Source organism: Panthera tigris, chromosome A2 (genome assembly GCF_018350195.1).
Source record: "Panthera tigris isolate Pti1 chromosome A2, P.tigris_Pti1_mat1.1, whole genome shotgun sequence".
Classification (NCBI taxonomy): domain Eukaryota; kingdom Metazoa; phylum Chordata; class Mammalia; order Carnivora; family Felidae; genus Panthera; species Panthera tigris.
Window position 1 is genome coordinate 150,363,548 of NC_056661.1, and position 72,089 is coordinate 150,435,636.

General features: G+C 39.5%; 1 long non-coding RNA gene and 1 pseudogene across 3 annotated transcripts; one reads left to right on the plus strand and one right to left on the minus strand.

Annotated features, from left to right (window-relative positions):
- The first annotated feature begins 23,785 nt into the window (after window positions 1-23,785).
- LOC122236461 lies at window positions 23,786-55,135 on the plus strand. Of its 3 annotated transcripts, none has more exons than XR_006214536.1 (4): window positions 23,786-24,205; window positions 26,213-26,329; window positions 51,724-51,902; window positions 54,987-55,135. It is a non-coding gene; the product is annotated as an uncharacterized LOC122236461 (long non-coding RNA). The 3 variants fall into 3 exon arrangements; XR_006214537.1 differs by having other exon boundaries at window positions 51,732-51,902; XR_006214538.1 differs by lacking the exon at window positions 26,213-26,329.
- A 2,257-nt stretch (window positions 55,136-57,392) lies between these two features.
- On the minus strand, window positions 57,393-59,508 carry LOC122236347 (annotated as a pseudogene).
- Window positions 59,509-72,089: the final 12,581 nt, after the last annotated feature.

The window sequence follows — 72,089 nt, forward strand, 5'->3', positions numbered from 1 at the left end:
TTTCACAGACCCTTATTAGTTTATACATGGATGTCCAACTAAGAAACAGTGCTGGGATGGAAAATGGAAATTTATTTAATTAATTTATTTTAAAGTTTATGTATTTATATCACTAATTCATATATATATTATAAATTATATATAATATTATAAATTACGAATTTATGTATATATTTATTAACTTATGTATCTTTATATATAATTTATAATTATTTATTTAAATGTGCTAATGAGGACATATTTACGGGAAGAAGTATATGCTTACGAGGAAGGCTTTTGAAACTTCCTTGAGAGATCTCAAGTGCTCTTACATGAGGACAGTGTTGTGGAATATTATGGAATAAAGGAGGTACTTCTGTTGTAATAGTTCTCAAACTTTTGAATAAAAGGGCATAACCTGAGAAACTTGTTAAATGTGTACGTTCCAAAGTACAGCATAGGAAATACAGTCAGTAATATGTTTGTAACTTTGTATACTGGCAGATGCCAACTAGGCATAGTGAGCATTTTTGAATGTATATAAAAGTCAAATCCGTGTGCCCATAACATTAATATAATATTGTATGTGAATTCTATTTCTTTCCTTCTTTGAGTTATTATTTAAATTCCAGTTAGTTGACAGATAGTGTAATATTAGTTTCAGGGGTACAATTTAGTGATTTCAACACTTACATACAACACCCGGTGCTCATCACAACTATGTTTCCATTGAAAAAAATAAATAAATCCCTGGGGCCCTACCACCAATGTTGATTCAGTAGATCCTAGGTGAGGCTCAAGAATTCGAGTTAAAAGAAGCACACAGGAATTGCTAAGCCAGGTGGCCCCGGAACAAGGTTAGAGAAAGGCTTAGAGCAGCTTCCACTAAACCAAGTGTCAGACTTTCTCTCCCACTTGGATGAGCCAGGAGTCGTGTGTCAACATGCCCTTCTCTCTCGCGGGCTTTTGAGAGGTTTTCTATATTCCATGTGAAATATATCTTGGAAAAGTCCGGTGTAACTGGAAACAAAAAATGGTCCAAATGAAAAATAACAAGTCTTGAGATCTGCTAATACTAGACTCCAGGATTCAACAGAATTTTCTGCCAATGCCCAGGAAGCCTTCTACCATGTAGGAGAAGTGAGAATTCTCAAGACAGACTCTCCCAACTGATGAGGGGTGTGGTAGTCCAAGCTTGGTCTGCTTTCATTCTCAAGTTGAGCGATCTGATAAGTCTCTCCAGCTCCCCAAGGAGGAAATAAAGAGACCAAGAGTGGGGCTACAGAAAATTTCTGCCTGCGGAAACTGAGAGCAGGGGAAAGTGTTCCACCGAAACATCCTTGGTTCTGATATTATCTTCATGTATTTTATTAATTATAATGTTATCAGTAATGGTTATTTTCCCCTTTTCAAGAGGCTCAGCTTTAAAAAGACACGCAAATCAAGGCTGACTCAATCTCTCTCTGTCTCACACACACACACACACACACACACACACTCAGAGACATATCCATACACCACAGATATACAAGACAAAGTCAGACAGGATTACTGCTTACATTTGGCATGGTGCGTATGACCATACACAATCTTTTTACAAGAAAATTGCCCTGTAGGGGAGGAGATTGGAGCTAGGGGACTGCTTTCAAAGGTGCAGCTTGAAGAGCCAAGAGAGCAGAAGTCAAAATGGGATCTCACAGCTAATGCATACACTTTTCTTATTATTTTTAAGATTAAAATTTATTATTGTTTTTAACATTAAAATTTTAAATCTTCATTCTTATAAAGTTTTATAGGCACGATGCTCTTCAGACTCCTTTGTCTGTCTTTCCCCAGTCTTGGATAGCCTGTGTGGATCTCTGTGGGCTTATATGGTGGGTAGGAGTGGAAGAGACAGAAGGCAAATTGGCCTTAACCCCAGGAAAGCCAGATTCGCTCAAGGATCATCAACAATGTTCTTCTGTTTCCACCCTCCAGGCATCCTTCCCCTCCCCCAACATACACCACTCCTGGAATGAGAGCAGCCACCCAGATTTTATCCTCAGAAGTGTCACTAACCACTAACTAATGAATTTATCATGATTCTATCCATTCTATTCGTCTCTCTGTGTTTTGCTTTTGCTGCCCCATGAGCCCTAAATTATCTCAAAGGCCCCTTCTAGTTTTGTGATCAAAGGTTTATTCTGGCTGGCATAGCCACCTCTGTTTTAAATTTTCTGAGACCCTAAAGACTCCCTAGAGAAAATTCCAAGAGTCTCCAGAATTAGGTGGCTTCCCCAGGACCTGGAGTGATGTGGATCTGACCCTCCTTGGTAAAAATGTAAACCTCCTTTTAGGGAATGCTACTGCTCCATGGGTTTTACTCTGCTTTCTGCATATTAATATGCCCCAGAGTTTTTTGGATCAAAGATTCCTCGTTTATCAGATAGTCGCTGAAGCAGGGGGATTAGGAAAGCAGGCAATAGATGGATTGAGGTGTACAGGACATAGGAAATAGTGATGACAGAAGATGGAGGACGGAGAGCAGAAACGAGGGGACCACGAAGCATCTCAATTGCATCAAGTCACCTGGGGAATTTACTAAAGTGGATATCATGGAGTTCAAACCAGACCTGTTGAGCAACGTCGGGGGCCAGGAGTGGGGACAGTCTGCATTTTGAGTAAATTGGCAAAATGTATCTTCTTCACATCGATATTTGAGAGTTGTCAGATTAGAAGCTCAGGGGTCAGGGAATTAAAATGTGGGGAAGCAGGGAAAAAGTACCTAAAGGGATAAATAAATAAAGTACTAAAAATGGTGCAAGCAAAACATGAAAGGGGTATCGCCTGGTTCTGCTTCTTTGGGGCAATTTTTATCACCCGGCAGGGCCCGTACTTTCTTCTGCTGGACCCTTTTGCCCCAGTCAGTGCTTGTGGCTGGTGTAGAAAACAACCAGTGGCTGATTGCAAGGGTAAGTGTGTTTCCCTTCACATGGTTAGCTCGATGCTCCTTTCTTTTTCTTTTTTTTTTTAAGTTATAAGATATTTATTTATTAAAATATTTTAAATATTTATTTATTTTTGGGAGAGATTGAGAGAGAGGGAGAGAGAGCAAGCAGGAGAGGGGCAGAGAGAGGGAGACACAGAATCCGAAGCAGGCTCTAGGCAGAGCCCGACGTGGTGCTCATGACCTGCCCCCAAGTTGGACAGTTAACCATCTGAACCACCACCTCTCAAAGTCCCTCCACTGTGAATTCTTGAAAATCCTAGCAGGGGAAAAAAAAAAAAAATCAGCACGGCTGCCTGTTAGCGTCAGTAGGACAAGAATAGTTTCTAATTAAACTCTTATGTCTTTGATTGAAAACTCCGTTTACTGCCATAATTCACCAACTTAAGGCAGCTGTTGATTACAGGAAAGTATACCTTGAATCTTTGCAGGTTGTGACCCCCTTCAGGGCCTCATCAACCTCCCCAAAAGGAATACCACATGTGCCTTCTTAAGGAAAACTGAAAATTTCACAACATTTGATTCCTTCCTCTTTGCGACTCTTTCTTAAATCATGGGGAGGCTGGCTGAATTCCAGATGTAGACTGTTACTCTTGCATGCATTATTTCCAACCTAACTTCAGCGCCTGCTGGTTTATTTGGGATGGATATAAAGGTCATATCCTCTAGATTGTTAAGGTAGCTAGTTGTAGCCAGCAGATGAGATGGGCCAGCAGCACCTGGTTGGGTTTCTATTAGCCTGATGGGCAGTGAATCCTTCAGGGTCCATTGCTCTTTGGGGTTTTCCTATTTTGGGGTCCTGTTCCCACCCAGTTCCGGCTTAGAGATAGCAAGACCGCATAAGAGTCTTCTCCTGTCTCTTCTCGGGCTCCTCAGGGGACTCCTCTTCCTAGGGCTTCCTCCTTATGACTCCCTATTTTAAAGAGCGGTGTCAGGAAGAGAAGGGGGTGGTAACTAGAGAGAGTTGTTTAGAAAAGGGTAGCTGGCGAGCTCATCCCATTCGAGTCTCGGCCCAGCTGGCTGCTCGTAGAACTATTAAGACTCAATAAGCGATCTGCTGTCTTTGAAGGTGGGCTTCATGAACATGGCAGTACAATTCAGGTAAGACTCCTCACTGGGTATTTGTTAAGATGCCATAGTTTGACTAAGAATCTAACAGGAGGGATAAAGAAGTACATAGAGTACTTTCGTTTAAACGACGTGACTTCCAGTTGCTTCTAAGAGTCATTTTGAGAGGTTGGTCAAACTACCTGACTACCTTACTCTCATTGCCTGCCAAATCAACTGCTTTCTCTGTGTGCAAAAGATAATGTGAAATGTATGGCTTACACGCACCAACACTCTCATTCTTGGTGTGCTTTGAGGTGAGGGAGCTTATGCTATTGTAACAAGTGACTTCATAGAGTTTAGGGACCCTCTCTTGCCATGAGGGAGCCCACAGACTTTACTTGAGAATTGAGACAGCCAAGAATAACAAGGCCTATTTGTGTGAAAACGCAAGTCATGTTGTTTTGACCTATAATGACAATGTTTTAACCAAAGCAGAAGACCTGAACTCTTGTTCTGCCTCTGTCAGCATCATTTTAGGGGGTCTGGGTAACTTTCGGCCCCTATGCTTTTAATTCATTGGTGGAGAATGTTGAGAATAACATTAACGTTGCTTCACTTTATGTTTTCTGCTCTTGAAAAAAGAGTTAATTATCTCATCAAAATAGATCAAGCTATGAGAAGTAGTAGTTTCTATAAGCTTCATAATATAATTATGAGGACAAATTGCCCATAGAATTGTGTGCGATGCAATGTGAGAACTATTACTTTTCCTCAGCCCTTTGAGGCAAATCCTACTTTTCATCATGTTATAGTGGGAGAAACTGAGGTTTAGGGAGTTTGAGTAATTTGAGACCACAAAGGCAATGACTAGCATTGTTAGGACTAAACCCCAGATTTGTCTAATTTATATCCTGAACCTTGGATTTATGCACAGTTGTTTTTTTTTTTTTTATGAGTCTCTGGAAAAACTAGTGTGGAATGTAAGTTTCATATGGTGTTCACATATAGATACCAGCTGGCTCTATGTAAAGCTTCTTGAGTTTAAGAGATAGTGGAAAATGCCACTATATATATTATATATATATATATATATATATATATATATATATATATATACAACATACTAGCTCTCCCTCAAGAAATCATCCCACTAAAGTGACAAATATTTGTCTGATTGCTTCTAGATGAATTCTGATACACTGATGTATGCCACAGTTCTACACTACATTCCGTTGTCTGCCAACAAGTCTAGTATCATGAGAATTAATCTGACTATCCTACCAGCAAAATGTTCTTATCTCAAGTGAGGTGTTTCATAGCTGCTCCTGCCCTACCTTGATTCCCCACTTCACCTCCCTCAATTGGTTTACTATTAATGTCTCATTTGCGGGGGCAATGTGAGAAGCAAAACCATCCAACCCAGCTGGATTCCATTTAGTTCTATTGTGTCGTCTCAGCAGAGACCGAAGTTCCCATGAGACAGAAGACTGGTAGATGGAGGCATGAATAAATTAGAGGCTACTCTTCACCACTAGTTGCTATACAGGTGATAGATCTCTTAATGCAGATACTTGGGATGCTGAGAGGATCTATGCTGGCTTCCAACTCTAAGATATTATTTCTGTTCAAGCGGATGTCCCCGTGGGGAGTCACATTGCTTGAAGGCTCTTTATTGATTCACGTGTAGGTGCGCTAATTTGAAACATAGAACCGACTCTTTGACATGTCTTTATTGATTTCAAAAGGTAAATTACATGAAGCTCCCTTGTCAGTTCCCAACTACAAAGTAATTCATGAACCAGGGCTCTTTAAACATCTAGTTGCCTGGTGGATATTCAGTCAGATGCTATTTCTACCTTTATGTCACCAAGGCTCAAGGCAGATAATCTTCAGTTCAGAATTGATGCCTTGGGGTCTTCTGGTGTCATTCACAATGTGGTGAGTTACTTTTCTTGCTTCTCTATGGTTATCTAGCATTAAAATCCTAAATATCTGAGTCCAATCTAAGTTTGGGCGATGGATTATTCCCTAGAGCTATATTACGCGCCATTTGAAGGCTACTGAAGCATCAAATGAGCCAGATTCTTTATTTTTTAATTTTTTAATTTTATTTTTAATTTTTATATGAAATTTATTGTCAAATTAGTTTCCATACAACACCCAGTGCTCATCCCAAAAGATGCCCTCTTCAATGCCCATCACCTACCCTCTCCTCCCTCCCACCCACCATCAACCCTCAGTTTGTTCTCAGTTTTTAAGAGTCTCTTATGCTTTGGCTCTCTCCCACTCTAACCTCTTTTTTTTTCTTTTTTTTTTCCCTTCCCCTCCCCCATGGGATTCTATTAAGTTTCTCAGGATCCACATAAGAGTGAAAACATATGGTATCTGTCTTTCTCTGTATGGCTTATTTCACTTAGCATAACACTCTCCAGTTCCATCCACGTTGCTACAAAAGGCCATATTTCATTCTTTCTCATTGCCACGTAGTACTCCATTGTGTATATAAACCATAATTTCTTTATCCATTCATCAGTTGATGGACATTTAGGCTTTTTCCACAATCTGGCTATTGTTGAGAGTGCTGCTATAAACATTGGGGTACAAGTGCCCCTATGCATCAGTACTCCTCTATCCCTTGGGTAAATTCCTAGCAGTGCTACTGCTGGGTCATAGGGTAGGTCTATTTTTAATTTTTTGAGGAACCTCCACACAGTTTTCCAGAGCCAGATTCTTTAAACAAGACTTGTTCTTTCAATAGATCAAGCAATGTATGAGTATAACCATTGGAGCATTTGAATGCCAATGGCACTAGACAACTTTAGGTATAAACTCCTATGTTGCAATAGAGGCAAATTCAATAAAAGTACAGAAAGTTGTTAAGAAGAGAGAAGTAGCCCTTTGAGGTTGTATAAAACAAGTTTCTCAGGTGTTAGAACAGTCTGGGAAGAATAAAGCTATAATTTGTGACCACAATTTATATTAACCATCATTAGATGTTTGACCTATGTATCAAGGAACTAAGCATTTTACATTACAATTTTTTTATGAGGTCTTTTTTTTAAGTATAATTTGTAGCTGTTAATAATAACAAGACAACTGGCAAAGTTGGTTTTCCATCAATGTCCATGTCTCTTAAGCCATATTCTTTCCTCCTAGGATCACCTAGAAAGGTGATCACCTAGGAAGCTCTTAGAAGTGTGATTATCCAGACACTAACCTGGAACAACTAAATCATGAACTTTATAGTGTAGAAGCTAGATATCAATAATTCTGAAACGTCCCAGGTGACTCTAACGTGCATCTAAGGTTGGGAAATTCTGGTCTAGAAGAAATACTATATTTTAATTTTTTTATTAAAAATTTTTAAGTTTTTATTTATTTTTGAGAGCAAGAGAGACAGAGACAGAGTACAAGAGGGGGAGGGGCAGAGAGAGAGGGAGACACAGAATCCAAAGAAGGCTCAGACTCTGAGCTGTCAGCACAGAGCCCTACGCAGGGCTCAAACTCCCAAACTATGAGATCATGACCCGAGCCACACAGGTGCCCCTAGAATAAATACTATTAACAAGTAGTTTAAGGAAAGGCTAAATTGATACTCTTTTGTCCACTAATTCTAAGCTTTGAAATAAAAATCAAAGCTAGTTGCTATACCTTTGCAATAAATAAATTTGTTATAGTACAAATGACATCTGTAACTTGGACAGCTCCAGTTTAATCTTAGTATAAGGTAGTTAAAAGGCATCAGAAGCTTTGTTTCTTTAGCCCTCAAAGTTTAGGCTTTAGTAATCACTTCAAAAAAGTTGCTTTCTTGGTGAAAAAGATCACCAACCCAGTAAAAGGTTACAGTTAGCTGTAATGGGAGAAGAGCAATGAATACGAGTAGAATCTCAGATATGCTTTCTTATCTTAGAAATTTCTCTTCCTATCACAGCTTATTCAGGTCTAAGACTCTGAATTTCTAGTTTGAACTTCATTTGCTGTCCTCCTCATTAGACACTGAACCCCATAATCAACTGGTTGCCTTATGTTGGCTATACAGTACATCTAGAGTTTTAGTTTAGCTCAGAGAAACTTCAGGTTCAAAGTAACACATAGAATATTTCTAAGTCCTCTTTAACATTGGCCTTTTTACCTTTTGGGATAAATTTAGCTCTCTGTTCATACAAGTATCATAATGACTTTTTTTTCTCTTAGGAAAGAAAGAAGAAATTTTTCACATTAAATTATTTTCTCCCCTCTATTCCATGTCTGTCTGTCTTTCTTTCTTTCTTTCTTTCTTTCTTTCTTTTTCTTTCTTTCCTTCCCTTGGCATAGTCATTTGGTATAAACCTAGTCTATTTCTTTCTTTAAGGAACTATAATTTGAATCTAATAATATGAAGCTATTAAAGTTTTTTCTTAAACCTTTCATATAGACACTGCTTGCTTTAGGAATTTGACTTCACAAAATATAAAATAACCAGTTAAGTGACTAATGTCATTCCCAGGTTCCATTATTGTTACTATACTTTCCTATCACTTTGGTGAACTTTCTAGATGATTATTGTCAGAGTTGACTGTTCATCTGCTGGAAGTACATTAAGGTTTATTGCATTAAGGTTCTAATCCTTTTGCTGTCCTCTTCCAGATTGGTGTCCTCTAGAAAGTAGCATTGACATTTGTAACTGTTATGAGACTTGAACTTGTAAGAAGTCCCATCCCTCCCCAAAACTGGCCTGAAACCTTTGGGAGAAAGGTGAATGAGAAATTGTATTGTGATGGGGAGGAAAGTTTTTCCTTTATCCTTCAAGATTCTTCTGGTTGGTTTAAGAATTTGGGGCGCCTGGGTGGCTTAGTCGGTTAAGCGGCTGACTTCGGCTCAGGTCATGATCTCACGGTCTGTGAGTTCGAGCCCCGCATCAGGCTCTGTGCTGACAGCTCAGAGCCTGGAGCCTGTTTCAGATTCTGTGTCTCCCTCTCTCTGACCCTCCCCCGTTCATGCTCTGTCTCTCTCTGTCTCAAAAATAAATAAACGTTAAAAAAAATTAAAAAAAAAATTAAATTGACATGACTCAAAAATAAATGAACATTAAAACAAACAAACAAATAAATAAAATAACATAAAATAAAATAGAGAGGTGCCTGGTGGCTCAGTCCAACTTTGGCTCAGGTGACGACCTCAAAGTTCGTGAGTTTGAGCCCTGCATCAGCACAGAGCTTACTTTGGATCCTCTGTCCCTCTCTCTCTCTGCCCCTTCCCTGCTTACACTATCTCTTCCTCTCAAAATTAAACATTGAAAAAAGGAATTACATTGACATGAAACAGATAAACAGGAGAAAATCAAATTTAAATATGTACATATAGAGAATACACATAAACATGCGATTCCAAGGACAATCAAGATCATCCTGAACTAAGGAGAGGTGGGTAGGAGTCTGGGACTTCAAAGGAAAGGAAAGCAATTGACAGGAAAATGAAAAGGAGGACTGTTTGTTAAACAAATGTTTTTTGGACTTTTCAGAAAAAAATGGGACATAAATTGAACTTTGATCAAGCAGACCTTACTAGGTTCCTCCCTGTCTGTCATACCTAGGTCATTTTATGTCATAGCTATCTATGGCGATAACTGTCTTCCTGGAGAAGGTCCTGTATGTAAATTATTTTAGGCAGTTAGACAGAAGGTTAGAATTTCTTCCTGGGTCTCTTGGGCTTTGTTTGTTTTCAGCTTGAGATAATCTGCATGCCAAGTTAGCACATCTTGGAACAATTCATTCTGAAGCCCTGTAGTTGCTATTGGCTTTTGGAGTTGGAACCATAGTGATTGCCACTTTCTTTACAACAGTATGGTACAGAAGACTGAAGGAATCTGTTTGAAATAGTTTTACCACTATCCTGCAAACCTGATGTGTGTGGTCAGTTGCTGTTTGGTTTCCATGTTTGCGTAAGGCTTCTTAAAACTGGAAGAGAAGCCATAACAGATCACAACAGTCTGGGACTATAACGCAGTCCATCTGTAACTGCACAATAGCTTCAACAATTCACATTTTGGCTACAACGATAACTTCTTGTCTCCTGGCATCCTATCCCCTTCCCTTCCCCCCCTCAGTCGGTCCTTACATTCAGTCAACTTGTTTTCAGCAGGAGCCCCTGAGTCTTAGTTCTCTCCCCACCCCTCTGCCCACCCTTCAAACATTAGCTCCTTTAGCTCTCATCTGTTGCCGGCCAGAAATTTAGGACTGTGTAAGGCTAAGATAGATTATTGTGGGTGTACCAAAAGATCAAGGTTTTGTACACAAGACATTGTCTTTAAATTGCTTAGACGGGAAGAGATGTGATCTCTGATTCTGGAATCTCATGTTTGGATGGGATTCATTATCTCTCATTTGCACTGCTTTTCTAGGACCCTTTGCATTGCAACTGGGACCTATGTTTCTCAAAATTCCATGTGTTCACCCAGGGATGGTTATCTACTAGACAGAGGATAGTAAGTTCATGAGGGAAGGAAAGATAGGAAAATAAGAAGTGATAGAAAGCAGGGCATCAGAATCCTCTGAAGAGCTGTTTCTAAATCCCATCTGTATTGGCCACACCAACACCCAAAGCTATCTCTAAAAAAACAAAGTTAAAAGGAGCAGTTGGGCCAAAGGCAAAGAGAAACAGTGCTGAAAATTTCTCACATTTAGGGGTGCATTTTGTATTTGAGTTGTAGGGAAGTCTTCATTGCTTTCAAAAATCCTAGTTTTGAGGAGGGAAAATTAAGCTCTGTAACACCTAAGTGCTTTCTTTAGCTAACTATCCTTATCTTTAGGCATTATTATTGGGAGAGAAGAAAATAGGTTTTCCTAACTATGATTTTTTTTGGAGAATAGCATAAATCTGGCTCTGATGATAGCCTTGGTTTATAACCTCCTGGGGAAAGGAGATAAGCACAGTATCCCCCTTTCTATAGCACAGCCAAGAACTCACATAGGAATTCTTAAAGAGACAGGATAGCTGGACATAAGTTTCTTAAACAATCTTGTCAAGAAAATGCAGGAAAGACAAGTTCATTTGTTTCTGCTGAACAGGGAGAGCCACTTTTAGATGTCTTTGAGGGATCTGTGTGTTATCTAATTTGCATTGACCACTTCTAAGTTTGACACCTCGATGATTTCTCAGAGCAGAACAGTAAGCTCATTTTAATGTAAAAGCACTACTTTTTAGACAAGTTCATCTCTAGATTCAGTCCACAAATATAGTGGTAGGTCACATGCAAAAGAAGCTTAGTGCATGGAAATATCAGCTGGGGGATGGGTTATGTGGCCAGAAATGAGAATCAAAAAACAAACCAACAACTAGAGTCAAACAGGTCAGTTCAATTCTCTGATTCTGGCTAGTATTAAAAATAGATTTAAATACTTGTATTTGGGGATGGCTCTCAAACATTAGCAATTAGAATTGGAAGAGTCGTTTGGAGTGCCGTTAAAACTCAGATTGCCAGGCCCCATCACCAGAGTTTGATTTAGGACAGCTGAGGTGAGGCCTGAGAATCTGCATTTCTGACAAGTTCCCAGGTAATGTTCATGTTGCTGCTCTGCAAACCACACTTGGAGACAATTGGTTTAGAGAGCTACAATTGTAGGGGCCTGGTATTTTCATTTCTTATTTTCATTCCAGTATACTTAATTTTATTATTATTTTTAATTTTATAGGGGCGTGGTCTTAACAAGAACATAGGTCATACCTGGTGAAGAATGCATTTGCTAAGATTTTCTAATTACAGTTGTTGCTATATAGAAAGTATTGCAACACCACATACCTTTCCACTCATCTGACATGGGGCTCGATCCCACGGACCATGAGATCATGACCTGAGCTGCAATCGAGAGTCGCATAGTTAACCCACTGAACCATCCAGGGCGCACCTCCACTTATCTTTTAATGGAATACTTCACTCTTTTCCCTTTCATAGTAGCTCAGAATTTTTCTGACCACTGGTAGAAAAGTGGGATATGGACGTAACTTCTCATCACCTGTTCTTATTTTCATATACAGGCTGGGGACTTGGGCTTCCTCTCTCTCTGTCCCGATATCTTCCACAGCTATCAATACTGAGGCTCTCTGGCTCCTTCTGGGTTGAAATGAGCTAGCATGGCCCCATAGGTTTCTATTGTCTTCTAGTCTCTTGATGATATCTTCCAGAAAATAACTTCTCCACTTGAAACTCTGATATCCTACATTCTCTGAGGGGTTGTGCAGCTAATGGGGGAGAAGTTTCATTAGTGACCCCTTCCGAATGCAATTTCAGGCACTCTCCTATTAGCGTTCCTGATAGAGCTGTATCCTTAAAACTGTTCCTCACAACTCTACCTCGACATTCCAGTGGTACATCCCTTATTAGTTCAAATACCATGAAACCTGACCTCACACTTCACAACTATCAATGAAAACTAGAGGGGGTGTGTGTAGATAGCATCCCTTATCCCTTTTGAACCCATATCAGGTGAAGGACTCTGCCTTGCTAATTGTATAGATATCATCATTTTCCTATGGAAGGGACCATTACCCAATTAGTCCTTGTGCTAGCAGCAAGATTATAAACCACAGGATATGGAATATGATTGATTTAAGCCATTTGTGGTAATCAAATTCTTATTTGCCAGTAATTTGACTATGGGAGGACATGTGGCTAATTCTCACTAGTGACATAAGGGAATCTTAGGTCTTTTGGGGATAATTTTCTTCCCTCAGAGAGAAGGTACAAATACAGCTTTTCTCTCCACTCTCTTTGTTTCTACTTTGGATACTCCTCTGTGAAGACATATTGCTTGGAAACACTGCAGCCATCTTGTGACCACGAGGGAAAGGTGAGGTCATTTCAGAGATGCTCCCTTAAAGCCCTGACATGACTGAGCCACTGAATCATCTGGGGGAACTACCTAACTTTGGACTTCTATTTATTTAAGAGAATAACTTTTAGGGGTGCCTTGTGGCTCAGTCGGCTAAGCTCCCAACTCTTGATACTAGCTCAGGTCGTGATCTCATGGTTCTGAGATCAGCTCAGTGCTAACAGTGTGGAGCCTGCTTAGGATTCTCTCTCCCTCTGTCTCTGCCCCTCCTCCACTCTTGCTCTTGCACGCATGCATTCTCTCTCTCTCTCTCCCAAAATAAATAAACTTAAAATACAAGAACATAACTTTTACTTAGGTCGCTCTTGTTTGTTTGTTTTTTAAGTAATTGAATTTTAATAAATTCTAACTGGTCACTAATGAAAGGTATATTAGGTCTTTGTTAAATAGCAAAAGCACAGGCCACTTATTTTCCAGGTTTGTTTTAGAGAATGGCCTTTGCTTCCCCAAAGGAGTAAAACTCACCCTTCTGTCTCCATAGGGAAGCAGATGAATGGCTCTTGGCACAAACTCATCAAGGACAGTGAGAACAGTCTGGTTTTCTTAAGCCCTAATTAGTCTCACCTGGTTCACAGTCACCAACAACATTGCCAAACTGATTTTTTTTTTAATTACCAAGTGCTATGGCAATTATCACAATATTATGACATCGCTAATACAATATAGCCCAGCTAAAACACAGAGCACTCTCTGGAGAGGAAAGCAGAGAAGCTTGTGGTTGAGCTGGTTCTGAACTTTCTGTTCTACCTAGCAGATGAGAGGATGGGGAGGTAGAGGGCAGGTTCAGCATGCTATTCTGTTCCATATCATCAATATGTTGCTGTAGTGCCAAGACACCTGTTAGCTCTGGAGATGCCCCTTTACAGATGCTGTTGCCCAAACAGCCCATGACTCAATGACACTGCGTTGACTGACTTCACTTGACGAAGGGTGGAAATTCTGTAACCAAGGACAATTCTCCCAGCTGGATGAAACTTTGGTTCTGATTAGGCCCTTCAATGCCCTTCCCCTTCCACTTGGCCATGGATCCTAAAATTCTTCTCATTGGGCCTTGTTTTAGGTTTGGATTTTATGTGAAGAAGTTACTACGTGTGTGCGGGGGGAGTGGGGCGGATTGAAGAATACTGCTTTTTCTCTTCAGAAGGGAGGTAATTTACTCAGATTAGGACTTTGTGGCCATGCTAATGGACTAAACTCCTTTGGATTAGATGTTATGTTATGTAGTTGATAGAACCAAGGACAAGTGATATACTCTAAAAAAAAATAAAAAGCCTGCAGTGTAAGGTACAGGGTGCTATGTGGTTCTTAGGAGATGTAGTATGTAGCTGGGGGAAAACAATGTGATCTTCCCCATGTTATGACAATAATTAGGGACAATACCAGTAGTGGTGAACTACTATTGGGTTCTTTGATCACTGATTCTTAGGCTCCCAAGCTAAGAGCAGTGACAAAGCGCAGGTGACAAAGGTTCCCATACCTTTCCGATCAACAGAATCAATTAGTAATTTTCTTAACCTAGAGATTTATAGGTTCCACCCTGGAGCTACAAAATCAGAATCACAGCATGCTTGGGAAATACTGTTCTTGAGGAATTATTTTTAGGATTTAGCTTCCTTTTTCTATGATTCTATGATAATCCCAAGGAATGCATGATCTAATGTTACCCCTTTATAAGGGACTCTTATTCCAGATGATAATTGGTTAGGTCTGGAATATTGTCTCTCGTTCTTATGACTGTACCTCCTTTTTTTCAAAAGACTCTTCAGAGGCAGAAGGGAATGCAGTGGGTGAAGTTAGAACGTGGGAAGGAAAGGCACATTTAGGGAAAGGCAAATACGTGACTCAGGTTGGTTTCTATTGTTGGGGAGGAAAATGTTTTCTCTATCATTCAAGATTCTTCTAGCTGGTCTAAGAATTAAATCAATACAAGACAGACTAACAGGGGGGAAATTTTTAATTATGTGCTCACGGAGGCCCAGTAATAAAATTGAGACCAAAGAAATGACCAAGGCAGGCAGGTTTCATACTTTTTAGACAAAGAAACAATAAATCCATGAGGATTTGACAGGACAAAGAAAATTTATGTTTGAGAGTTAAAATTAGTAAGGAATTATAAACAGAATTTGGGCTAGGCCAGTAAATTAATAAAAGCAACAAAGTTTGTTTATATAATTTCTCAGCCCTGAATTCCCCATCGCTGGTGGTAAGGATGTCTCTTTACCTCCTGGTACAGAGACGGTACTTTTCACATGGGAGATTTCTTTTCTCCTTTTTGGAGAAAAAGTAGGGTCAGCGTGTTGTTGCACTTGCTGTTTCTTAAGTAAAGGGCACATTTTGTGGTGGCCTGCCCTTGGTGCCCACAACATAAAGTCGTGAGAGGTGATCAGAGAGGAAATACACCAGTTTATCAGGCTGTAGACAGCTGTCATTGTGAGGCTGAGGTTTTAACAGCAGGAAATCATCTCGGTGAAGGTTGATAGTATTCAGTCGCTTAGGATGATTACTCAGTAGCGATGGGTGTTGGTTGGCTAGCAACCTTTCATCACCACAGTCCAGTCTACCTGAATGAGGATGGCAACTGTGCTGGTTGAAAGCAAGGAACATGTGGAAGAGTGCCAAGTGAAAGACAATGACTGGCTGTAGGGCGCAAGGGAGAGAAGCATCAAGAAAATGACAAAATTTCTAAACCTTGTGCTGTAGGGACAATAGAAGACGGTAACTGAATTGGAAAAGATATTTGATTTGGGAGGAAGAAAAGTGTGGTTTTTAACATTATTGAAGAGATAGTAGCAATCCACAAGTGAACAAGCCAAGTGCCTGACTGAGGCTGTGTGGAAGGAGGTTATACTTGGAAGGCAAGTTTCATTCTGCATTCTTCAAGCTAAGCATGTTGCTGGGTGCATACACATACATTTGACTTTTGAATGACTCGTAAGACTGAGAAAGAAAAGACCAGTGCTTTTAAGGAGTTTGCCTAATGGGCCTCAACTCTTGTACAAACAAAAATGGTTTTGTTTTGGTTTCATTTTTTTTCACCATCACTATATTTAAATATTCTCTGGATCTGATTCCATGTCCTTTGATGATATTTTATTATAGATTCCACGGCTTCCTAATTGTTTTGATTATTAGAAGAGTCTCCTTTTGGTAATTTTAAAACTCCCAGGAATGAAAATCCAATCCTATGTGATTTAAAAGTAGAGTCTTAAATTCTGATCACACATTATAATTCTCACCCCTTTGTGACCCCTAAGATGCATGGGAAAGGGTGCAATCTGTCCCTTTACAATTTCTGATCTTTCCCCTTTTCTCTAACTGCTGGGCCCTCAAGACCATGAGATAATCAATGTTGGGCTAGGAGGACAGACAGGTGATAGAAAAAGGAGGTAATGTTTTACCTGGCTGGTGTTTTTTGTAGTTATCTATACAGCTGGCACCCCAAGAGTGGCGGGGATTTGGTGGCCAGCCATTTTTTAGAGGTCTCTCCTTTTAACAGTTTTATTGCATGGAGTATATGCTATGTGACTGGCTACCATTGTCTATCCCACTCCAGTCCTGTCCAAGCAAATCTAAGTTGGACGAATATCGAACAAAGGACCAGCCTTTGTCCCCTCGTTGTTCACTCTTGCCAACCAACTTCTTTATGAGGTGTGTTTAAGATGTGCTGAGCCTGGCTTCATGCATTTTGTTTTTCTAAATAGCAGAAGCACACATCAAATGCCCTCTTTTCTTGCTTTGCCTTTGGGCTGCTTAAGAACCTCCTTCCCCCAGAATGCTCCTGGCTGGACATAGGCATTAGTCTCTAGGACATTCTTTGTCCCTGAGTTTCATTATCCAGCATACAGTTCTCATGCTGTGTGGGCTGAGGCCTGTGAGTTTCTGAAGCCCCGTCATCATCTAGTTGGGGAATGAGGCCTCAGTCCTCTTTTCTTGCAGACCCCCCCACCATTTTCTTTTTTAAAATGTTTATTTGTTTTTGAGAGAGAGAGACAAAGAGAGCGAGCAAGCATGAGCAGGGGTAGGGCAAAGAGAGGTAGGGAGACACAGAATCTGAAACAGACCCCCCATTAACTCAAAGAATGAGTCTCTTGGAGCCACTCTCACTTGGTTTGAGAAGAAGGAGGAACAGAAACATAGTAAAAGCACTCTCCCCCAAGCCTATGGTTCCTGATTCTTTGACCTCACATTGAATATCTAGCCTTTTCTCTCTATAGGCTGAGAGTAGTAGGTGGAGGAGGTTAATCCACATTACGACATATGCTGTGAGGCTATATCTACTATTTTTTTTTTAGAAGGTGGCCATATTAATTGCCTATTGTCCAGAGCTTTAGCTAAAAATCTGAGATAACAGAAAAAGTCCCTCAGCATCCTACTATGATATAAACCAATATTATTTAGTAGTTCTACTAAGTGCCAGATGCTGTTCCAGGTACCGAGGATCACAGACAAGGTCTTTGCTTTCATTACGTTTGTCCTCTTCTTGGAGAGTAGGGAGAAGCGACAGGAAACAGCAAATGAACAGGAAAAGAACAAGTTCGTAGCGTGTTAACTGTGCAGAGTTAAAACAGGGGATCTATCAGTGACTGGAAGATGAATCTGCAGCGGGTGGGGCAGGCAATGAAAGAGAGGACAGAGCTGTTAAAGCTGTTCGGTGTTGACATTCACTTGACATGGTGAGGCCCTGGGGATAGTTAGACTCACACAGTAGTACCGGGGTCAGCCAAATACAGCCGAATCAGACCTGCCATGCGTTTGTGCAAATAAGGTTTAATGGGGACACAGTCACACCCATTTGTCAACATATTATCTGTGGTTGTTTTTGTATGGCAACTACAGGGTTGAGCAGAAGAGACAGAGATCGTATGGTCTGTGGGCCTAAAATACTGACTCTCTGGTCCTTTACAGAACAAGCTGGTGGATCCCTGATTTAAAACTAAAAGGTGTCGTGGAGTAGAGTATACTAAGCATCTGAATAACTTACGAAAGTGGCATTTATTTTTATTCTTTGGTGAATTACCTAGACATATTTCTTCCTCCTGTACATTCAGTCCATCACAGAATCATGGAAGACCTACATGTGGTTGCTTCATACTGATGAGAATCGCTTACCATTTATTGACTGAGCATCTGTTTATTGAATAAGCATGGGGATTCGCTTGGCCTGCTCATCGGACATAGTTAGCTTCTCTCCGTGGTGGAGTATTCGATTTAGATGATCCAGAATCTGCCATAAATATCAGAGCCTTCTCGGAGCCAGGTTTAGATTCTCACTTGCGGAGTGTGAGTTTTCCGGCGTTTGTGCCCAGAAATGCCGTCACAGATGTTTAAGCCCATTTCCTGGCATGTTTATTTCCTGCTGTTTGGCTCCTGTGAAATATTTTTAAGTGTTTTTCCTTCTCTAATTTGTGTCCTCTACAAAATGTTTGTCAAATATTGATTCTCTTCCACAATGGGGCTTGAATGCAGCTGATGGCCGTTTTGTTTCACGACTTTGATTCATGCAGCTCTTGGCCACTGCCAAAGTCCTCCTCTGTGTACCAGCTTCATCCAGTGACCTCAGCTCTGCACTGGGAACAGGGTTTGTTTAATGGTCGCAGCTGGGGGACCACACATCCTCTTCCTGATTTTATAAGCTGTGTTGCTATAGAGCTTTTTATCTATGGTCTCAATGCCTTTCCCGGTTCTAACTGAGGTAATACAACAGCCCTGCTCTAGAAGATATAATTATGTTCATTCTTTTGTGCAGACGCAAACAAGGTAAAAGAATTTGTCCAAGTTCATGCAGGGAGTCCTCAATTATCCCCAAAACAAAGCATATGGTGCTACTTTTTTTCTATAAAATATGCAAATGTGATCAGACCTTGTTAAGATCACAATTTTCCATCTCATTCCCTAATTCCACCTACCCTCCTCCCTGTTCCACGTCTCGTTAATGTCTTTTCAGTTTGTATGCACCAGCTTCTCCAGCAGCTTTCTGGATCTTTTCTCCCGATGTGACCCCACTTTCTGTTGTTTATACCAATTCCAGTGCTTTTCATTATTAAACTGTTTCTGCAGGGGGTCCCAGATGCATTCAAATTTGCCATCATGCCACAAATCTGAGCCCTCAGAACCCTATATTTACTGCCATTCTTCAGCTTGACCAGACTCACCTCACAATTTAGCATTGATTTCTCTGGTCTTACTTTCCATCACTGTTCTTTCTTGTCTTTTTTTCCCCCCATACTTGGCCTTCATTTGTGTTCTCTGAAAGCACACAGGTTTCATGGATTTTATGTTTTTCCCTCCACTACTTTTCTTCTTCTGATTGATTCCATGATTACCCCTTTCACAACCTACATTTCTTCAAATAGTTCAGAACCTTCCCTATCTCCACATTTCAACATTGGATATTCTATCTCAACCACACAGGGTAAAAGAGAAAGTTTGCCTGGACTTCATCTTCAGAATCATCTTGATTGCAACAAAATATTCCACTTACCTATAGGTTATAGTCATCACTGGGTTTTAAGGAAAGAGAAGAACAGGAAATCTTTTCTCAATGAGTTTTTTGATATTATACTTTGGGAGCTCATACTTAAAGAGATCCAATCTAGCATGAAATGATGGTGTCTGTTGGATAGATCTTGGAAGTTGGAAAAAATATGAGAAAATTTCATTATATACTTTCCAATTCATATGATCTTTCAGTTTAGAAATGAATACCATGAGAAGAATATAAGGCTATAAAACTAGCCTCAGGTTCATTTTTAAATATTTCATGTTTTATTTTCTATTAGCTTCCCCCCCCCCCTTTCATTCTTCTTCCAACCCGTCAATCCTCTTTCGACACTGCTTGTCATAGTAATCTTTGTAACATTTGAATCTGAATCTGCCATTGCCTTGAAATAGTCCTTCTCTGGCTCATTGCCTAAAGGTCAAAGTTCACGCTCTATAGTGGTTGATACAAACTCTTCATAATCTAACTTGTATTATTTTATCTTGCTCTGTTTGGAATGTCCTCTCTGTTTCTCCTTTGCCTTCCTGTCTACTTGCTAATATAGGAAGGAGTATGGACTCATCTGGAAGGATTCAGTAAAAACCTCACATCCTCTATTACTTCTTTTATGACCATCTTCTCTGCTGGAAGAATTGACCATCTTTTCCTTTCTGCTAAAGCACTGGGAATACAGGACTTATGACGAGCCTCTTCACTCATCTAGAGGGAATTGTGCATTATTTAATGGCAAATTTGGAACCAAGTTCTAGACCTCGGGTATAGGCATAGAAATAAATTTTCAGACTCCAACCAAATGCTTGAAATGAACAGAATCATGAACCAAGCCCCATGATGAATTTCAGTGGTATGTGGGATATAGACAGCTACATTATAGGCCAAACTTACTGGTTTATTATTTCTAATCTAGCAAAATATCTTGAACTGGAACTTAAGTGTTACATCCTTAAGCTACAGCATAAAATACTGTGATATTTAAATTGCATGTTTGTGTCACTCGAGTCCCTTATTCCTCTCTTCATAATGAGCCCAATGACACTACTAATATCATCAGCTTTATTCACTGACACCACATCGCTGCAGTGTTCTGCTTGGAATCTTATCCTAAACAAGGAGCACATGGGAGGCAAATCTTATTTCCTGTGCTGACAATATCTGATGTCTCACACTTAGACACAGTAGTGGCCTGAGACAACTATTGCTGCTTAAATGTTGGGAAAGTTGTCTGCTTTCCCCTATTATACATCTATCACATATGATTTGTAAGCTCTTAAAAAAATACAAGTAAAAATAAGCAGAAGAAATATAAATTACCTATGAGTTATTTCCTATCCCCTTCCCCCAAAGCAGGGTCTTATCTTTTGGATAAAATTTCATCTAACACCTTTCTACATATTGTGCTTCTATGACATCATTCTACACATTGTGCTTCTTTTTTTAAAATCTAAGATATTCATGTATTTTATTTTATTTTTTAAATTTAAATTCAAGTTAGTTAACATACAGTGTAGTCTTGGTTTCAGGGATAGAAACCAGTGACTGATCTCTTACATATGACACACCCAGTGCTCATCACTAAAAGTGCCCTCAATGCCCATCACCCATTCAACCCATCTCCCCACCACCTCCCCTTGAGCAACCCTGTATTTAAGAGGCTCTTATGATTTGCCTCCCTTTGTGTTTTTATCTTATTTTTCCTTCTCTTACCCTATGTTCATCTGTTGTGTTTCTTAAATTCCACGTAAGAGCGAAATCATATGGTGTATATCTTTCTCTGACTTATTTCGCTTAACATAATACACCCTAGTTCATTCCACATTGTTGCAAATGGCAAGATTTCATTCTTTTTGATTGCTGAGTAATATTCCGTTATATATATATATGAGTATACATATATATACATATATGTATACATATATATACATATATACACATATACATATATATACACACATACATATATATATATGTATACATATATACACATATACATATGCATATATCATATCTTCTTTGTCCGTTCATCAGTAAATGGACTTTTGGGGTCTTCCCATATTTTGGCTATTGTTGATAGCACTGCTATAAACATTGGGGTACATATGTCCCTTTGACTCAGCATTTTTGTATTCTTTGAATAAATACATAGTAGTGCAATTGCTGGGTCATAGGGTAGTTCTATTTTTAATTTTTTGAGGAACGTCCATCCTATTTTCCAGAATGGCTGCCCCAGTTTGCATTCCCATCAACTGTGAAAAAGGGTTCCTCATTTCTCTGCATCCTCACCAACATCTGTTATTTCCTGAGTTGTTAATTTTAGCCATTCTGACAACTGTGAGGTGGTATCTCATTGTGGTTTTATTTTTTTTAATTTTTTTAATGTTTATTTCTTTTTGAGACAGAGACAGAGTATGAGCAGGGGAGGGGCAGAGAGAGAGGGAGACACAGAATCCGAAGCAGGCTCCAGGCTCTGAGCTGTCAGCACAGAGCCCGACATGAGGCTCGAACTCACGGATTGTGAGATCATGACCTGAGCCAAAGTCGGACGCTTAACCGACTAAGCCACCCAGGCGCCCCTCTCATTGTGGTTTTAATTTGTATTTCCCTGATGATGAGTGATGTTGAGCATCTTCTCATGTGTCTGCTAGCCCTCTAGATGTCTTCTTTGGAAAACTGTCTATCCATGTCATCTGCCCATTTCTTCACTGGATTATTTTTCGAGTGTTGAGTTTGGTAATTTCTTTATAGATTTTGGAAACTAACCATTTATCTGATATGTCTTTCACAAATATCTTCTCCTATTCTGTCTGTTGCCTTTTAATTTTGTTGATTGTTTCCTTTTCTGTGCAGCAGCTTTTTATCTTGGAGAGATCCCAATAGTTCATTTTTGTTTTTATTTCCCCTTGCCTTCAGAGACATGTCAAGTAAGAAGTTGCTGTGGCCAAGGTAAAGAGGTTGCTGCCTGTTTTCTCCTGTAGGATTTCGATGGTTTCCTGTCTCCCATTTAGGTCTTCCGTCTATTTTGAATTTATGTTTATGTATGGTGTGAGAACGTGGACCAGTTTCATTCTTCTGCATGTCGCTGTCTAGTTTTCCCAGCACCATTTGCTGAAGAGACTGTCATTTTTCCATTTGATACTCTTTCCAGCTTTGTTGAAGATTAGTTGGCCATACATTAATGGGTCCAATTCTGGGTTCTCTGTTCTATTCCCTATCTCTGTTCTATTCTCTATTCTCTATTCTATCTATTCCATTGATCTATGTGTCTGTTTTTTGTATCATTAATGTCTTGATGACTACAGCTTTGTAATACAGCTTGAAGTCTGGAAGTATGATGCCTCCAGCTTTGGTTTTCTTTTTCAACAATACTTTGGCTGTGTTTTAGGTCCGCTTTTTCAATTCACATTCAAAGACTTGAAACTAGAAGGAACCGACAAAGTGATCCCATTCTGAATGTCTCATTTACTTACTGAGAAACTGAGACTACACAAATGTTACACACCTAATAAAGCAGAGAGCCAGAGCTTGGACTTTGATGTCTCCATATAAAACTAAATTCTTCTCTAAAATTGAAACACATTTTAAAAACTCAGTTATTGTTTATATTATTCATTTTGGGTTATTTTAGCTTTCGTGGTGGCATGACATAATTAAGGAAATAACTTTACATAAATAGAAGTCTAATATTTTGTCTTCAGTGCACATTAGATTTTATTAGCTTTAGTCATGTCATACATTCATAAAATCTGGCCAAATATCTAGAGGAATATAAAGTCAAAATGTATCCTGCTTGGGAAGAAAGGTCTTAGTATCTATCATTTCAACAAATTGCTTAGTTTATTGTACTGGGGGAAAAAAAGGAAAAAGAATCGTCTATTGTGATGCTACACATTTCAAAACAAAATTCAAAGGGATTTCGAGGGCAAGAAATCAATCCTCTCAGAATAACATCAATGTTAGTCAATATCATTAATTGTATTTCATTGTTTTTAGAGTTCTGACAGTAGTCACTCATCATCTTTAGGTCAAGGAGTGACAAGGGAATAATGCAGGATGCTGGAACAGACATAGACAAAGTATACCCGTGGGCTACAAGTTCCGGATGTTCTTCTGTAAATTAGAAACCTAAATCTACAGAGTAGAGTTTCCACTTACACCTACTGCAATGTAAGCCTTTTATTTCCACTCAAAAACTTTAAAAGTAATGGCTACAATTTACTTGCCATGTTCTTTATCTTGATTCTTCCCTTCCCCATCATTTATGCTTAGGTGTGTATATATAGAAGCTTTCTCCTTTCTCATCACCCATCTGCTCCTGGCTGAGCTCAAACTAGGTAACAACCGCCTGTCTGTGATCAAATGTTACACCCCAAACCACACATCATGACAACAGTGAACACGTCAGGCAGGAGGAGGGAAAGGTGGCTAATTTTAAAGAATGGAAGCTGTGATTTGGACACAAATAGGAAATAGTAATAATCCCTCAAGTACCTGCCATTTAGAATGAGAGGGGAAAAAAGCCAAACAAGCAGGGTGGTTATGATAAAATACAGGTCTTTTTAAGGAATCAGTATCATTCCTTTTATGACATCACATCACAAAGCTGTCCAGTGTGTATGTGCACATTTCCAGGGAGAGATGACCTCTGATACTTTTGGTAAACAAACCTGAAAGTTGAAAGTTTTCTGTGATTTGTGGCAGCTTTGGGCTGCCTGTAATCCTTTTCCATTGGGCCTAAAGGGGAGGAACTACTCATTTTATATGACAACACTTCTATCCTCTGCATAGACCTATCAGGCCCCCGCCCCACCCAAGCCTCTCTGCTCTAAGGTAAGCATGATTTTACTTCATACTTTTCTGATGTGGCATGTCTCTTAGACTTCCTAGTCATATAGTTAATTCTAGAACCTTTCCAATATGGTCAACTGCCTTTAGTGGAGAAGAAATAGTAGGTGTGGTCTGACAGAGTGGACTGGGACTGACACATTGCCTTGTCCTGGTTGGTACACAGCTATGAATTCACATCAATATTCACTTTCTTTTTGGTAGACTCACATGATTGACTTCCTGTAAGCTTACTGTCTATTCTACTATCTCTTACTCCTGTGTTGTTTCCAAAATCTATTATGTTGACTTAGAATTGTATCGAAGTGACTTTTCTTACATAGATTTCTATTAATTTCCATTTTGATAGATTTTATGAATCATTCCATTTTATTAAAGATACATTTGGATTGAAAAATGAAAATATCGGATGCTCTCAGGGGACAGGAGGGAATACTTGGCTGTGGACATCTTGACGATCTGGTTTCTTGTGGCCATTTGTGGAGACGATGTGGATTTCTGCTGGTTTTCATCAGGGTGTCCACGGTCTGAGGACCGTGTCCTCAGGGTGTCCAGGATCTTACGGTTGTGAGATCAAGCCCCAAGTCATTCTCGGCGCTGAGCGTGGAGGCTGCTTAAGATTCTTTCTCTCTCTCTCTCTCCCTCTGCCCTTCCCATGCTCGTTCTCTCTCTCTCTTCCTCTCTCTCAGAAAAATGAAAAAAAACCAAAAAAGATGACATATTTTACTGTGAACAGTTTTACATATATACAAAAGCAAAGAGAATAATACAATAAATTCAACATACCCCTCTTTGGCAATTCATTTGAATTCAACTATTTCCAATACCTGGCCAATATCTTGTTTAATCTGTACCTCTACTTACTCTGTCTGTATTATTTTTGAGTCAATCTCAGAAATCATATTTTATTTCTAAATATTTTATTATATATTTTAAATGGTAAGGTCTCTTTGTTCTAACAAAACCACCATATCAATGTCATAACTGAAAAAGCATTACCAATAATTCCTTAGTATCCTTAGATACTAAGGCAGTGTTGATATTTCCAGAATTACCTTTCACATGTTTTTTCTTTGCATTGCTTGCTTGCTTCCTTGCTTTCTTTCTTTCTTTCTTTCTTTCTTTCTTTCTTTCTTTGTTTCTTTCCCTTTTCCCCCATTTTGTTTGTTTGAATCAGTATATATATCACAACTGGTTTGTTGGTTTCTTGTCTGTCAAGACTTTTTTCTATATCTATATATATCTACATATATCTATATATATCTATATATATAGATATATGTAGATATATGTAGATATATGTAGATATATATATATCTCCATCCTATAGATTTTATCACAGCGTGAATTTTTGACTGAATCTACGTGGTATCACTTAATATGTTTTGTGTGTTTCTTTGTTCTTTGAATTTCTGTAATTCATTAGATCTATAAATGCAATTAAATTCACGTTCCTATTTATTCGTTTACTTTTGCAAGACTACTTCATAGGTGGTATTGTTCTGTGTTCTTCCATTAGGAGGTATATGATGTTTGGTTGCCTCTCTTTCTGGAACACTAGTAGCCCTTGAAAACCATTGCATAAACCCATTAGCCCACTAGAGGTTGTATGATGTCTGTCATTCATTTGCATTTATTAGCCATAATTTATATAAAAGGAAACATTCCTTCTTCAACAATTATGTTACCATGTTGTGCAGATTTCATAATAAAATCAGGGTAAACAGTCACCTCACTTTATATATATGAGATAATGAAGCAGTTCTCTAGCATCTCCCAGAAGTGACCAGCGGAATTTGTGTGTTGTATTTAGTATCTGTATGCCCTCGTGGTCTTAAATGTATTGAATGTGTTTCCATTTATTATACTTATTGCGTTTACTGGTCTTTAAATTGTCCCCTTTTTGACCTGTAGGCATTTAGTTTAGATTCTTACTCTTTTTCAAAGGACTCTATTGGTCTCTGGTAATATCATTACTTTCTGCTCTCCCAGGGCCATGTTTTTATCCAGAATGCTGAAGGAGTTGTAAACAGAGACCAATATCTCCAATGGGTCCAATGATCAGAGTATCTTTATTGAAAGAACAAGAGGAGGCACTTTCATGGCTAAGTGAGTCTAGAGTTTGCTTTCTAAAGCAAATAAAGAGTTTAATTAAAACCAAGAAAGATGGGGTACCTGGGTGGCTCAGTCAGTTAAGCGTCCAACTTAGGCTCAGGTCATGATCAGTTTGTGAGTTCAAGCCCCTCATTGGGCTCTGCACTGACAGTGTGGAGCCTGCTTGGGATTCTCTCTCTCTCTCTCTCTCTCTCTCTCTCTCTCTGAAAATAAGTAAAATTAAAAAAAAAAGGTAACTATGGTTTAATACTTGGTTTCATATTCAAAGATGAAGCATGGAGTTGCCCTGATAGACTTTATCTGGATGCTTAACCAACTGATCAACCCACATGACCCCAAAATAACACTTTAAGATTAGACGTTTGTTTCTGCTTTCAGGGACCCTAGGTTCAATGTCCATAATAATGCCCAAATCATGTAATCACAGAGGCAAGTATGTACGTAAATTATGATCAAAATACCATCTCACATTTGTATAATGTTTCAAACTTCTTACAGTGCTTTAACATACATTGTCTCCATTTGATTGAAGTCTTTATAACAGATGTTTAAGGGGAAGAATTAACTCAAGGATTATACTAGTAGGTTGTTACTTTCTGGGGAAATCTAAGGGATGTTGTTTCTCTGTGGCAAAATATGTGAAATAGTAGACCAAAACCTTCTGACTTCATTCTGGTAGTTTTGGTGTTACAGTATGGAAAAACATGAAGTTAGTTAGGGTTATAAAAATAGAGTAACGAATTTCCCTCTCAGTATATATGATTTTTATAATGTTCATACTTAGGAACCCAGTTGGATACACCAAGGATTTTCATCACACGATACAGGTCAACATGATGACTTCACCTATTGCTTTAATAGGATTAAATGTTTTCCTCCCTTATATTTCATTTATCTCACTTAAAATATATATATTTTCATATTCTTTAAGAAGTCAGAGTATTGAATATCTCCAACCATTTCAGTGACATGTCTGGAAATTACGGAATGTCTTTCTGACATCTCTTTGCCAAGAGGTAGACTTCTGGGCTTGAAGAAACTAAAGAGCAATTTGTAGTTAGCTTCACCTTTACTATGGGACTGGTCACCGCCTTATTTTCTGTTATGGTTACAATAGTTGTGTTCTTTGTCTCTACCACAAGATTGTGATTTCATGGCTTGGTCAAGAGATAATCAATTATGGAATGAGATGCAGGCTATGTGTGAGGCATCTAGCACTACACGGTGTGCTGTGTCAAGAAGATGATTGTGACAGAGTCCCCGCTCATGAGGAGGTCCAGTTTAGTGGCATTAGGGGTGCCCCAGGTGCTTAGAAGAGTACTCCTGAGCATAAAACAAGAGCTCATTGTTGATCTCAACTACAGTTATGCTGAGATTTGTCACTATTCCATAAGAGAGGTGATTACAGTGTTCTCACAGTACATTTGCATCAATGTGACTTATTTTCTATAAAAAATTAATACACAAAGAAACACTTGTTTGACATCTTTTTCAAAAAAGGAACAGAACAATGTAGAGGGTCTAGAACCAACTTCTGCTAGGATTTAGGAATCTGAAAGCGTCTCTCACTGTCTTGGTAGCCATGGCTGATGTGGCTCATTTCATTAAAGGGGCTGTACTTCTCTTCCTGCCTTACCACACTACCAGATGCTATTGTTGTGACCATCAATGATTTTTTTGAGTAAGTAGAGTGTCATTTATTTCTGAAAAATTACCAGAAGTAATTCTAAATTCCAAGACCATTGGCCAGTTGCTAGCATCTCCATTTCTTAGCATCACTAAGCTGGACAAGGCAGGGTCAGTTCTCCTTCTTGTTATTCTGTTACCCTCACTACACAGGTGATAAGGAAAACTTTGCTTTCCAGATCTTTTCAAAAAGAATTCCTGATCAAAGAATTTTCCATTAAACAGATGAGACTATTGACCTTAACTGAAAGATCTAATATTGACATGCTACCTCTAAGTATCCAAATCTTAATGGCCTCTGCCTACAAAGCGCTTTCATACAGCTTTCATCTTCAAATGTAAATAAACTGTAGGCTTTAGAATCTGCTAAGGTGTCCTAATTACAAGTACTTGCTTTTATGGCTGCCTTTAGCAACATATTTGACATTAGTTTCTCTTACTTGAATGCTGGTAATTTCAGCAACTCCAACACTGTAGAGCCTTAGAGTATATCTAGTTTTTGGCTAATTGTTGGCACTTGTTAATTGATTAATGAGGTCAATGAGTTACCCAGTATCCTTTACTTTTCCAACCACTGACACTTAACAATGATGATGCATTTCAGGTCTAGAGCACCCTCAAGGTCCATCAAGGACTATTGAGAGAAAAGTAAGCCTCTACCCTTCAGCGACAGTTTTTAGGAACTTGCCATTTCTCTGATTAATTTACATATATTTTTTCTAAGTCTCTGCTTTGCTGTCCTCTTTCCAGTTTTAAGTGAATATTTTCTCTTTGCTCTAGCTCTCTGTATATGCTACTGTGGATTTCACAGAGCTAGTTTCCCACTCCAAGTTCTTTGTAAAGTAAACATTGTATGCTAATCAAGCTTTACTTAGATAAAGAAGAAATTCAAAAAAAAAAAAAAAAAAAAGAACTTCAGCCCATCCTGAGATATGATGGAATTAGATTAACAGTGTCTACTATATTCTCTTTGAACTTCTCATTAAAATAATAATGACAAATAAAAGGATATTCAATTATGTTTGGAAATTATGGATAACAACCAACAACTTTACTGTAGGGAAAAATTTCTACTGTTGGTTACATGGATCAGCTTATATGCAAAAATTACAATTAGTTGATTAGATTAATCTAATTATCAGTTTAGCAACAAAAGCTTGTATATACCTGGCTTAAGAAGTGAAACCCAACACCAAGCAGCCTCTTGGTAGAAATTTAGTAATTGTCTTCTGAGCTCATTCAGGTCATGTTTTCTCTTTATACCCTGTATACTATTTATACCTCATTGGAAATGCTATTTCTGTACTTAGAAAATACAATTCCTGGTATAAAATAGGGCATGAGTGGGGGTAAATAAGCAGTTGGGAACCATACACAATGATGTAGAGTCTCCCTAGAAACCTTATGCTGATGAAGGAGCTATCAGAGAATGGGAGAGACCTGAAAAAAGGACTTGTTTCGGGAATATACAATATATGATCAAGAAGAACTATAATTAATTAAATGTCTTTCAAATAAAAATCCTTAGCATAGTTGGATAACCATGAGATTTAAAGACAGATGAATGGATAAATGGTGTAGGGATTGTGGTAAGAATTTTTGCAGCTAACATGGAACAGTCACTTGAATATTTGGGAAAATCATACTTATTTGAAATATACTTCCATAAATCAAGAAACAAAAAAAAATTAGAATGTGTCTTCTTTGTAATCCCATAAAATTTCAGGAAGCTCAAACATACATTTAAAAGTCCTTAACTTGGTAATTGATAATTTTTAAATTTTTTATTTTATTTTATTATTTTACTTTTTAAAATATATTTCTTTTTTTAAATGTCTATTTTTTCAATTTTATTTTATTTTTATTATTTTTTAAATAACTTATTGTCAAGTTAGCTAACATACAGTTTATACAGCGTATAACATACAGTGTAGTCTTGACTACAGGAGTAGATTCCCATGATTCATCACTTACATACGATACCCAGGGCTCATCCCAGTAAGGGCCCTCCTCAATGCCCATCTCCCATTTTCCCTGCAATCCAACTCCCCACCCTCCATCAACCCTCAGTTTGCTCTCTGTATTTAAGAGTCTCTTATGGTTTGCCTCCCTCTCTATTTTGTAACTTATTTTTCCTTCCCTTCCCCTGTGGTCTTTGGTTAACTTTCTCAAATTCTACATATGAGTTAAAACATATTTGAGGCTTTCCAAATTTTTTTCTTGTGATTGATTTCAAGTTTCATAGTGTTGTGATCCAAAAGTATACATGGTATTATCTTAATCCTCTTATATTTGTCAAAGGCTCTTTTGTGATCCAGTATATGATCTATTTTAGAGAATGTTCTATGTGCACTTGAGAAGAATGTGTATTCTGCTGATTTTGGATGAAAAGTTCTGAATATATGTTAAGTCCATCTGGTCCAGTGTATCACTCAAGGCCATTGTTTTCTTATTGATTTTCTACCGAGATCATCTGTCCATTGTTGTAAGTGCATTATTAAAGTCACCTACATTTACACTATTATTATCAATAAGTTTGCTTATTTTTGTGATTAATTGATTTATATATTTGGGTGCAATCATGTTGGGGGTATAAACATTTATAATTGTTAGCTCTTGATGGATAGAACCCTTAATTATGATATAATGCCCTTTGTAATCTCTTGTTACAATGTTTGGTTTAAAATCTACTTTGTCTGATATAAGTATAGCTACTCCAGCTTTCTTTTGACTTCCAGTAGCATGATAGATGGTTCTCCATCCCCTCACTTTCAATCTGCAAGTGTCCTTAGATCTAAATGAGTCTCTTGTAGGCAGCATATAGATGGATTTTGGTTTTTTATTCATTCTGACACCCTATGTCTCTTGATTGGGGCATTTAGTCCTTTTACATTCAGAGTGTTTGTTGAAAGATATGGGTTCAGTGTCATATTGTTATCTGTAGGTTTCATGCTTTGGTGATGTCTCTGGTCCACTGTAGCCTTTGCTGCTTTTCATCACAGAGTCCCCCTTAGGATCCCCTGCAGGGCTGGTTAGTGGTCATGAACTTCTTTAGTTTTTGTTTTTCTGGGAAAGCCTTTATCTCTCCTTCTATTCTGAATGACCGCCTTGCCGGATAAAGGATTCTTGGCTGCATATTTTTCTATTCAGCACATTGAATATTTCTTGACACTCCATTCTGGCCTGCAAGTTTCAGTGGACAGATCTGCTATTACCCTTATGTGTCTACCCTTGTAGGTTAAGGCCTGTTGTCTCTAGCTGTTTTCAGAATCCTCTTTTTATCTTTATATTTTTCCGTTTTCACTATGATATGTCATGGTGTTGACCTGTTTTTGTTGATTGTGAAGGGAGTTCTCTGTGCCTCCTGGACTTGGATGTCTGCTTCCTTCCCCACATTAGGGAGGTTCTCAGTTATAATGTGTTCAAATAAACCTTCTGCCCCTTCCTCTGTCTTCTTCTTCTGGAACTCCTATGATAAGGATATTAATTACATTTTATTGAGTCACTTAGGTCTCTAAGTCTCTTCTCAGGGTCTAGCAATTTATCACTCTTTTTCTATCCCTCTTTTTCTCAGCTTCATCATTTTCCAATTTTATTTTCTATTTCACTTATTCTCCCCTCTGCCTCTTCCATCCTTGCTGTCACTGCAACTGGTTTATTTTGCATTTCATTTACAACATTTCTTAATTCACCATGACTTTATCTTAGGTCCTTGATCTCTGCAGCAATAGATTCTCCACTGTCTTCTATGCTTTTTTCAAGCCCAGCTATTAGTTTTATGGCTATTATTCTAAATTCTTGCTATATATATGTGTATATATATATATATATATAGTTTATATCTGTTTTGAGCAATTCTCTGGATGTCATTTCTTCCTGGAGTTTCTTTTGAGGACAATTCTTCCATTTCATCGTTTTGGCTAGTTTTCTGTCTTTTATGTGTTTTAATAGCTTGTTATGTGTACTGCACCTGTGAGTATGACTATATTAAAAAGCGGTCATACACTGTCCAGGGCCTGGCACTTTAGGAAATGTTCTTGGAGTGTGTGGCTTGCACTCCACTGTTGCCTCTTTGGTGGCTTTATCTCACTGCTTGTAGTGGTGGTTTCGACCTTCCACCAAGTGTACTTTGATTTGTTCACTGAAGTAACCTTAGAAAAAAAGAAAAAAGGGGGGTGGGTGGAAGAAGCCTTATCGCATACAAAGAGATAAATGACAGGCATGGAAAAAAAAAAAAGACCAGGCAGAGAATCAAAGAAACTATAAGGCTTAATCCAGAGAGAGAGAGAGAGAGAGAGAGAGAGAGAGAGAGAGGAAAATAAAGAAGAAGGAGGTGCAGAAAGGTGTAAAAAGAGTAGAGTAAAAATGCCTGATTAAACAAACAACCATAACAAAGAAAGAAAGAAAGAAAGAAAGAAAGAAAGAAAGAAAGAAAGAAAGAAAGAAAGAAAGAAAAAGAAAGAAAAGGAGTTGACCAAAAATCAAATCAGAAACTGTGAGGGTGTAAAAATGCAGGGCATTTGTCTGTTGGTGAGACTGGTGGCTGTCCTGGTCTGGAGGAGAGGCCCTCTGGTTTGGTCGTGTCAATCTCTGGTAGATAAGCAGTTACCCAGTTTGGAAGGGTGGGGTTTGGTATAAGTGGGCCCCGCCTCCAAGGGGGGGTTGCTGTGCTAGTCCCTGAAGCCCCACCATGTTGGTGATGAGGAGAAAAATGGCAACACCCCAATCTCTCCTCCCTGGACCAGGTGTCTCAAACCAGGCTGTTCAGGCAGCCCTTACAGTGTGGCACGGGCAGACTGGCTTGTCCTGCTCCATAGTCTCCTGTGCCTCCTAGGCGCTATTTATTTTTGAGAGAGTGATAGAGCACATAAGAGTGAGGATGGCAGAGAGAGAGGGGGACAAAGGATCCAAAGCGGGCTCTGCACTGACAGCAGTGAGCCCAAGGTGGGGCTTGAACCCACAAACCGTGAGATCATGACTTGAGCCTAAGTCAGAGGCGTAGCCAACTGAGCCACCCAGGCACCCCTAAATTTTGTTTTCTAAAAGCCAATATCAACATTTCTAATCACTGAAGAATAAAAGTATATAAAACCTACACTATAACACAAGATAGATGACAAAGGAACAATTAACGGAGTGTAAAAATTTTAAGTATAAATTTGAGCGAGTATAGCTATTATGACAAAATATTTAAATGGGAGAAGCTACTTTATTATAAAAGCAGTGTTTGGAATTGTGTTAGCATCAATACCATCTGACACTTTCAAGATACATAACACAAATATAGAAAAAAATTTAAAAGGGGGTGCCTGGGTGACTCAGTCGGTTGAGCGTCTGACTTCGGCTCAGGTCATGATCTTGCAGTCCGTGAGTTTGAGCCCCGCGTCGGGCTCTGTGCTGACAGCTCAGAGCCTGGAGCCTGCTTCGGATTCTGTGTCTCCCTCTCTCTGACCCTCATCTGCTCATGCTCTGTCTCTCTCTCTCTCTGTCAAAAATAAATAAACATTATTAAAAAAAAAAGATTTAAAGGAAAGGTGAGTAATACAAACATGAAAATATGTGTCCATATTATTAATCAGACAATGTAGAAGTAAAAAAATGAGGCAAAGAGAGTCACTGTCAATAAAAGCATAATAAAATAGATTTAATTTCTACTGTGTTACCATTCAACATATATGATGCAAACCCTATTAGTTATGTTTTGGGACAATATGTTTTGAGGAGGGATCTCTTTGTGGAAGACTTCCATTCCTATTGTCTAGTACAGATCAACAAGGCTTAACACTGATTTGGATTTGATAAAGGCAGCTCAGAAAACACACACATCTCTCCTGGTAGAATAACTTCGGACCCTGAGTTGCATGAATAGTTTTAGGTGGATGATGTCTTCAGTTTGGAAACTTGTTTTAATTTAGAAGATGGGGGGAAATTTTACAGATAAAAATGAACTGACGGAATTAACATTTTTAGGTTTTCTTTTTTTGAAAGAGAGAGAGAGAGAGACCCGGGGAGGGGCAGAGGGAGAATCCCAAACAGGCTCCACACGGCTAGCACAGAGCCTGATGCAGGGCTCGAGCTCATGAACCGTGAGATCATGACCCGAGCCGATATCAAGAGTTGGATGCTTACCCAGCTGAGCCACCCAGGAACCCCTGGCGTTAACGTTTTAAAAAATAAATCACCAAATACTGGTGTACCATCAATATCAAAGGTAAATTTGGGCATGGCAGTATGAGATGCTTAATCCATGTAACTGATGTCACCAGTTTGCTTCAAATATTAATGGCACTTGCTAGGGATTTTTTTCTTTTTCCATTCGTCCTTCTCCACCCCTCCCTGTTACAAGACATCCTTTGCTTTTGTCTTATTTGGGAAAAACTAAGGAGATTGTTAAAGGCGATTGGGAAATAGTTATAACTTTGTTGGGAAATGAATAGCACTTCTTTTAATATTTCACTTTAGAAGATGAGGAAATGAGTGCCTCTATCTTTTCTTCTCCTTCTCCTGCAGCTCTATCTCATAACTTCAGCCATCTACACTTTCATTTTGACGTTACTAAGGTTGACGTTCTACGACATGGTGTTAGACAACCATGAAGTCCTTTTTGAGTATGTGATTTGTCTGTGGATTGATTCCAGAATTTCTAAAATCTATATTGAACACTATTTCCATTATAGCACCTGTGGAAATACTGTTCACTGCATAGCCAAGCATTGTACTAGCACAACATTGATATTTTTTGTCTTTACTATCCCACCTATAATTTATCATGTCTTTTCATTCACATTCAATTTTTCTTTTTATGTTGGCCTTTATCATAGTCTCATTTCCCCCTCTCTGCCCTGCATCCAATTCCACCTTCTCTGGAGTCCACTTGGCCCAGAGACCTCCCTGGTAGGGCCCTTGGCATTCCTTCCCCTCATGCAAATGTTGTCCTTTAGAATATCCAAAGAGCTCTCACCTTGACATTCCTTCTCTGCTTTTCTAGGTTGATTTCTTTTTTTTTTTAATTTTTTTCCCAATGTTTATTTTTGAGAGAGACAGAGACAGAATGCTAGTGGGTTAGGGGCAGAGAGAGAGGGAGACAAAGAGTCTGAAGCAGGCTCCAGGCTCTGAGCTGTCAGCACAGGGCCCGACGCGGGGCTCGAATTCACGAGCCGTGAGATCATGACCTGAGCCGAAGTCGGACGCTCAACCGACCGAGCCACCCAGGCACCCCTCTAGGTTGATTTCTTACTTCCTTTCCTTCATATTTCATAATTCTTAGATTACTCATGTGTTTGCTAACCAACTTCATAAGGCAGAGTGTGTGGGAGAAAATTTTCCAAGTTCTTATGTATCTGAAATTGCTTTTAGCCATCCATGGCACTTGATTGCTAATTAGGTAGCATGGGGAATAAGCTTAGGAATCCCCAGGGCTTACCCCAATGGGTTACCAGGGATAAAGAAGGACAAAGCCATAGGATGCTCACACCTGAGTTTGGGTAAATAAGATTAGGTGAATAAGGATTAGAGAAAGGGGGTACAGAGGCCCCAGAATAGAGAGGGAGGGGCAGAGGCCCCAATATAGAACATAGGTATATAAAATAACCAATACTAGATCTTCAGGGTGGAAGCACCCCCAATTTAGCATTATAGCAAAAACCTGCTTTCACAGGAAGGAAGGACCAAGTTAGGTAAGCAGGTAAATTGGGCTAGAGACCACTGTGCTGCAGGTGAAGCAGCCCAGATGGGAGATGATTGACAAAAGAAAAGGCGCCTTGTTACCTCTGAGATCATGTGTCCTACCTGTCTCACCTCCTAGGCTCCCTAAGATAAACAGTGCTGCTGCCTCACGTCCGCTGTAAACAACCTTCCGCCCGACTGCCTGGTGCCCGGATTTTGTTTTATATTAACCCAAACCCCAAACCCCAATATCTTCAAGACCCCCTTTCCCTCACATCCATGAGTTAATGTTCACAGTTTCATTGTCTCTCTGTGCCCATCCATCACCATGTTTGTAAGCCTTCTGATCCTAATAAATAAGGGGCAAGGACCCCTTTCAGGGCTCTTGTCTTTTCCCGGACATTAGCCATCTCTCGTTTTTCATCCTGCATCCCGCTCTCTTGCCAGACAAGAGAGAACTTTAGACCCAGAGTCTACAACAAGGTAGAATATGGAATTTCTGGTGAAAATTATTTTTCATGTACCTAAAGAACTTTGAAGGTATCGCTGTATTGTTTTCTAGGATTCAGTCTGACGGATGGAAAGTAGGCCGTCAGTTTGATTATTGTTTCTTTTTGGATTATTGTTTCTACTTTTCTGCCTGTGGACATTTTTAGGATCTTTCTTTATCTGGGATATTATGAAATATTGCAGTAATATTCCTAGAGATAGATCTTCCTTTATTTGCTTGGGTGGGCTTTTCAATCTGGAAACTCTGAGAAAATGTCAGTTATTTGTTCTGTAATTTCCTGGCATTTCTCTCTTTTCTCTATTAGGCAGATGTTCTCCTGGATTGATTCTTTGTTTTTTGTTTTTGTTTTTTTTTGTTTATCCTTTCTGTGTTTTTGTTTTTGCATTATGGATGATTTTTCTCAGTATTCTGAAATGTCTCTTTATTTTTTTTTACCATTCATGTTTTATTTTCTTTTAAAGTTTTTATTTATTTATTTTGAGAGAGAGAGAGAGAGAGCATGCACATGGGAGGGACAGAGAGAGAGAGAGAGAGAGAGGGAGAGAGAGAGAGAATCCCAAGCAGGCTCTGCACTATCAGTGCAGATCCCAATGCGGGGCTTGATCTCATGACCCATGAGATAATGACCTGAGCCAAAATCGAGAGGTGGATGCTTAAGCCACTGAGCCACCCAGGGCCCCCCACCACTGGTATTTTAAATTTTCAAGAATTTCCTGTAGTTCTCTGATCATTTTTCATTGCTTCTTGATTTTGAAGATGACCCAGCTTTTCAAAACCATTTGAAAAAAACTGAGTGGAGACTTTTTTTTTTTTTTAATTTTTTTTTAACGTTTTATTTATTTTTGAGACAGAGAGAGACAGAGCATGAATGGGGGAGGGTCAAAGAGAGAGGGAGACACAGAATCTGAAGCAGGCTCCAGACTCTGAGCAGTCAGCACAGAGCCCGACGCGGGGCTCGAACTCACGGACCGTGAGATCGTGACCTGAGCTGAAGTCGGACGCTTAACCGACTGAGCCACCCAGGCGCCCCTGAGTGGAGCCTTTTAAAACATTATAATTTTCCCAATTCATAATTATTCTCTGGGACATTTTGCCCCTTGTTTATCTTGGTCCCTTTTCTTTTTTATCAAGTTTGTATGGTATCTTTTGACTGCCCATTAGAAAAGATAAAGAATTTGATGCAAGTTTCCTTTCATTGCTTTTCCGTTTCTGACCCCTGGTTTTTATTGATTATTATCTTTACCTTGTCAAGGATTATGACAACAACATTTTTTGTGTAACTGCAATGAAGTCTACTGAGTTTTCTCTAAGGGTTGCACCTGAAGATTTAATCTGCAGTAAAACTGCATTTACATTTTTATGATGATAAGAATATTATACACAGCACAGCCAATGTAATGTGGTTGTAATATTAAATCACTAGGTACAGCCGACTGCTTGAAAGTGAATCTTGAAGTCTCATTTTTCCCATGGATTATCTTGACATTCCTTTTGAATTTATTTAGATTCTCCAACTTAGTTACGCTTTTCAGTTGCCTTGGGAATTTTGCAAAATACTAATACCTAATCTCATCCATAAACATTGATTTTTTTTTTCTTTTTCTTTTTTTGGCCAGGGTTTGAGATGGGCAGTTTGGCTACAGGCATTTAAAATCTTCCAAGTGTTACTCCTTTGATCTCGATCACGATTTATGTGTTACTATGTTTTCTATCCCATGTTGTTCCCTGTTAGATATTTCTTCTTTAAAAAAATTCCCCTGAATTTTCTTCAAGTAGGTTTTTCATAATTTTCTTTGTAAATTTCTGAGTCCTTGCTTATTTAAAAATGTCTGATTGTAATCTTACATTGGATTGACAGCTTAGCTCAGTATATATTTCTACAGCTGAAACACATTCAGAGAAATTATATTTAACATCTAATAATGATGATGAGAAGTCTGATGTCAGGCTGCTTTTTTATTTATGTAGATTCTAGTACATAGAATTTTAATAAGCTTTTAATAGTTTGTTTTCATTCTTGGAGTTTTGAAATTTCTACAGTATATGTCTTGCTGTGAGTCTTTATTTTTCTTAGCACTAGGAAGCCTCTTTGAATATTATCTTTTAGGAGCTCTGGGAAATATGCTCTGATTTTCTTGATAATCTCTGGTCTCTTTTTTCCCCTTTGTTTCTGAAACTGCTTTAGTAATGTCCAGTAGAACTATAATGCAAGCCATGTCTGCTGTTTCGAGTTTTCTAGTAGCTATATTTTCTAGTAGCCCTATTCTAAACAACTAAAATGAAACAAGTGAAGAGATTTACATATTGTACTTAGCCTCATATAACAAACATAATCCTTTTAATATTCAAACAGCGTTAAAATTATTAATGAGACGTTATCCATTCTTCTTTTTTTTAATATTAAGCCTTTGGAATCTTTTGTGTACTTTATACTTAGGATATGTGTCCATTCAAACTAACCACATTTAAAGAGTTCAGTAGCCCTGTGTGGCCAGTGTGATGGGTACTGCCATGCTAACAAGTAGATGTTGGCCTGTTTGGAGTTCTCCTTTTCCCTCCCCTTTTCAGGATACGTTCCATTTCTTTTAGCTCTATCATCTGTAAGATTACAAATTTCAATTTTCAAATTACCAGCTTGGATTTTAGTACTATCCATCTTATAGTTTAGTATATTCACTGATATGTCTTCCTTTTCCCCCTCCTCCAAACCTCCCCCCTTTCTGTTTCTCTGTTTTATACATTTATTTGCCAAATATCATGTCATAGCATCCTGCCTAGTTGGCGGATGCACGATTGTCTTTTCAAAAAATTTAAATCCAAGTTAGTTAACATGTAATGTAATAATGATTTCAGGAGTAGAATTTTGTGATTAGTCATTTAAATATAACACCCGGTGCTCACCCCAACCAGTGCCCTCCTTAATGTCCATCACCCATTTAGTCATCCCCCCACCCAACACCCCACCAATAATCGTCAGTTAGTTCTCTATATTTAAGAGTCTCTTATGGTTTGTCTCCCCCGTGTTTATTTTATTTTTGCTTCCCTTCCCCTACGTTCATCTGTTGTATTTCTCAAAGTCCGCATATGAGTGAAATCATATGATATTTGTATTTCTCTGACTTGCTTCGCTTAGCATAATACACTCTAGTTCCATCCACATTGTTTCAAATAGTAAGGTTTCATTCTTTTTGATCAAGTATATTATTCTATATATGTGTGTGTGTGTGTGCGTGTGTGTGTGGACACACACACGCACACACTCACACACATCTTCTTTATCCATTCATCAGTCAATGGATATTTGGATGTTTGGGCTCTTTCCATACTTTGGCTATTGTTGACAGGGGTGCTATAAACATTAAGGTGCATGTACCACTTTGAATCACCATTTCGTATCCTTTGGATAAATACCTAGTAGGTGGATGCACTATTGTCTTTTTGTTTTTCAATTTTTTTTTTTAACATTTACTCACTTTTTGAGAGACTGAGACAGAGAGGGAGCAGAGGAGGGGCAGAGGAAGACACAGAATCCGAAGCAGGCTCCAGGCTCTGAGCCGTCAGCACAGAGACTGATGCGGGGCTTGAACTCATAAACCGGGAGATCATGACTTGAGCCTAAGTCAGACGCTTAACTGACTGAGCCACCCAGGCACCCCGTGATGCACTATTGTCTTAAATCTATCTGAGGGTAATAATTAGATTTTTTTTTACTTTTTTTTTTAATATGAAATTTATTGTCAAATTGGTTTCCATACAACACCCAGTGCTCATCCCAACAGGTGCCCTCTTCGGGAGACTATAGATGCTGGAGAGGATGTGGAGAAATGGGAACCTTCTTGCTCTGTTGGTGGGAATGCAAACTGGTGCAGCTGCTCTGGAAAACAGTGTGGAGGTTCCTCAAAAAATTAAAAATAGATCTACCCTATGACCCAGCAATAGCACTGCTAGGAATTTACCCAAGGGATGCAGGAGTGCTGATGCATAGGGGCACTCGTACCCCAATGTTTATGGCAGCACTTTCAACAATAGCCAAACTGTGGAAAGAGCCTATATGTTCATCAACTGACGAATGGATAAAGAAGATGTGTTTATATATACAATGGAATACTACTTGGCAATGAGAAAGAATGAAATGTGGCCTTTTGTAGCAACGTGGATGGAACTGGAGAGTGTTATGCTAAGTAAAATAAGTCCTACAGAGAAAGACAGATACCATATGTTTTCACTCTTATGGGGATCCTGAGAAACTTAATAGATTTTTAAAACAATTTTTTGAATTTCCACTTTGGCTCTAAATTATCTATTTCCCCTAGGATCAGTTTTGCTTAGTTTGTTGCTTATTGTTTTATAGAAGTAGTTTTTCTTAAATATGCAATGAACCTTTGTTTTTAATCCATATTTCTGAAAGAAGGATTTGGTTTAGTACAGGTGATGGGCATGTCCCCTGGGAAAGATAGTGCTCCCTATGAATACCATGTTGACAGGAAGACTTCCCTGAAGGCGCACTAGAGGTTAGAAAGGCAGCCTTCAAAGCAATGAAGATTGCAGTCTGGAGTCTCTTTGTGTGTGTGTGTGTGTGTGTGTGTGTGTGTGTGTGTGTGTGTGTGGTGTGTATATGTGTAAGCTCTTGGACTATTAAATTTCCTAGAGATGAGGAAGATGTCTTTTTTACTCTCTGTTATATACTCCCAAATTCATAGTAGGCTATTATTTCAATAGTTTGAATTAGTAGGTGATTATTTTTCTTTCTCTTTACTGCTTCTTTTAATTTTTCTGTCTTTGTTATTTGATCTTTGTTTTTATGTTATCTTTTTACTTGGAAGCTATGCAATGCTACTAATAGGTAACTTAAGAAAATGATGTGTTTAAAGCTATATGTCACATATGAATGTGCTTACATATTTCTATGCATATATATGTGTAATGTCAAATATAAAAGCAAATATATTGACTCACTTCACAGCACATAATAAAGTTACTTCATTTGTATCACCTCCTTTCTCCTGTCTTTCCTATAGGCATGTCTGTGACCTTAATTCTAGTCCATTATCAACAATTTATTGTTATTAAATATGTAGATTTCTTTCAAGATTTATAAAATATCCATCTGTCCTTATTAGGAGTATTGTTATTGACCTTCTTATACACATTTATTCAGATTTAACGCTCTCTGCCAGACGTTTCTTTCCATAATTTAACCATTTAACCAGTTAGAATTTATATATTCTTTTTATTTAAAAATTTTTTTAACATTTACTTATTTTTGAGAGAGAGAGATGGAGTGCAAGTGGGGGAGGGGCAGGGAGAGAGGGAGACACGGAATCTGAAGCAGGTTCTAGGCTCTGAGCTGTCAGCACAGAGCCCGATGCAGGGTTCGAACCCATGGACCATGAGATCATGATCTGAGCTGAAGTCGGACGCTTAACCAACTGAGCCACCCAGGCACCCCTAGAATTTCTATATTCTAATGCAGCTTTGGTTCCTAGGATTTTCCAACTTCAAGTAGGAGTGAAATGAAGGATTACTCCTATGTTTTCTAATTTTTTTTTGTTTGCTTAGGAAAATGTTTTCCAGTTTATGAAAGATGTCTTCCAACTGGAATAAAAACTTAAATTTGTGTAGAATTTTTGAATTACATAATTTTGTTCCCGACACACTGTAGATCAATCAATATACTGGAATCTAATTTTGCTTAGGAGAAAAGTCAGAGGTCACCTATATTCAATTTTCCTTCTGAATTACATGCAGGCACTTCCGGGATAATTAGGAAATTCTTTATTTTCAGACTTCTGTAAATGTACCAGGATATGCTTTAGTTCACATTGCTTTCAATCATCTTGCTTTTGAATCTGACTCTTTAGGAATGCCCTATTTATTTCAGGAAATTCTTTTATTTCAGGAAATTTTCCCTATACTTTATACTTGGGGGAAAAAAAGTTCTACTCCTGAGTGTTCTAGTTTGTCTTCCCGAGACCAATTATCCATAAATTAGATACATTGCCTTTTCTTCTGAGAATTGTTTTCTGTCTAGTTATTGTGATCTCTTTATCTTTTTATTCTGAATCAAGGAATGCCTTTTGGCGAAAGTCATATTTAAATTGAGAACTCAGCTATAAGAAACAGTTGACCAAGGAAAGAGATATCAACACATAATCGAGATATCAACACATGATCATTAAGCCATGGCTAATATACCAGGCCAACTACAAGTCAGGAGCCAGAGAAATAAAGGACGTGGTTGTTATCTTGAAACTGCTTACGACATAGTTAGGCGTCACAAAAAATGAATACACAGTACAGTATTGTGATAAATCCTAGAAGAGTTGTACACTCTCAGTAATGATTTGGAGCTTAGAGGAGAAGCATCTGGCATAGCCAGGGGACAGAGGCTTAGATAAATCTTCCTGTGAAAGTTGATTTATCAGCTGAGTTCTAACGGGGGAAGGAGCCATCCACTTGAGGAATGACCGGAAGGCTATTCGAAGCAAAAACAGCAAAATCGGCAGGGCCTTGAGGTGGCAAGAGAGGGGGCTGCTTTCAGGAAGTGCATTCTGTAACAGAGCTTCTCAAAAGTGCCCTGATTAATTCAGGGATCTCTAATGGGTTCAATCTTTTATCTATTTTCTAACATCATACAGCTTTGGATCATCTCCAGTTACGAAAGATGTAGCTCCGTATTTTGCCTGTGTTCATTTTATACAAAGCATTTTAATGAAAGCTGCAGTATTCTAGGAATGCAACTACCTCATCACAGGAGATTGTTCTGCATTGTTGCATGTTAAAATGAATCATTGTGTGTAGCACTTATTCCATATCCGGGAGATTACTCTGTAGATCCATATTTAGTTAGGCTTATTGAGTTTGGCTCATATTATTAGCATTATTATGGAACTAATAATGGATGTACATTTCATTCTCCAGTGGAAAAGGCATTCCAGTTGTAATACTCGGAGCAATAGCTCAAGAGATATTTTTAATAAAATATCCCATTTACCGTCTCTAGTGGAAAAATAAAACACTCACGCCTCTGGCATAAAAATTTAAGTTTACTGAGGTGCATTTTACTTGGCGACTAAAGGGATATTTCACTGAGTCAGGCCAGGTACACCTCTGAAGAAAAGTTAGGGGAGGAGAGAAGCCAGGATTGGTACCAGAAACTAGTGATCGAGGGCTCAGTTATAACGTCACAAAGAAGATTTATCAGCTACACGAGAAAACTCCTGGGGCTCAGATTCGTATCTGGAATTTGTCCAGAACACATTGGGATCCCAACTTTGTTTCTATGCTCTCTTTCTAGAGTATAATATGGGGAGGTACTAATGGAGCAGGTTTAGAAGACAACGATGCATGACCAGCACAGTGAACCCTCCTCATGAAAAGCCTAGTTGTCTTTGTGGTTCAGAGTATGTTGGAGGGAGATGGGGAGCTGTGGCTTCTATTGCTTTTATTTGGATAGGTTAACATCTCTGAAAAAGGTTTTTCCCTCCAATACAACAGTAATATGATTAGGGCATCCTCATTGTTCACTGAAAATTGGGGGGAAGTCTACAGATCCCTAGGCTGTCATGGGGAGGCCAGTTCCCTAGGCTGTTAGGGGAAATTTTATCTCTGTCCTCTTCCCAACTCTCAACTTACACTCCTCATATAGTTTTCTACCATTTTTTTGCTATTGTTGGTTTATTAGCTTTTTTGCCTGGTGCCTCAGAGAGCCTCAGAATAACGGATAATGTTCAGGAGCAACTACCAAAATATATCTCGATGTATATACATTCAAAAGGGGGATCTTATAAGGTGTATTTATAACCTAAATATTTGCTGAGCGGCTACTATGAGCAAGCCTCTTTTAAATGGAGGTGATCAGTAATGAGCAAAAAAGACCAAGTTCCTAACTTCATGGACGTTTTGTCTTAGTATTTCATCACAGTCTAGATGGGTCACAGGATCAAGTAGGTGACCTTGACAAGGCAAGCTTCCTTCATGTCCCTGGATCCCTTGCTCTCTTGTATTAATGTTCAGCACATGCAAAGGTTGAAACAGTTGGATTTAGATGGCAAGTGCTGAAGGAAACATCCATTACAGGAAGCCATAAAAAGAACTTGACCGAGAGACATAGCTGAAGAGTAAACTATTCTTTGTAGGAAAGATAGTGTAACTTCAAGTTGCTATACAGGCTTGCCTTAATTTAACTATCTTCAGCCTCATTTTAAACTAGTTATTTTCTTCTTTATTAATTTACTGCCCTTCCACTATTGAAATAGTTCAGTCACTCTATGTTCCTTGTTGTCCTGAGATACATAAAACAATGTAACTCAAAATAAGAGGATTTTCTCTCCAAGCTGTGTTTTAAAAGCTTAGGTCCTGAGGAAAACCAAAAGCACACTCAACACAGGTAAGAGACTTGGAAAAGTGAAGTAGAATCAATTGAAGCCAAATCATCAATTTGTCCAGACTGGCTTTCCCTTGGATAAACCCTGAAATGAGGAAAGAACTCCCCATTAGGTGTCCGGGATATGAGAATAAGACTGAAGTCATTTTCTGCTGAAAGCAAGGGGAAATATCTGGACCTGGGAGAAGAAATGGCTGGCTGATACCTCTGGGGAGAAGTGGTCTCAGGTAATCTCACATCTCCTCAACCCTAGCACACTGTCAAAGTAGCACAATGGTTGCTTTGTACCTGAGATGGAAAGACATAGTAGAAAGCACCATCGGCCCAAAGGGGCCAGGTGAAGAGAAATGCATTTTGTAGCAGTCTGTGCAGTCAGCTCTCCAAGGACCAGGAGTGATGGCAGGTGCCTTAGTGGATTTATGTGTGGTCAAACTGTATTGGCCATCTGGTGAGACTTCCACAACTTAACCCCCAATGATATCAGAGGAGGTCATTGAGAGGATGTGACCACTGGTTGACCCAGGAGCTGGACCCCAGGCAATTGTAGGCTCTTAATCCCCTTGCCTGTCCTTGGATTTTATGTTCTTCCCATTGTGGGAGCCATTTCCAAGAATGTATCCTCGAGAAAGCAAGGTGTTCTTGAGACCATCTGGACTGAATATGTGATCGAATCCCATTAAGACCTCTGTATAAACTTTTAGTCTTCTGGAGGGCAGATGCAGAGATCTATGCATCTCACAGCATACAAGACAAGCCTTGTATGTATAAGTTTCCTTGCTTCTTAAACCTGTTACCTACCAATTTGGGTGAGTTCTGTCTCTTCAGCCTTTCCATGTCCTCTGTGTACAGGAGCCAGTTTCAGATTTCATCAGGGGAAATCTTGAGTTTACAAACCAAGAAATATACACAGTAAGCTCATATCTGATATCTACATGTCATGGACCAATTTTGGCAGAAACACAACTCTAGCTGGATGAAGGTCCTAAATAGAAACAATGGGAAGACAGTGTGTGGACTGAGATTCCTTCTTGCTGTATTTTCTTTCTGTTCACTCCTATCTCAGGGAAGCTAGAGGCCATTATGGAAAAGGTCTTGGGGATCCAGCTTGAACTCGTTTAGGTCACTTTTCCTAAGTGAAGGATATCTATCTATTTCCAAGTTTAGTGGACCTGGCTTTAACATAAAAAGATAACACTTTTTTTAACTCCATGGCATTTCTTTCCCCGACCCCTAATTTGTAGTATTCTATAGTATCATTTCCTCCAGTTATTCTCTAGTCTCTGCCTTTTAAGGGTATAATAACACATATACTTGAACAAATATAAAATAAATTTAAAGTACTTTTATTCTGTATTCTATTTTGTGTATTTCATCACTTAATATAAACATATCCTTAGCATATTATAAATATAATCTGGGTCTTGGTGGGTGGGGTTCAAGTTGTATTTACTTTATTTATAAGGAAAGAAGACTTTTCTTTTTTTTAACCACGACCATGGATTTGGGGGTGGGGGGTTGGGTGGCAGAGAAATGGTCTCCTTTTGTGTGGATTGATACTGTTAAGAATTGCCTCCTAGATTCTTTACTGGGAAGATATGTCTTGGAAAAAAGTGGGGATTAAACTTCTTTACATTTATCTTAGTTTAATCATATCTGTAAGCACCTCTTTCTTTTATTGATTTTTTTATTGTTCTCTCTTTTTGAATTATTAAAATCTGATAATGCTGAGTGAAGAACAAATCCTAAAAGGCACTGATGGTTCTCGTTTAAAAGATACAAAAAGGGAACATGGGATATTGTTATCAAAAGCTTTGTTAGATTATTAAATGAAATGCAAGATGACATAAGAAAACTTGCATTTAAGCCTTTGGGAAGATAAGCATTTGTAGTGGTGTTGAATAATTTTACTTTTACTTTTGAATTTTATATTTAAAAATGTCTCTGTGAATAATGAGATGTTTGGGCTGATAAGAGTGCACTGAGGCCAAAGGGAAAGGGAAAAAAACTCATTTGTATGTGATGTGGAAGAGAGGGCTGATGTTAGTTATCTGGATGCATTGGTGATATGAATCCATTTGGATTCATGGAGTGCTGCATGAGAAGCAGGAAGGAAATCCAGCTGAGGAATGATTGTGTCTGGGCCTATCATGGTGGGGATGGGAATATGAACAGTGTGTGTGTGAGAATTGTGACCATCAAGTAATCGAAACAGGTGTGATAAAGAAAGGATGGTTGAAGGGTCAGCTTCATCAACTCATATTTTATTAAAGAATGCCCACATGTCCTGTCAATGAGTTATGTTTTTTTTTCCCCCTCAGTTTGAAGCATAGAAAAAAAATCACCCTAATGCATGGATGTTCCGTGCCTCTGGATTTCTGACCCTATTACACAAAGACTTCTCTGCCTCTGGACAGGGATCTGCCTTTTCCTTTACTCTGTGGCATAAGCCCTAAACAGAATACTGCTACTAACAAGGAATTGAGGCAAGACTGGTAAATGCCACCATGAGAATTTTCCTAGTGGTGTTAGATTAACTCAAAATTGCCCCTCTCAAATTGGAAAACAGTGTATAATGGACAGACAGACAAATTAGTGCCTCTAAAAAATGTAGTGGTAATAAAGAATGTAATGGAAGGAAAATAAGCTAATTCTCAAGACAGGTAACAGAAAGAATGATGAAGCTAAATTTTCCTCAATTTACTATGATGGAGTTGACCCTCTCTCATGTCAACATTCAAAAGATACAAATATCAGTATTTTACATAGACTGCTGATGTTGGCTTGAAAACGTATGGTTACAACGTGAATTAAAAACAAGTGATGGAAATTCCATTTTATCCTGATGAAAGCATCTGAAGAAAGTGATATCCACTTGCTTTAAGACAGACCTGTGTCTATTTCCTTTCATTCCTATTCTTGCTGAAGACTGACGTCCACATTCTATGCTGCCATTTGGGTTTCTAGCTATTTAAAGTAAAAGTTTTTATTAGGCTTGATGCTACTGTTGAATATCCATAGCCATATTTTGGCAAGGAAATCAGAGCCTGGCAGCCTTTTTCAATAATTTCCTATAATGTAAGAGGGCTTAATGCCCCTATTATAGAACTGATTTTATTATACTCTCTGCTCCAGAACTAATGGAGCACTCGACTTACTCATGTTAAAGAAAATGATTGAATATGAAAAGCTTCCAGATCCTGCTTCTTGCCAGGATTAAAACTGCTCTGTCCTTTATACTGACCAGAAAAGTCACCCCTTAATTAAGTTTATTGTTATTTTTCACCTGCCAGGAAGTCCCATACAAAGCATATAGAAATGCATTTGTTGAAAATTATTTTAGATCTCTTTTTAAAATCCTTATTTTTGTTTTATAATATGTAATAATATAGTCATTGACTGCTTAAAGCATGATAGATACTCTCCCAGTTCTTTATATGAATTGATTCAAATAATTCTCACAAAAACCCTAGGAGTTATATACTGTTCATATCACCATTTTATGGATGAAGAAAAGAAGGCTCAGAAAGTTAAGTAGATAGCAGAGTCAGGATTTAAATACACACCATCCGAGCCCTTAACCACCGTGCTAAACTATTTTTCCATTTAGCTAAGCGCATATGAAAGTGAATTAAGCTAGTGAGTTGATAATCACATCATTTATTAAAAATTTACTGAGTGACTATTGTTTGCAACATAATAACCGTAGCAGTGTAGAGGGGAGAGTAAGCTAGATAAAATCAGACTGCTTAATTAGGTGAGCTTTTTGTCAAGTGAATGAGATGGGAAAGCACAAAGCTAAGTAAAATGTGAGGTGGTGCGTATTGCCCTATGCAAGCACAAACTGAATAACAGGAGCAGAGAGATAGGTTTATTATAATTATTTTTGTGAGGTCAGACAGCACTTTATGGAGAAAGGGGCACTTGGGCGTGCCCTTACAGCGTGTGAAAGATGTGGACAAGTAGGGTTAGCAAGCTACAATTTCTGGGTGGAGGGTAAAATATGAACCAAAGGAAAGAATGGCCAGTCTGGTTTGCTGTTTCTAGTTTGAGATGGAAAGTACTATAGAATCGCATAATGTTAGATTTGATTGTGTTCACAGAGATTATTCGCTCTACATAAACGCCACTGATAGAGAAGCGAAACCCTAAAGAAATATTATGCACCTATTGTACTTATATGAGCTCTTATTACAGAAAGGATGAGGGTCGCAAAGAGAAACATGAGCTTGAAAAGGATAAGTGGTATTCATCTGACGATTGAAATTGAATGCCCGATTTAGGAATTTAGATTTCAGCAGAGAGTCAATGGAAGGTTTTTTTTTTTTTTCAAAGTGTGTTCAGTAGGGGCGCCTAGGTGGCTCAGTTGGTTGAGTGTCCAACCTTGACTCAGGTTATGATCTGTGCTGACAGCTCAGAGCCCGGAGTTTGCTTTGGATTCGGTACCTTCCTCTCTCTCTCTGCCCCTCCCCTGCTCATGCTCTGTCTCTCTCTCTCAAAAATAAACATTAAAACATTTTTTTGAAAAGTATGTCCGGTAGTCTTTGTTGATCTCTGGATGCAGATCAGAGTTTAAATTGCACCTGTCACTTCTGTCATTCACAAACTATATTGGAGGCAAATTCATTAATGTCTCTCTTGATGATAATGCTATTTCCTCAAAGATTTGTTCAAGGATACCTTAGATATCACGTGTGAGGTGTTTATCTAATACTGGCATAGAGTATATATAAGAGTATATGGCATTGAGGGACACCTGGGTGGCTCAGTTGGTTGAGCGTCCGACTTCGGCTCAGGTCATGATCTCACAGTCTTTGGGTTTGAGCCCTGCTCTATGCTGATGGCTCAGAGCCTGGAGCCTGCATCAGAGATTCTGTCTCTCTCTCTCTCTCTCTCTCTCTGTCCCTCCTCCATTCACACTCTGTCTCTCTATGAGATAAATAAATAAAACATAAAAAAAAGAACATAAGGCATCAAGTACATATTAAGTGTACTTAGGTACACAATTATTATATTTGAGTTTTATGTCAGTGGCTTGATAAAATCTATGTTTTAAAACGATAACTGACAAGAAGTGAATCACATTTTTCAAGTGAAAAAATTGGAACCATGTTGATCTATATTACAATGTCCCAGGAAGGAAGTGAAAAGTTACTGAACTGGATAATTAAGAAAAGAAAAATCAAAGTCTTAAGGATGCAGAGTCTATAGCATTTGGTCACTGATTACATGTGAGAAGAAACTGAGAGAAAACATAACTCATTGAGAGGGCAAACGGGTATCCCTTTAATAAAATGAATTAGGAAGCTAATCCCTACACCCATGGGTTTTAGGGAGAAATGAGGGACAGTGATCTATGTACAACTCTTGAAAGAACTACGTGAAAAGAATTATCCCCAGGAGAAGTCATGCTTTGGGAAATTTTCACAGATGAGGATAGGGACACAGTGGATTTTTCGGGTGACTGATCGTGTGGTCTAGAAGACACAGTGTCTCACTTTGAGGTTTCGGGTGGCATATGAGATTGGGTCAATTCAAGATTTAGTAAGCCATATAGGCAGGACAATGTTTAGATGAGAGAATCTGGGGGGCCCATATTTTCCGTGGTGACTGATACAAACAGGGACAGAAGGCTTGACGGGATTGTCTCTGATGGTCTCCAAGACAGATTTAGATGTTGATACTACAACTGTTGGAGAAAGGTGGGGGGTAGGGTGGGGGAAGCTGCAGGAACACATAAAGTTATGTTTTCATTCCTTGGCATCTTCTTCCAAGGCAGTTTTGAGAACCTAAAAGGGGCCACAACATACAGAACACTGTGAGAGCTCCATTACCTTTGACGGCATTGAAGCTGAAAATTTTATTTTGAGAAAGGAAAGAAAATGAGAAAACTATTCTGTACAGCATTCCGAACATCGGTGAAAAGATCCTTGGTGAAATGGAAGTGGTTGAAACCTTAGCAAATATGCTCAAGCAATATTTGAGGTTAATGTATCAAAGAAAATTAAAGATCAGGCTTAATCAAATATGGTTCATAGACTTTAGAAAACAATTAAAAATGCTCAGTGATCTTACAAACCAATTAGAAAAATAGGAAACACCCAAATGTACATAAAATAATAAATAAGGGTCAGAAACCAAAACAGAAATAAAAAAATAAAACAAAAAAGCTTAGGGAAAAATATTCAATATAGCTGTTATTCAAGAAAATATACGATAAAATGAGATAACACCCTTCCCTTAACATACGGCAAACTTGCAATTAAATTCTACCTAATAAATATCTAAATATTAGTGTATAAGTATATTGATATATATGTGTGTATGTATTCATCTCCGTGCTTGAAAAGAGGCAGGAAAATGAAATTTCTCTTCTGTTTCTGAGGAGAGTAAAGAGTTAACTTGTAAAATGTTCCCAACAGATACCTGATTTTATATACTAAACGTGTTTATAATGTTCACATACTTTGACCCCTTGAATCCACTTTTGGCATATATCCTAAGGAAATCAGATGTATACTCAAGGATTTATTTGTGTGCATTCTAATTACAACATCATGAAATGAAATATTGGAAGTACTCTAAATATTCAAATAAGGATAGAAAGCAGTTATGTCTCTAAACGTCAAAGTCTATTAAAGGATTTGGACAACACTGAAAATATTTTAAATACATTTTATTATGTAATATTAGATCCACATGAAAGAATATTCATAATATGCATGTACAATCTGATGCATGATTGAAAGAACATGCCTGAACCACCTAACAACCTAAGCACTAGAACATTCTCAAATATCACTGGAGCTATCAACAGGACTCTTACTTATACAACTAGTATACAAAAACATATCCCTAATTTCTTGATTGTGTTTATAGAATTATTGAAGGGTGACATACATACAGAAAAATGCCCAAATCATACATATACAGGTAATGGATGTTATAAACGGACATAACCAGCACCCAGATCATCAAACTGAACATTAGAAGTCCTCCTTGGGTTCTTTTCCTCGTGCTTCTCCCCAAAGGATAATCATTATTCTGACTTCTAATATCATAATTAGTTGTGCCTGATTTTGAACATTATATAAGTGAATTCACACTGTCTGCATTTTTGTGCGCATCTCACTTTTTTCTAAGCATTGTAGGTGTGGATATCTCACTTCCAGAACGGTGGAGTATGGTATTCTGAAAATCTGCTCCTCCCTATAAGAACAAGAACATTGGCAAAATCTGTTAAAATCAGCAGTTTCAGAATTCTCGAACAACGTGCAACAAAATGAGTAATGTTTTTACTCAAGACAAGCAGTGGAATCTTGGTAAGAACAGAGAGTCTTGTGGCTTTTTAACTTGTTCTAATCCCATCCCTTCTCCCCAGCTCCATAGTAGCTTTAAAAAACCAACCATGGTAGCTGTGAAAGCAGACAGCCTGGCACCCACAGGATGGGGAAGAATGAGTTTGGAGCACCCCAAAAGCCCATTCCCACTGATTTGCCACGTTTGACCCTTCTGGAAAAGCTTCATTCTCAGAGTGTGTTTTTATTTCACCTGACTTGGAGCTCACTCGAAGTGAACTACCTACAGGGCCTTTTACAAAAACAAACGAACAAAAAACAAACAAATCATTAGCAAATGTTTAACTTGCAGCTAGCTGCTTGAGGTGGCATTACCAGTTGGGGTTAAGAAAAGCCTGACCAGACAGAAAACCTTAAAAGGAAAAGCAACCTGGGGAATCAGACATGCGTCAGCAGCTTTGAGAAGCTCTAATATATTCCTGGGAATCTAAAAGGCCACACACATATGCAGAACTGAGAGCATGTGCAAAGCTATGCACATGTCCAGGAAAGACCTGAGAAGGCCCCAAGCTCTCACCTCTGGCTGACCTTGAGACTCTGTACAAGCAGGAAGTAAAGGCTAATGCAGAGTTATAAACTGCCTCTTGGAGCACTGAAAACAAATCTCAACATATATTAAACATGCAATAATCAGGTTCAGCAAGGGCACAGAACACAAAATCAATACACAAGTATCAGTGGCATTTCTGTACACGAGCACTGAACAATAGGAAAATGAAATTGGGAAAGCAATTACTTTAAAGGGCATCCAAAAATAAAATACTTCGGAAACTACTTAAACACAAGGCATGCACGGGAAACTACAAAATGTCATTGAAAGAAATTATAGAAGATTGACACAGAAAGAAAAACATCCCATAGTCCTGGATCTGAAGAATTAAAACTGTTCAAATGAAAATACTCCCCAAATTGATCGATGGGTCAAATGCAACATTCCTGGCTATTTCCTGTCTCCTACCGAGTAAAAGGCTGTAATGCTGTTAATACTCAAATACCATGGCTCTTAGAAGTCTATTCATATGGAAAACAGTATGGATCTTTTTGCTTCTGCAGTCTCCTCATAACCATTTGTTTAATGCTGGTCACATTATTATCCACGATACAGCATCTTCATTGTGCGGTCCACGAATACTGGTTCCCAATGACTCAAAAGTTGTTACTTTGCTTCACTGATGATAACCACAAAGGCCAACATTATCTAGAGAACAAAGGAAAGTGTAAACAATAATTCTTTATCTGGTCATATTAATGTTATGATTTGACAACATAAAACAACACATTTCCAACTCCATCTCTTGAACTCTTTAGGCCGCAATCACTACATTCTTAGAATGTGATCTCGTTTCATGTTGTCCATACCTTCTACATACTGCCACCGGTAGAGAAGAGAGGCAAGGACCCAGTGTTCAGAACAAGCATGGATCCATTCATGTAAGGAAGATCCATCCCTCATTGAGGATGGTATAAGCTTGACTGAGGAAAGCACAACCATGCCACATTGGTTGGAGTCCAGAGGACATTAATCAGAAGGTCCCTTGGGCATTGTGGAGGTACCGTCTCATCACCTTCAGAGGAATTAGGTGCAGCCATTCCTGAGGGACTGCCTGGAACATGATGCAGAACTTGTGAAGAAAGTGGGTGACCTCCCTGGGGACTGATGGTGGGAATCCTAAGAATAAATATTGGCTGCTGCCATCCCTGTTACCCTTGGGTGCTACACACCTGAGGCACAACCATGGTCCAACACAGAAGGGTAAGGGGTCCATGCAGGGTCCTACCCATGAGACTCATTCCCAACGGCTGACAGCGGACCATTGCTAACTCAGAGTTGTAAGCTTGTCCTGTGTTCTGTCTTGGATAAAAGTCATCCCAAACCAATGTGCCAGCACTATGCACATTGTGCATAGTGGCCCCGTCTCATTGGAGTGTCTAGCCAACCCCACTGTCTGTTTAGAGGGTCAAATATCTGAAGTGGAAAAGCAGAGACTGTGGCCCACATAGCCCCTGGTATTGACTCAGGGCACCCCGGCTGGAGAGTATTACTAGCCATGGCAGGTTTGAGCTACCGGGAGTTAGAAAACTTTGAGTTTGATGCTTCCAGTGATAGAAACTCATATGGGACCAGGTCTAGACTCTAGGTACACTGCCCAGAGAACAGTGCTGGCCCTGATGAGTTCCAGGCATAGGCTGGTGATGACTTAGAACATTGTGGGAAGGCATTCTGAAACATGGGGATGCCTGAAGCGTGGGGGCACAGAGCAGGAGCACCTCTCGCACAGGTCTCAGAATGGTATTGGCACAGACTACTATTAGTTTACCAAAAATCCATTTGCTTTTCTTCTAGGCAGGCAGCAAGATGATATTTTCTAGATTTTCTTAGAGTTAAGTATGACCATGTGAGTTCTAGCTAGTGAGTTGTATGTAAATGTATGGAACTTAACTCTCTGACTTAACTTACATACCCTTCCTACATGACATTCTGCTCGCTTTTCCTTTGTTTTATTGGATATAGGTAAAAATTCAGGGTAAGCTTGGGAACTATGGACCAAAGATGACCTAATTGGTCTTGGTTATATGAACCATTTAGTGAAACAGAGCCCTCTACCTGCACTGCAGGTTAAATCTTGAGAAAGATATAGGCTTCTATTGCATTAGACCACGGAGATAACAGAGTCTATAGTAGCCAAACTCATACAGTAATATTTTAAAACCGTGTATATTTATGTCAGAGTTTTTAAAGTTATTAAAATTAAGCCTGTGAAATAATTTGGAAAAGGAAATTGGGGCCACTAAAGACCAAAATAAGTCTATTGAGCATTTTGCCCTAAAATTAGATGTGGATGGTAATATTAACTTCACATATAAGAGAAATACCATGGATGTAGTTTATCCTAGTTGTAGTAAGGCTATTGACCACATTTCTCATGGGTCCCTTTTAGCTGTATCCTTACGAATACAAAGGTAATGTATAAGGAGCTATGTCAAGATGTGAAAGTTTCTAGTCAAGTTCTAACAGCTCTGTCATTGTTTCTCTTTCTTCATTTTTAGTAGCAGCTTGGATGGAGGCAGATGAGAAATGCTTATCTAATTTGCAGGTGATGAAAACCAAGATGAGATAATACGATATGTCAGAACCAAGATTCAAAATGATAGACTGAAAAGATGGACTGAAATAAAGAAAATGAAATTCAGCAAAAATAAATGTAAGATACAGAATTTAGTTTTAGTGTCACTTACCTCAATATGACAGATAGGGCTTAGTTTAAAGGGTAAAAAATTGAGGACAGTTCTCAAAGAAGTAGCTGAAAATCCACAACCTGCCAGATATGTCACCAAAATGATACTATAGTTGCTCCTAAAAAATGGCTCAGATAAAGATTAGGAGCACAGATAGATCTAGAACCCTTAAAACAGTGATTTGCAGTAGAGGTGTTTTGGAAATTTGCAGATGTAATTTTTTTTAATCATTCCAGACCTTTTGGCAATAGTGAGCATTACTGTCCAGCAATGCTACTCATCCTACAGTGCATGAACCAGGTCATGTTCAAAGAATTTTCCTTTGTCATTTTTGACCTTCAAACGTCCTACAGGATATTATTATAGGCAAACATTGCTTATAATCACCTAAGCTTAAAACCTAACTACATGTAACATAAAATCTTAATATATTACTACAAAGTATTAATTTTCAAGGTGTATAATTACTAGGTGTACAAAGGGAAGCTTATACTTTGGTTTTTGATCGGAACTTTACTAGGAGCTATTTACAAGTTCAGAAAATTATGTCCCTAGTAGCCATACTATTCACTCCTGTATCAGCTAGCATTTGAGGTTGGTGCATCAATGCAGATTTTATGTACAGGTGCAATCATCTTTTTTCTTCATTATGTCTGCCATTTTTTGTTAGCCTTTTGCATACTGAAATACACATTATTTTGTTATATGTGACTCTTGAAAAATGTCTCCTTTATATTACACTTAGGATATTACATTAACTTTTTTTACTATCTTTAGCGTGCTTCATCTCATTAATGTTTTCCCAAAATACAAAACTCAGAGATCGTTGTCTATGGCCATCACAAAATAGAGTAAGATACGTGGTTAGCATACAGACATAATGATCTTTTTCATTTTTAAAAATTGAAATAACAACAATGTTCAAAGCTTTACAGTTTTCTTTTATATGTATGTTACTTTTTAAGTCTTTAAGGCTTTGCAGACCCTTCATGAGGACTATTTTTACTTGTCCTCAGGGGACACTGCCCACAAGTAAGGAACACCATTATGGCTACATTCCTGAAGGTGACACACACTGATTTATGTTGCTTCAGCCTTTTAAAAATGAAAAATAAATAAATAAATAAAACAAAAACTGAAACACATCGAACACCCTCCAATCAGTTCTCACGATTTCATGAATTCCCTTTCTAGTACAAAGTAATAATAGAAAGGGGTACTTTACTGACAGCATTCAAGCTCTCAAAGGTCAATCATGAAGAGTGAGAAGGAAAACATTGGCTTTTTACAGGATACAGTTGTTTCCTTTTATCCAGAGGAACCCCACTAATACAGTTTAAACTGCGGTTTACATTGAATCCTTTTTTGGCTAAAATTGTATTGAAATCAAGGGCAATCTTTTGGTTGGGTATTTCAGAAGAGGTTAAAGTGGAGAGGAAGTTAATGTTGGGAAAGTGTCACTGAAAGTACACCCCCCCACACACACACACACACCAGGAGTCATTTCACTGGCAAAGTTGGGGGGCAGAGCCAGAGTCCAGGCCTGAGGAATGAAAATCCAAGGCAAGAACCTCCAGCGGACCCGTGCCTTGCCCCAGGCCTCCTGTGATCTTGTTGCCCAGCTTTTGCTGCTTAGGGAGGAGGGTTGACTTGTTTTCACAAAACGCTGGTCATCAGAGTTGCTCTTCAGAAAGGCAGTTGGTCAGGGGCGCCTGGGTGCGTGGCTCAGTCGGTTAAGCTCAGGTCATGATCTCACGGTCTGTGAGTTCGAGCACCCTGGGCTCTGTGCTGACAGCTCAGAGCCTGGAGCCTGCTTCCGATTCTGCGTCTCCCGCTCTCTCTGCCCCTCGCCTACTCACACTCTGTCTCTCAAAAATGAATAAACGTTAAAAGAAAAAAAAAAAGAAAAAGAAAGAAAAAAAGAGAAAGGAAGGTACTTGGCCAGGATGTGGAACACCAGGCATTCCCACGGGTCCTGGAGGGTCGTGGCGCTCCCTGGGAAACACAGCCCCTTCCTCTGCGCGCCCAGGGGCTCAGGCTCAGCCTCTCCTGAGACCCCCACCTCGGTCATGTTCTCAGGCTTCCAGTAGGAGCTGTTGGGGGTCAGGCAGAGGGACCGAGGGCAGGCTCAGCGAGGACCCTAGGGGGTGGGAGCGGGGAGGGGGGGTGCCGACGGGGGTGGGGTGCGGGGGTGGGGTGGGGTGCGGAGGGGCGGGGTCACCCTCCCCTGGGGTCACGTGGTGCGGCTCCCGCAGGGTCTGCGGGGAGACAGACACCAGCTCCCCTGCTTGAGGTCGCCTTTCCAAAGTAGGTGGCCTCGAGAACACAGGATTCTGTGCCCCCCATCCCCACCCCTGGGCTGTTCTCGTCAGCGTGGGCGACTTGGGTGGAGGGCCTGTCGTCCCGCCACAGGGCCTCCTCGTCCTGGCTGCGGAGCTGGTGAGTGTCCTCGGGCCCCGGGTGGGGGGTGGCGGGCCAGGCCCCTGTCCGCACCCCTCCTCAGCTGTTCATCCTGTGGCTGTCAGGAACCCTCTTCCAGCTTTGGCTCCCGCCCTCCTTTTTTTTTTTTTTTTTTTTTTTTATTAAAAGTTTATTTTTCAATGTTTATTTATTTTTGAGAGACAGAGCGTGAGCAGGGGAAGGGGCAGAGAGAGAGAGAGGGAGTCAGAGAATCCGAAGCTGGCTTCAGGCTCCCAGCTGTTTTCACAGACCCCGCTGCGGGCTAGAGCTCAGGAACCATGAGGTCAGGACCTGAGCTGAAGTTTCAGGCTGAACCGACTGAGCCACCCAGGTGCCCCTTGGCTCCCCCCTTTTAAATTGCTGCTTCCCACTGTCTAGGACTTCAGGAAATTCAGAAAACCAGGTATTGGTATCTGCCTCCTCGAAATCGCCTCCCAAGGTATTGGGAGTTGGGAGGGCCCTGCTGGGCCTGTGGTTGTGGCTGTCACGGAAGCTGCTGACACTCGGGGGTCCGGGCCTCCTTGCTTCTGCTGCTCCATCTTGGAAACCTCCAGCCCCCAGCATGGTGTCTCCTGCACGGATAGCCCCGCAGGGCCTGCTCCCGCCCAGAGTGGATGTGTGCTGGTGTGGCAGGCAGGGTGGCTCCTCTACCTGGGGTCTGGATGGTAGGAAAGTGACCAAGGTGCGGGTTCTCCCCTCAGACCTTGGATAGAAAACTGGTCTGTCCACCCGGCTCCTGTGATCAGTCACGGCTTTCCTTCCAGCGTCCTCTGCCTGGGCGTTGGCTGGACAGGTGGGCAGGCCCTGCAGGGTAGCCCTCCTGGGCTCCCCCTCCTAGCCCCGGTCTGTTTTGCTCCTCAGACTTCCAGGAATGTTGTGGAGAGAGGAAAAGGCTGCCTTGGTCCCGCCACAGTCGCTCGACAGGCTCTGGACTAGGCCTTCTCTCTCTAGCCTTCATTGTGGTCTTTGTGGAGATCGTCCTCCCAAGGCCCTGAGATCCTGGAAGATCCCTTATCTTCACCCACTTGCTTGAGGGGGTTTGAGGCTGTGGGAATTGCTATATGATGTCTTGCCCTGGGTGCCCTTTCTCTCACTGAAATCTGAGCTGTTGCCTTGGAGAGGTGTGGGATGTCTCTTTAGAGAGGTATTCTCTTCGTTTTCCGGTAGGGAAGAGAAATAGTCTTTGTAGGAGATACATTTGGCTAAAGTTTCAGGTTTCCTCTCTACTGGGGACATTGAGTCATATTCTAGGGGCTCATCGAAGGCAAACTCAGGCCTTCTAGATGCATTTTGGTTTCCGTTCTCATCAAGGGCGGCCATCTTGTCACAAGCTTCCCGAGGAACTGTATGTCCACTTTCCTTGGCCAATGTAAGGTGGAGTGTGTTGCTGTTACCACTCGTGGGAGGCTGGGGCACCTGGGCAAAGTGTGCCTCCAGGGAGGGTACCAGGTGGATGCCCGTCAGCGGCAGAGGTTGGAAAGGTTGGGCCTTCTGGGTGTAATTCTGCTTGGGCTACACCGGAGGGCTATTTTCTGGACTCTTCTCTAGCGCAGTAAGCAAAGACTCCTCTATGAAGGGAGTTTTTAGGGAGCCTGCAGAACTGTAGAACTGGGAGAAGGAGGAGCTATAAGCCAAGTCCCTGTTGTTACAGAGGTGTCTGAGTTGGTCAGTGCTGCTGCTGGACTTGCCAGGGGAAAGAGAAGGATGGGGGGGGGGGGTTACCCCCCATTGGGTTCCAGGCTCTCCATGCTCTTCTGGGAGTAGCACCGTCAGGGCCCTGCCTCACAGAAGCACGGTCTTAGTTGTAGAAGAGCTGAAATGGTGGCTTTGGGGTCAAGGATTGCCAGTTGTGCCTTGAGATGTTTAGCATCATGCCGGCATTGGGTTGGTTCTCCCCAGATTTGGTGTGAATACCAAGAGCGAGGTCAGCCTGCAGGTTCACCGCACCTTGGCCTCAGCAAAGCTTTGTTCCTCCTGTCTACGCTACTTTCCTGTGCTGGGGGTCAGAGATGAGGTGCTTTGGGCTAAAGGAGTCAGAGGTGACAGTGTCTACAGGGTTCAGATGTGCATACACATCTCATCGCCTCTGGTGTGGCCAGAGCCATCCTCAGGGCTTCACAGGCTTCAGGCCAACTCCAAGTTCAAACCTTGCTGCCTCTCGGCACTTAGCCACACTCAACCATGGGCCACTTGGCCATGTTGCGGCTGTAGCAGCTACAATGGTCAGGTCTGTGGTTCAGGGCTTGAGGGCGCTGAATCCAGATATATTCAAATATTAATTACTTAAAATTTTTTTTACAGGTAGATTAATTTTCTACTAATACATTTCAAGGATTGTGAAGAGAGTTTTACAAAATATTTATTAATACAAAGAGGTATTGAATCACATAGGTTTGAAAGCCACTGCTATAAATGTCTATATCGCATCTATAAAAAATTTTGATGTCCTTTATAATTTAGAATTAGAGTGACAGTTTGTGACATGCTAATAAAGAATTTAGAATATAGGCCATTTAAGGAAAATGTCAGATATCTGGGGATAGAGACGGTGTGAGAGGAACTTTATTGAACACATAATATGCACCAAGTATTATGCTTGTTTATTTATTTATTTTGAGGGGGTAAGGAGCAGAGAGAGTGAAAGAGAGAATCCCAAGCAGGACCCCTGCTGTTAACTCAGAGACCCAGTGGAGATGAACTCCAGGACTGAACCATGAGATCACCACCTGAGCCAAGGTCAAGAGTTGGATGCTTAACCGACTGAGGCACCCAGGTGCCCCATTGTCCTTTTTTACATATCATTTAAAAAAATGTTTACAATAAAATGTTTAGGTAGATATTCTTTTCCCATTTACAACTGAGGAAGCTCAGAGCATTTAAGTAACTTGTCTGGGTGGAAAAGCTATCTTGTTATGAATACAGGATTCAGACCCAATTCCATTTGAGTTCAAAGCCTAAACTCTTAACCACTGCGCAGGAGAAGATTAACTGGGGCATGATAGCTGTCTGCAGTCCCTGAAGGACTGATTTTCAAAAAGGATACGTTTCACCTGGGCCATTCCAGAGGCTCTAAAGCTTGGAATAATGAAGAGAAGTTAAATGGTGGATTTTGCCTCAAAGAACTCTATCACAATTGATTATCCCTGAGGAGAACAGACCACCGCAGGAGGTATTGCCCAGAAAGGTAACAGCAAACATAAAATCTAGTGATTATCTCGATCAAAGTTATTGAAGAAAGATTTTCTGCATTTGAATAAGATAGCTGGTCCAGAGGTTAACACAGTTTTAACTCTGAGATTCAGTGACTCTTCTGAATTATTTAGTTCAACCTCCTACATGGAAGTCCCTTCTAGAATGCCCTGGCATGTGATCGTAAAGCCAGTAGGAGCCTACTATCTCTTACATATTCTTGCCTGCAATTAATTCATAGAACTTTCCAAAGTTTTATTTATCCTTGAATACCACCTTACATTCTTTTTGGAGCAAGGTGGCAGGGAAATATGTTTCCTCAAAAAGTTCATGCCATCATAAGCACAAAGGATCAGGAGGACTTTTCTTACATTGACCTTTATATTTCTATTTGTTGGATCTTGAAGTATTTGAAGGTGGTGGTCATGTCTTCAGGTTGCCTTTGATAATGAACCATTGCTCATTTGACCTCACTTATTCGTTGGCCAACTTCTCTCTTAAAAATATTTTAGTTTTTAAAAAATTCCTTTAGTGGCATGGACACCAAAGTAAAACATAATTGTATATACCATCGTCACACAAAGTTTAAGAAGCTTATTAGCTCTGGTGAGCATCTTGGCCCCTCTTTCAAAAAAATCTTGAATTAAGGGGTTAAAACTCTGAAGTACAAGAAAACTTTGCTTATACCAAATCAAGTATACATTATATACTGACTGGTATAACAAAAAATCTTCTAATGATCACTCTCATGATGGATTATTATCCAACACATCTACAAAAGTCTTGGACAGATGATGATGATCTTTCCCCCCTGAGTGGATCAGAACATGAATTTTAAACAGTTCGAGACTTTTCAACTCCAGGACAGTCACCTGGAGTCATGCCTTGTAGCTCTAGTGGTAAAAGCAAATGAAAGAAAGAAATTTTTTGACAAAAGACTCAGTGGTGGATTGCCACTGAGTTGCCCTGGGCACTGGTCTGGAGATTTGACCTCAGTGTTTTCAGACTTTATATTTCACAGCCTTGAACTTTGTTGACATTTGCTTGTTTACTATGCTTTTTGCCTGCTTCAACATAATAAAGGAAATGGGGAATATAAGTGTCCTTTCAGTTACATACAGATATAAGCTACATAAGGGACTTTTGTGGGAGGATAAGCAGTATGGATCCCTCATTTGGAAAAAAGAATTTCCTAATTGTAGGCCAAATATTTAAGTTAAAAAAATCACCAGTGTCTTGAGTTTCTAACTTGTGCCTGGCACTCTAAAAATCAGTGGAACTTGTTATACTGTTCAGAGATAATGGCTACTCTCTGACAGCAATAGAAAGCAATTAGGTTTGTATAACAGTAAATTTTTTAGAATTTAAAAGAATTATTTCAATTCCAATATATTATAGCCTGAGAGGAGAGGGTAATTTTAAAGCCTGTATAAATCTGTGATCATTTATTAAATTCTCAACGCTCAGTGGCCAGAAGAATTAAATGGTTTTCCAAGGCTACCCACCTACAGATTGACCTCAAAGTGGCATCTTTTGATAACCTGCCTGATTCTCTTTCCACAGCTCCATATAATTATGAGATGTTGGGATATAGGACTCTCATATGTTCGTCTATGCTTCATATACCTAGCAAGATACTTTAAACTCAAAGACTGTGTTATGGGTATGTTGAATTGAATAGATAACATATGTTTTCCTTTGACCTAAACTTCTGTTCCCAGTGGGCCTCCCTTAATGTTAGTTCGTTCCTTGTCTTTTTGCTCCCATTGGTAAAGTTACTGTTCTAGAAAATCTGTTAAAATGCCAACTGAGAGAAAACCGAGGGCTTTGGAAAGGTTCTTCTCATTATAATCGTAGCATGGAATTATCAGTAATTTAGCTAATTGAACAGAGCGAATGCAAGAAGATATGTAAACCTCTTTTGAAGGATGAAGGATATTACTTCTGATAGGCTGGTGAGATCAAGGTTCAGACATGCACAAGATGGGGAAATTTGAGAATCACCAACAGATGTAAACCACCCCGCCTCAGCAAATCAGAGACTTTATCATGCTAGGCACGTGTCAGTGACGTGGAGAGGATGTGAGGCTCCTGGCAGTCCAAAAAAATTAGTGTCCCTAAGGCTTCCCTGGGGAATGGAATTGTGGGTTTGTAGCCTTTAAATGGGAGAACGGCTGACTTAGGCAATGAAGCTTTCACTTAATCCATGGTGCTGCCCAGAGAAGCCCTTGCATTTTCAAAGCCAAGTCTATCAAGCAAAGAAACCAATGCAAAACAGGTAGACCAAACAGCATAGCACCACTTTGCTTGAATCCATAAATATCAGAGCAAACTTTCTCTGAGCCTCGATCTCCAGCCTACTTGCGAATGATGTCATTATGCAGACCTAGCTTTGGCATGAAGACATAATTAGTATTCAGTCTGACAGAAAACCATTTCATTTAATTCCACTGGCTGAGATCCAACCGGCAGCATATATATGACAGCATACGAAACAGGCACTTTGGGTAAAAGCAGGCTTGGCATTAGTACGCTGAACAGTGACCTGGAATGGGAACAGGGACAGAGCAAGGTTGGAAGGAGCAAAGGAACAGAGGGAGTTGTCATTCCAGTTCAGAAACCCACTGAGTTTGTGTTTTAGATGCAAAGAGTGAGGTCTATTTCATAAAGACTCTTCTACCCGGTTAGTCATGCTGTCTAATTTACGAACATAGTCCTGATTAACTTTTAACCTGAAAAAATTACAGGAATCCTCCTAGGAATTTACCTGGAACGAGAATCTGATTCCACTTATTCAATTTCTTTCGCAATATGTGCTGAAAGTTGTATGCTGTCTCTTGAACATACTTGTTCTTTCTCTGTGACCCCCAGCATTTAACTGATCTGGGAACTGTCTGTGAAAAGTATTTAATTGGCATAGAGATTACAGTTAACCAGTGATGCCATTTAATGTTCTAGATTCATCTCCATGCTTCTCTTTCCTGTTCTCTGTCCTGGGAAAGTGACCCATATAGACTCTGTCGGCAGTCTTCCTTGTCCTGTGACTTCTAGTTGGATTTTGTCAATAGGAGACACCAATAAGAGATTAGGAGATGGAGAGGAAGTTCCTGCAGGTTATCTGTGGGTAAACTCTGCCCTCTGTTGAAGGCTACAGTTCCTCCTAGGTGGCCTTCTCTGTAGAGGACTCTCTCTAAGTTCTATTATCACTCCTGTCTCTTGTCTTTTTCATGCCTAGGAGTAGCTTCCTGATCTCAACAACCCTGGGGTACTACATCATTGCATTTTCCCCCTGCACCCTGCCCATGTCATTGAAAATGGCCTTTATTAAATTCACCTCAAATTGTCTAATGTTGGCTTTTCATCTGTTTCCTGATGACTATTACCGACAGTTACAGCTTCTGACATGACTGGACAAAAGTCAGAATCATCCAGAGAAAAAAGAAGAGAATGTAGCCTGAGAATTCCAGGGGACTGTTGCTTCCCAGGAATGGAAAGTAGTAGAATTAATTGGTGAGAATTTCAGTGGAAAGGAGTCTCAGATGTCTGAGATCAGTTGATGGGTTCATTGTCCTGAAATTCATGGGCAAGGATGTTTCTATAAATTCATTGCTAGTAGAGTATGTGCTTTGATGTGCTTACAGAAGTAAGGATAAATTAAGGTTGAGTTATAGTCTAGTTTTTATTTATAACTATAGTTATAGAATTGACAGTCATGAATGAAAATGACAGTTTTTATTTGGTAAATATGAGAATCAAGCTTTCCATGATGGCCTCACTAACATCCTTTTCAAGCCCCATCCATATCCCAGCATTAATATCCATGCCAGCCCCTTGCACGGGGTGATTAGTAATGGCCATTCCATCTTTAAATGGGAGTGGCCTTCTGACTCACTTTTCTGATCTTTTACCCATTCTTTCATTAATTTACTCTTATTTCCTAATTCATAAATAAATCTTATTGATTGATTGAATGGATCTTTAATTCAGAATATAAAGTGCCTTATCCTTTTTTTCTACTTTAACCTTTCATTCTCTCTCTCTCTCTGTCTCTCTCTCTGTCTGTCTCATAAATATTTTTGATATGAAGAAAAATAGGGGAAGTGGACAGGGGAGAGAAGGGCAGACGTGTGTGACTAGAAGAGGGGCACTTTACTGTGAGAAGATTAACAAAGTGAAGCAGTTGCTGAAAGACATAATAAAATATTCTACTCTTGTATATCCCTGCTGAGAATGCTCGCCTCTTACACTGGGTTCAGCTTAGGTAAATAGTAGAATGAGGTTTGTGATGGTAACAATAAGCAACCAAAATATATTGCAAGTCAAAAGAAAACTTTGGCATTTTAACGTTTTAAAAGCAGCCACAAGACTGCAGAGAAGATGCATATTTATATGATCAAAACCTAGCAGAGTTCACATGAGGTTATTTCTTTGGGTCAACAAATATTTTTTGAGTGCTTACCGTGTACCAGGCACAGTCATACGTACACATGCTGGGTACGTTGCTGTGAATAAGGTGAGCACACATTCCTATTCTCATGGATCTCACCTTAAAGTTGGGGTAGACAGTCAATAAAACTTGAATTAAATATATAATAGGCTAAATAGTGATCAGTGGAGGAGGTCTTCAAGAAGACGTGACCACCAGTCGACCTGAGAGCAGGACCTGGGCCATCAGAGTCTCCTCATCCCCTTACCATGTGCTCAGATGTGTGTTCTGCCCACTGTGGGGACTGTTTTCAAGGACAGGTATAGCCTTCAGACAGCAAGGTGTTGTTGAGACCATCAGTTGAGAGCAACTGAATACCTGACTGGACGTTGTTAAGGCTTCTGTCTAAACTTTTAAGAATCTGGCAAGGGGGTGCTCAGATCTTCCTGTCTTGTGGCCTCCCAAGACACACTCTGTACATGAGTTATCTTTCTTGTTAAACCTGCGACCTACAGGTCTGGGGTGGTTGGCCTGTTTCTTGAGTCTCTCCATGCCCTCCGACAGTAAGGGCTCTAGAGAAAAATGAAGCAAGGAAGGAATATAGGAAGTGCCATAGAGGCGAAGCGTTGCTGTTTTAAAAGCATAGGTGGCTCAGTTGGTTAAGTGTCAGGTCATGATCTCAACATGGAGTCCCCCTGGGATTCTCTCTCCTTCTCTCTCTGACCCCTCCACCCCTCTCAAAACAAATAGATATTTAAAAAGGGGGGTGCAGTCAATAAATGTCTCATTGAGAACATGGCATTTGAACAAAGACCAGAAGTAAGTGGGCATGCCCATGTATGGATAGTCAGGGAAGGCATAGAATTGGGAATAGTGCAGAAGCCTTGAAGCAGAAGCATGTTTGGAATATTGATTAAAAAAAAAGAACAAGAATATTAATGTGATTAAAGTAGAGGAAGTTGAAGAGTTAGAGATTAGAGAGAGACAGCTTGTGCAGGTCAGGGGATAGCAGTTAAAGAACCAGACAGTAAGTATTTTAGGCTTTGCAGGATGCATGAAATCTCTGTCACATACGCTCCCCCTTCTGTTCCTTCTGCTTTTCCTCAATTCTCCTCCTCTTCCTCCTCCTTCTCCCTTTTCTTCATCCTCTTCCTCCACTTAAGCTCCTGCTTCTCCTTCTGCTTCCCCGTTAAAGGTGGGAACATCACGTTTGGCTTGTGTGTTGGAGTCTTCTGTCTGGATTTAACCTGCAAACAGGAGTTTGACCACTGCTGGTATACATGAATTTAAGGGGGGGCACGTGGAGATCGGTTACATTTTATGAGGGTCAATTTCTTGGCTTTCTAGAAAAGACCGTAGAAGACAAAGACAGAAGCAGGGAGGTGGTCAACAAGTCGTGCCAGCTCTCCAGCCATGGATGATGGTGACAGCACAGATTCCACGATTGCTGTGGATGTGGTGAGTTTGATTCTACTTAGCTTTTGAAAGAACTGATGGCAGGATTTAATGATGGATTGGATGTGTGTATGAGGGATACAAAGACCTGGATAGTTCTATTTTTTTTTTTTTTCTCTGAGTAGTTAGAAGAGGGAGTTACTCTTTGCTGAAATAGGGCATCCGGTGATCAGTCAAGTGTGAGGAATATTGAAAAGTGACCTTTGAGTTTACCAAGAAGAGATTATTGCTGACTTTGAAAATTTTAGTGGTGTTTTGAGGGGGAGGACAAACCCCTCATTCAGTCAGCCTTTTTTTTTCTTTTTTGAAAGAGACCAGAGACCTACAGAATGGAGATAGTGAATAGAGACAACTCTTGGGAAATTTCTTCTTTTAAAAGTAGCGTAGAAATGATATGGTAAACGAAAGGTGGTTTGTAGTAAAGAAAGGTTTTTTTTTTTTTAATTATTTGTTTTAGATAGTAGAGATTGCAATAGGTTTGTGTGCTTACTGGAATGTTGCTGTAGCGAAGGGAAACTGATGATACAGGAGAGAAAGAGGAGAATTGCTAGAATGATATCCTTGAGTAGGTAAGAGAGGATGGGAGCCAAGGGACAGGTGGAATGTGGCCTTAGCTGGGGCTTGAGACACTGTAGCCATCGAACAGGGAGGAAAGCAAGGCACAGATAAAGGTGAGTGAATAGATGTGTTGTGGAAATTGGAAAAATCCCCCTTGGTTTCTTCTGTTCTCTTTCTGAAAGAAAAGCAAGGTCATCAGCTGAACCTAAATACTGGGGAGAAGGGGTTGGGGTTTTTAGAAGAAGGTAACTTACAAAACAGTTATGTGTGAGAAATGTCGAAGGGTTGCCATCAGTGAGTGGTCCGTATAAGGTTAGTGGATGCCAGTTGGAAGTGAGACTAGCCAGCATGCCTATATTTTTATCTAGCCATTTTTCACCTGCAGAAAGGCAATAGCACTGGATTTAACAAAGTAAGTTGAGGCAAGAGAGGGACAAAATATTCGAAGCAGATGCGAGGGATTGCTATAATTTGGATTATGATATTTCAACTAATTAGAGAAGGAAGTAAAACACTGAAGAAAATAACGGGCAGTGAAAAATAGGCAGGATGAATGGATTTATTGGGGTCGAAAAATTGTGGGAGTTGTGGCACTAGATGGAAGGAGCTAGAAAGATAGGTAGTGGATGAAGAGTGGGACCCTTGAAAATGAGGTTTGAGGAGGTTGTAGGTTTGGGTGGTGACCAAGTCTGGGATATGAGCATGAATTATGGCTCTGGTAGGGTGGGAAATAAACTCCTTTTAGAGAATTAAGGAATTAAGAGTGTGGGTTTTAGAATAATCATCTACGTGAAAATTTAAACCACTAAGAATCGTCCCAGGTATGTTGTTGCAGAAAGTGACAGTCAGCCGGGAGCTAAAATCTCCAAGGAGTAAGCATGAGTGACAGTTGGGTGATGATAAATGGTTATAACAAGGAGAAATGGTGATGGTATAGTTTGACGACAGAAGAGTCAAAGTTTGTTTTGTTTTGCTTTCGTTTTTAGAGAGGAAAGAAAGATTATGTTCTAGAAGCAGCAAGGAGTGCACAGTCCCAGTGATAGGAAGGGAGTGAAAGACAAAACAGATCCTGGTAGGGCTGTCAGGAAAGTCAGGTTTCAGTAGAGAAGGATGTTGGAAGAGAAATACAGAAAAAAGATAGAGGATATAGGGAATTTTGCCGATGGCTGACTATGAATTTCAGGGGGAGGTGTGGCTGGGTTTTGGAGCTGGGTGGAAATGAGAGATGAGGCATAAAGAATGTCTAGGGAATTCGAGATGGAAGTAGAGGGGTAACCTGGCAGCTGTGGGTTTCCTTTGGTGACTGAGTACAAACAGGTACAAAAGGCACGGTGATCTCAGTGGTGTTAGTCTCAAGGCAGTCAAGACTGGGTTGCTGGGAAGAGAGGGGGTAGACATCTTGTCAGAAGCCACACCGAGATTGGGACTGCATTTTGCTCCTGCCAGAGTGGTGTGGGGGAGTGGAGGGTAAGGGGGGAGTGCAGGTGTATATGTGTGGGTATATTAAATGGCAATCTAGTGAGTAAAAATTACTGTTACGGTACTATATGCAACACAACTCTTTGCCACCCTCATCGTCATACTCAACTATGAAATATCGAGTACTTATTCCCTGCCATGGATTATAACTGGAATTTACAAAAACTTTTTATTATGAACTAATCACAAATGTCCTAGGAAGTGGACACTGTGAAATCAGTTTGTCAGTTTTTAAACTTGAGACAGCTGAGATCCAAAGAGTTTAAATAATTTGTCCGAGGTCTCACAGTACGTGCTAGAGTTCAAACCTGGGCCACGTAGCTCTCAAATCACTCTTTTCCCAGTAATACTAACCATTTCTCCATTAATACACATACCTATTGTCTCACTTTTTAATTATCTCACTTGAAATTTTCTCTTCTGTGACACCACACAGAAATCTGTATATGGGAGAAGTGCAAGCTTATCTATTGATGGATGATTTTCTGAGGTTATTTTCTTTAGAGAAAACTAAATATTAATTGAAAACCTATCTGTTTTATTAGTGATGTCAAATGTAATGATTTCCCCTTGGCTTGGTATTGTCTGACAGAAAAAAAAATCCAATTATAGACTAATTGATTTTTGCCAGAACTCAAACAAATAGAGATTTCCATGATCTTTGCTTAAAATAGAATGTAATTATCCTTCCTTTATTTATATGCCCTGCCCACTCTAGTCTTCAAGTCCCCCCTTCATTTAAACGCCCTCTTCAGTAATTCACCTCTGGACTTTTTCTGGTGATTAATGCTGGGTTCATTTAATATGTTAGTTGAATTTGATTATCCAAGGGACCAGTGCTGTAGAAAGTACAGCATCTGACACCAATAAAAACTATTTCTCATCACAGCTTAGTAAATAACAAACTCCGCTGTTTTCGACAAGAATGAGTATCTGCTTTAGAAACTGGCTTTAGCATTTCCCTCTTTTCATGCTTAGAATGGAAGAGTAACCGCTCAGAGCAAGATGCAAAAAGTTTCTGTTTTCGTACGTGAAAGAATTCAGAAGTTTTACACATTTTAAAACCTGTATTCTATTTGGATAGAGTTCCTTTGTTAATCTCGGTGTCTCCTTGCTGATCTTCCCATATCCTTTTCTCTCATATTTATGCTAATTCTTCCCCTCCTGAGCATCTTACATAAGTTAAATAAATTTTTAAATTAACAGAAGTAAAAAAAAAAGTCATGTGTAGATTATCTTTTCTACCCTTACTCAGAAATGTGCGTGCTGAAAATAGTATTCTGAAACTAACAAAATCATTTCCAACAACCCAAACATGAACTGTGAATGAACGTTGACCAAAAGCAAAATATTCAAATGGCTCTTTTCTGAAGGAAGAATAACTATCTCCTCTAAGGCTATAGCTGTATCTTCTTTGTTTGGGGGTGTGATATTGTGATTTGTAATAAGAAATATATATTTGGTCTTGGACCACATTCCTGGCCAGTGCTCCTCAAACACTTGGAATTTTCTGCAGTAAGAATGATAAGGTGTCTTTTCTTATGTTAATGAGGTAACTTTTGGAAAGCTCAGTGGTAACCTAGGGATGGGAACTGGTTTTCAGGGAATCAGCCACATAATTAGATGATTGAAACTTGGAGCTTACACTACCCCCTACCCCAGCTTCTAGGGGTATGTAGGGAGAGCAGAGGAGCTGGAGGTGGAATCAGTCGCCAATGACTAATGATCAGTCATGCCTGTGAAAGGAAGTCCCCATAAAAACTCCGAAAGATAGGGTTTGGAGAGCTTTCGTATTGTGACACTGTGGAGAAGCAGGGAGGGCACAGATGCTCCAAGACCTTTCCCCATACCTTGCCTTATACATCTTTTCTATCTGGCCGTTCCTGAGTTATATACTTTATAGTAAACCACTGATCTAGTAAGTAAAACATTTCTCTGAGATCTGTGAGCTGCTTTAACAAATTAATTGTACCCAAGATGGGAGTCCTGGGAAACTCTGACTTATAGCCAGTAGGTCAGAAATACAGGTCACCCTGGACTTGTGACTGCCATCTGAAGTCCAAGGAAGGGTCATTGGAACCTCCCATCTATAGCCAGTTCATCATGGGCATATTTATTCATTCGCTCATTCATTCATTCATTCATTCATATATTTATCTTATCAACAGTAATTGTGTAGCCACTGTGTATGTGTCAGGCACTGTGCTAGATATAGAAATATCAAGAGGAAAACTTCATGGACGCTATTTTTATTTTCTCACTTGTTTACTCACCGATTTAACAAACATTTATCAAATCTCACTGTTTTTCAGGCATTGCTTTAGGCATTTAGAATACATCAATGAATAAAACAGGAATCTCTTTACCTGTGAAGATTTGATTTTAGAAGAGGGAGGCAGAAGATAAATAACACAATAAATACTATCTTGGAAGATAATAAGTGCCATGGAAAAAAATGGCTAGATCAGTGTGAAGAGGCTCCAGAGGGCCAGTGTTGGATAGGGGTTGTCTGATGCAGTTTTAGGAATGGTGAAAGAGGATGGAAGGCAATAGCCCTGAGAAAGTTGAAAATAGACACAATTCAGAAACTGAGTTGATGTGTGCAACTCTAGGTAAGTTATATTAATTAGATACAGGAATTCAGTGTGTCTGGTTTATGTAATCTTCGCCTCTAATAAGATCTTCTTTTTTTGTATGTATGCTGCTATTTTAATAAAAATATGTGTGTTGTAGTCAGAGCCTGGGAATTCTTTTCCTTGCTTCCCATGGAAGAGATATCCTTCCCACCTGCTCTGTGCCTTTGTCCTTTTTCTTTTCTTTTCTTTTCTTTTTTTGTGGCAGAAATCCAACTGAGGAGTGCCGGTTGTATAGAAAGCATCCACTCAGTGTTAATGAGTAAAAGTAAGAACAATCTCAGTTCAAAAGGGGTGATTAGTCACTTTAAGTCTTATCAAATGGTGGCTGATACAGTATATTTATAGTAGGAACTTTTCCATGGACATGGGTCCTTTTAATTTCTAACCGTGGCTACCTGTTTGCAAATCATGCCATTGGATATGAGGAGAAGGGTGCATAAAGAGGAATGGTTCAGAGCTAAACATTTTCCTCTTAGAAAACCAACTCAAAATAGAATTCCCTCCTGATGGCTGGGTCAGAGAGGCCACACCATATACAATGCTCTGGAAATATATTTGTTGCTGTGGGCCTGCTAATTGTTTCGTCTGACTTTGTCCAATGAACTAAAGTACTTGTTTTCTTACGTTTCAATTTATACTTCACATCTATCTTTTCTGGCTTTTAAAAATAACTGTTAGTACAATTTTTCTAAAAGTATGAATAATCCTAAT